The following is a 72,089-nucleotide window of genomic DNA, read 5'->3' on the forward strand; positions in this document are numbered from 1 at the left end:
AAAAGTAGAGGTAATGAAAGGAGAAAAGGAATAAAATGTTACATTGTTAAACCTAAGTACTTTCTCTTTAGTGAATATTGAAGATAGTGAACCAAATATTTAGAAAAGGCTTACTTTCTTATTTTATTTAGAAATAATTTTAAACACACTGGATAAAGTTTTAAGCAGATATTTTATTCTTGTTTTGGCTTTATTTTAAAACTTCCTTATCAGGAAGTAGGTATATGTGTGTGTTGAGAACCATCAGGTGTGGTGTATTTGGTTATTCATAGGGATTATAAGGGAATAATAATGATCTTCATTCTAGGCTTCTTGTATCTAATTGTTGAGAATTTTCATCTATTAATTTTCACTTATTTTATGTATATAATTAAGCTTCCCAGGTGGCTCAGAGAATCTGAGAATAACGAATAAAGAATATGCCTGCCAAGCAGGAGACATGGGTTTGATCTCTGGGTGGGGAAGATCCCTTGAATAAGTGAATGGCAATGCTCTTCAGTATTCTTGCCTGGAGAATTCCATGGACAGAGGAGCTGGTGGGCTACAGTCCATGGGCCATAAAGAGCCAGACACGACTTAGCACCTAAACTAGCATCACCACTGTACCTAATTATCAGCTTGGTGATTTCATCAGGAAAAAAAAAATATGGGCAATTTTTCGCAGCTTGGAGGAAAGAAAATGATCAGAGAAAGGTATATGTTAGAAGGGAAGCTTCTAGGAGGAGATGAGATTTGAGTTGACTCTTGAATTTTTTAGAAATCTAGACAACAATAAAAATAATGTGGTCAGAGGTATAGAATGGTAATAAGCTAGGCATTCTCACAGTAGCATACATATATCAAATTTGAAATTTGAGAATATGATTTATTTTAGATTGTAGACACATACTTCCCACTGAAAGAAATTTGGACTTTATCTGCTATTCTCTCTCTGATATAACTAAAAGAATTATAGAATCACAGAAAATAGGAATGGAACAGTATTTTTCTTTACAGCTATAGGAACAATAGGATCTAAATTAGTAAAAAGGTTTATTAAATAGCTTTTAGGCTTACTGTCTGATTGCCAGAGTTCTACCTACAGACTTTGAATTACCAGATACGGTAATGTTCCTTAGCATAAACAGTTTAAAGAAAATTAAGGCTTAGAAAATAGAAGAGAAAGTTGCTTTATGCTGGTAGACTTGTAAGAGGTGAGTGAAAGTGAAGTCTTTCAGTCGTGTCTGACTCTTTGTGACCCCATGGACTGTAGCCTACCAGGCTCCTCAGTTCATGGGATTTTCCAGGCATGAACACTGGAGTGGGTTGCCATTTCCTTCTCCCCTCTTGGGATACCATATTGGAGAAAATATTGATAGAAAATAAGTTAAAGGACTGGTAATACATAGCTAATTTATAAAGAATAAAACATAAGTTATTAAATATGATCTACTGGTATGATCTTGTGTATGTACAAAGATGTTAGAAGGCATAGGGGACAAGTGACTGAGTAAGAGATTTATGATTACAGTTAAATTGAAACCTTTGTTGAATTTGTGTCAGAGTAGAAACAGGAGCATGAACTAGGGATTTCAACGTCTTTTCAACTTTCATTAGAGGCTTAAAAGATTGCTACAGGGGTAGAATGCTGCAGTACCATCCTCAGGAAATCCAGATTCACTTTCACTAGGATATGATAATCACTTTTTTCAGATTTTCTTGGCAAAAGTGGGAAAGGAATTTCTGGCTTCCCAGAAGATGTTGTAGATTAATTGTGTGTAAGTTACTTTGGGCTGTAACCTGACTTCCAAAGACAAATATTTGTTGCAGCAGGTCAGCCATTTACCAGAAGTAACTCAAAATTCCATTTTAAACTCAAGGAGATAGTTTAGTAATATTGGATAATAGCTTTTCTGGGAGGCTAAATCTTCAAAACAATTTAATAACAGTTCTTATAAAATCTTCCAAAAATGTAGAATAGAAAGGAATATATCCAAAATCATTTTATGAAGGCAATGTTACCCTGATAGCAAAAGCAGATAAAGATATCACAAGAAAACTATACTCCTAAGAGATCATATGGATACAGGTGAAAAATCCTCAATAAAATACTAATCAAAAAAATCCAACAAGGAATTTATATGCTGTGACCAAGTGGCGTTTAACAAGAAATGCAAGGTTGGCTTCACGTTCAGAAACCAGTTGATATAATATACATGTAACATCTTGTATTAATAGATTGAATGATGAAACCATGTGATTTTATTAATAAATATGGAAAGAAAATTTAAAAATATACCCATTCTTGATGGAAAAAAAATTCAACAAAGTAGGAATAAAGGGAATTTCCTGAGTTGATACGGAAGTATCTATTAAAAAACTCATAGATAACATTATACTTAATGGTGAAAGACTGCTGTTTTCCCCAAAGATTTGGAACAAGACAAGGATGTTCCCTCTATATACATCTATACCATCTTGTGAGAGTTATAGCCATGGCATTTAGGCAAGAATAAGTGAGAAGTGATAGTTATGTCCTACCCTTTGCAACCCCTGTAGCCTGCCAGGCTACTCTGTCCATGGAATTCTCCAGGCAAGAATACTGGAGTGGGTTGCTATTTCCTTCTCCAATAAGTGGGAAATCAGCTTCCAAATTAAAACAAAAAAAAACTACTTCCATTTGCAGATGTCTTAATATTGTGCATAGAAAATTCTAAGGAATCTACACAAAAAGACATATTAGAACTAATGAGTTCAGTAAAATTGTAGGGCTTAATATTAACACAGAAAATTTAGTTTTAACTCTTATACACTAGCAATGATTAAAGTAAAAATTAAACTAAGAATAAAGTCCATTTATAAGAGCACCAAGAAGAATAAAAATATTTAAGAATAGATTTAACAAAGTGCAATACTGGTAAAATGGTAGGACATTGCTGAACGAAATTAAAGATCTAAATAAATAGAAAGACATCTATGTTTATGAATCAAAATTTAATATTGTTAATATGTCAACACTCCCTAAATTAAGGTCTAGATTCATTGCATTCCCTACCAAAATCCCAGTTGTTGGTTTTTTTTTTTTTCTTCTAAGAAATTTAAAAACTGATCCTGAAATTTATAACAAAAGAAAGGAACCAAGAATAGCCAAAATAAAACTCTTCTTGAAAGAGAAAAATAAAATGGAGGCCGGATATTTCCTGAATTCTAAGCTTGTCATAAAGCTACAGTAATCATGGAGTGTGGTGCTGGCATGAAAATAGACATATAAAATGATGAAATGGCATTGATAATACGGAGTAAACTATTATATATGATGCATTGGTTTATAGTTCAGTGGAGGAAAGAAATTTGAAAAAATGGTGCTGGGCAAGAAGCATATCCATGTGAAAATAATATTAAATCTCTGTCTCATACAAACAATATAACTCAAAATGAAACACTTGAAGAGTAAATCTTTGGAACTTTGGTTAGCTGGTGGTTTATTAGATAGGGCAAAAAAAGTATAAGTGACAAAATAAAAATCAAATGAATTGGACTTCACAATGTAAAACTTTTGTACTGCAAAAAGAAAGAAATGAAAGACAACCCACAGAATGAAGAATATATTGTAAAATTCATACTCAATAAGAGATATGTATCCATAATATATCAAAACTCTAATTAATCAATAACAAACAGAAAAATAACCCAGTTAAAATGGATAAATGGGACTTATCTGATGGTCCGGTGGTTAAGAATCTACCTGCCAATGCAAGGGACACAGGTTCAATCCCTGGTCTGGGAAGATGCCACATGCCAAAGGGCAACTAAGCCCATGTGTCAGCACTACTGAGCCTGTTCTCCTCAGCCTGTGATCTGCAACAAGGGAAGCCACCATAATGAGAAGCCTGTACACTGCAACTAGAGAGTACCCCTACTCACCACAACCAGAGAAAGTGCAGTAACGAAGACCCAGCACAGCCAAAAGTAAATACATAAAATTGAAAAGAATGGGTAAATGGTTTGAAGAGAGAAATTTGTTTAAGAAATTGCTCTAAGGCCATGAAAAGATGCTCAGCATTGTTATTAATAGGAAATTGCAAAACCACCACACAATACCACTTGACATCCACTAGGATTGCTGCAGTAACAGGCAAACAAAACTGGAATTGATTAGCATGTGGAAAAAATGGAACTCTCATACATCACAGGTGGAAATGTAAAATGGTACAAATTGCTTTGGTTAACAGTTGAGTTGTTCCCTAAACCTTAAACACTGAGTTAGCATATCACCCAGCAATCCCACTCCTAAGTACATATGAGAAATGAAAACACACATTCATACAAAACATGTGCAGGGATTTTCATAGTAGTGTTATTCATACCATCCAAACAGTGCAAACCACCCACATGTCCATCAGCTGACAAATTAGTAAGTTAAATGTGCTATATCCATAGAGTAGGATAATGTTTGGCAGTAAGAGGTATGAAATGCTGATGCATGTTACAACATGAGTGAATCTTGAAAACATGCTAAGTGAAAGGAGCCAGTCACAGAAGACCAACATTCCATATGAAATGTCCAGAATAAGGAAATATATAGAAACAGAAAGTAAATTAGTAATTGCCTGGTACTGGAAATTAGGAGAATAGCAGGGAGTGACTGTTAATGTGTACAAAGTTTCCTTTTAGGATGATGAAATGTTCTAAAATGAGATTGTGGTAATGATTATACCTGTCCCTGAATGTATTAAAAAACATTGACTTGTACAACTTAAGTGGATGGGTTTTATGGCATGAAAAGTGTATTTCAGTAAATCTTTAAAAAATACAAACTGACATTTTATTTACTCTTCTTCCATAAAACTAACTTCCTTTGAATCTGGGGTATAAAGTAAGTGTTAAGTTGAATTCTTTGAGTATGCTAGTCACATTTCGCAGTTTACATTTAAACTAATTAAAGTTACATAACATTTTTAATTCGGTCCTAGTCACATAACAGTTGCTTAGAGGTCAATAGTTGCCTGATGGCCATCTTATTGAATAGAGCAGCTATAGAATATTTCCCTCATCACAGCCAGTTCTGTTAGAGCCACTTTAGATGATTTTACTCAATTGGAAATAGAACTTTGTTGCAATTTTCCCACAATCCAATGATGGATACTGATGCCTGGTTTGGCAAACTGCTAAAACTTAAACTCCTACTTCAGTAAGAAAGCTCACTTGCTGATCTAAGTGAAGACAATTTACTAGCAGGAGACTGGAACTTAACAAAGCTGATTTTTTTTTTTTTTTTTGAGTAGCTGCTAAGTTAAGGTGGTCATAGAAAAAAAAGAGATGATGAGAAATCAGCTGTGGGAAGAAAAATTATTTTTGTTTTTTTAACATATTTAAAATTGTTATTATTATTATTTTTTTAGAATTTAGATATATCGTAATAGACCCTGCTGTATAATACAGATGAAAAATGGAAAAGATATCTAATTCTAATTGTCCTCTCCTTTTCACTGGTAAGTTTTGGTGGATTTATTACCAACTGCAGATATCCATGCAATTAGACATATTCAGAGGGAGGGAATGATTGAGCCCAATTAGGCAGGCAAGACCTGGAACCAAGGAGAAAAAAGTGGCAGTTTTAAATCCAAATTCACCAGGGCTGACCTGGTGGCTCAGATGGTAAAGAGTCTGCCTATAATGCAGGAGACCCAGGTTCAATCCCTGGGTTGGGAAAACCCTTGGAGAAGGGAATGGCTACCCACTCCATTGTTCTTGCTTGAAGAATCCTATGGACAGAGTAGGCTGGTGGGCAATAGTCCATGGTGTTTCAAAGAGTGGGACACAACTGAGTAACTAACATACACAAACATTTATGTGTTTTGCCTTTTTTTCTTGTTACCAAATAATAGCAACTCTATTCTATAAAAACTCTATAAAAATTTTGAAAATGCAAAGATTACCTGTAATTTCACCACCATAAGACATTTCTATTGATGTTTTATGTTTTCTACCGTGCTATATATTCTCTTTATTATATTTTAAAATATATTTTGCATGTTTCTTTATAATATTTTACATTTAAATGTTATGACTAAGACTATGCCAGTTTTGAATAAACACATTAATTACTTAGATACTAAATTAGATATTGTGGTCATAAATTACTGTAGCTGTGTTTACATAGCTTTTCTTTTTTTTTAGTTTTTAAACAAATGCCCAATAAAATTATTCTTTTTGGATAATTAGATTCATCCATAGGGTCTTCATAGTTTGTAGTGACAAATGATATTCTGTCATTAATGGACTCTTTAGAAATATTATTTTAGTTATGTCATGGAATATGTTGTTTATTCATAGCTATTTTCTTTTTACAAAGCTTTATTAAATGCATCAACTCTCAAAAGTCAAAATGCATTCTAAACCTTTTGCTTCCCATGTTCGGTTCAAAAGGTTGAAAAGACCTTTCAGCTCTAGGTTGTAAATTCAAATGTGATTCTGGTTGATTTTTGACAGCTGTAATGCAACCTGCACTCAAAAGCTGTTGCATTCAATCTACTATCCAGTGTTAACATGACACAAAATATAATCTCATTTGACATTGATGAAGGAAGCCACTCCGTAGAATGGATGAGAGACTGGGTTATCATGTGCTTTTTCTAGTCAGGCTCCATATCTCTTAATCACTCTCTGTCTCTCAAGAATACACATGCTCACAGACATATGTACACATAAAAAATATATATATATATATATATATATATATATATATAAAACGTAGTTAAAGGTAATGTTTTCTGGACAGTTTTGTTTTCCTGGGGTGTCAGAAAAATTTAGGAATGCATGCATACTTTAACTGGATGCTTATATCTTCTTCACTTCTATTTAGTGGAAGGCACATTAGAATAAGAACTTTGATATATAGGATATGTGAATGAATTTTATGTTTTGATATAGTTAGCACACATTTGAAAGCCAAATGACTTATTAAAAATAGCTGTCTCAGAATTGAAGCAGGAATTTGGGAAAACCTCATCTACTCCTACTACAGAATTTTTCTCCAGAGTGTTATTCTACTTTTTATATTGCTTTAAAATATGATGTCTCAGGTATTGGCATTTGTACCGCTGGGCATAAAACCAAGGTTTGTTTTTCCTTTGATCCAAAAATACTAACTTGGAAGACAAAGTATATGCATTGCATTTGTGATTTAATCCTTTACTCAATCATAACTAGGAAAGAATAGAAGTGGCTAAGTATACTGCTGACATTTTTTTAAACTTTAAAGTATCTTGAAAAACCTTTGGAATCATTTAATCTACTTTGATTTTTTTTAATATAATATGTAAGCTATACTAATTTACCTGGTGGCTCAGACAGTAAAGAGTCTGCCTGCAGTGTGGGAGACCTGGGTTCGATCCCTGGGTTTGGAAGATCCTCTAGAGGAGGAAATGGCAACCCACTCCTGTATTTTTTCCTGGAGATTCCCATGGACAGAGGAGCCTGGCAAGGTACAGTCCATAAGGTGACAGAGTCGGACACGACTCAGTAGCTAAGCACACATATAAGTTACAGAGCACAGTTAGTACTATCTAGTCATGCCTAAACTAGGTTAAACCTTTTCTCCTTTTGTAATTAAGTTCCTCTTTCAGTTTATTAGGTGCTTGTGATTTTAGTTCCTAAGTTGAAAGTAGACAGTCTTAATATTATCTTTCATAGTTTGCCTCCATGATGTTTTTGGATAAGAGCATATTACTGAAAAATTGTATGTTCACTTAATTATATGATTTTTTACTGTCCTTTTATTTTAAAAATATCAATTGCCATAGAATAATTTTGTATTATAAAGCTAGCATTTTAAAGCATACTTTTGAGAGAAAGCATCGTATAAAATCATCTTTCAAATAAATTATTTTCAGACATTGGTGTATTTCCCTTTAAGCCAGTATATCAAACTGTTACCCATGATCACTAAGGATTTAGTTATAATTTAAGAAAATGTAAGAATTGATGCTTTTGAACTGTGGTGTTGGAGAAGACTCTTGAGAGTCCCTTGGACTGCAAGGAGATCAGTCCTGGGTGTTCTTTGGAAGGAATGATGCTAAAGCTGAAACTCCAGTACTTTGGCCACCTCATGCGAAGAGCTGACTCATTGGAAAAGACTCTGATGCTGGGAGGGATTGGGGGCAGGAGGAGAAGGAGACAACAGAGGATGAGATGGCTGGAGGGCATCACCGACTCAATGCACATGAGTTTGAGTGAACTCTGGGAGTTGGTGATGGACAGGGAGGCCTGGCGTGCTGCAATTCATGGGGTTGCAAAGAGTTGGACACAACTGAGCGACTTAACTGAACTGATAGCTGGTATATAAGTTGAGCTCTTTGATACATAATGGCTCATATTTGTATTATCATATTATCTTGACATTGGAGTTATGGATGATGGGAGAATTATTTCTATTTTTTATAGTGATACTCTCCAACAGAATTGTTGTAGGCAGGGGGAAATGAGTGGTATAATTTTAGCAAGTAAATTAAAGTAGCTTGAAGGATCTACTGTGTTTCTTGAATCTTTTGTATTAATGCTCCATCTGGAGGTTCATCCCTGGTACTTGATGATCTTAGAAAAAAATTTCTGCCTGTAGCTAATAGTATTACAGGGATAATGAAAAGATACATTCTCAAGCCTTCAGTTTATTTTTTGTCAAATGAATACAAAGTGGGCTTTGTTACTGACTTGAATAAAAAAGCATATTAACAAAACACTTCAAGTAAACCATTATTATTTAATAAAAATTAATGACATAGTTTTAAATATTTTTACTCATGTTCTGCTTTGTTACTTACTAAGAGTTGTACTTCTCTAAGAGGTATCTGGTAGGCATCTTGTAATGTACATTATCATTACTTTTTCTGCCCAGTAGGGAGTTGTCCCTTCATTACATACAACTTTACAATTGCCCTACAGCCAGATATTCATGTAAGTGAGAAGTCTGTTAATATATATGTGAACACAGACATATTTAACACCAACACAAAACCCTTTTACAATCATTTAATGCCCCCTGAATTTTCCAATAATCCAATGATTGTGTATAGTTAGAGAAGCTTGTAATTTGTTCAGACGCTTACCAGGAATTTAGGATTTTGAAAATGCCACGATGGTGACACCAAAATGATGTCTTCATTTGGGTATCTTAGTGTAGATGATTGCCCTTTAATTTTTCCATATTTATTCTCCTTAAAATGTCTTTCTATAGTATTAACTGGGGCTTCCCAGGTAGTGCTAGTGGTAAAGAACCTGCCTGACAATGCCAATGCAGGAGATGTATGAGACACAGATTCAATCCCTGGGTCGGGAAGATACCCTGGAGGAAGAAATGGCAACCCACTCCAGTATTCTTGCCTGGGAAATCCCATGGGCAGAGGAGCCTGGTAGGCTGCAGTCCATGGGATCACAAAGAGTCAGACAGGACTGAAATGATGTAGTATGCACTCATAATATTAATAGTATGGTTGAGACTTTATATGATGGGTTTTTTTCAAATTTTATGTATAGACAGATATACAGGAATTTCATGATAATACCAAGAATTTAGAGTGAGTGAAGTCACTCAGTCGTGTCCAACTCTTTGTGACCCCATGGACTGTAGCCTACCAGGCTCCTCTGTCCATGGGATTCTCCAGGCAAGAGTACTGGAGTGGGTTACCATTTCCTTCTCCAGGGGATCTTCCCAACCCAGGGATCAAACCCAGGTCTCCCACATTGCAGGCAGACACTTTACCCTCTGAGCCACCAGGGAAGCCTTGAATTTAGACTAAAAAAGTAAAAACATTTAGAAGTAAATGATCCTGATGTCTTTGACTCTCAAATGTTTTGTCTATATTATATGTGTCTATAGGTATGTGTGTGAATGTGTGTATTTAGTAAGGAAAGGAATATGATACAAATTTGCCAAAATATTGTAGATGACGCTAGTTTTATGGGATACATGAGCTCGTTGTACTATTTTTACACCTCCAAATATAATTCTCAATATATCCTGTATTATTTAAGCTGCTGAATTCAGAAATCCTTTTCTGAATTTGGAGGATTTGATGATTTGGTAGATTCAGTGCACTGTGTTTGAATCATTTGTGTTGATGAAATAGTTTCTAGAGACTGCTGGAAACTGTTCCCAGTGGTGAATCTTCATTCTGGCAAATGTCTGTGTGGGAGTTCAAGTCAGAGATGATAGGAAAGCATCTTTCTTTCAGAAAAGGAGATGCAACTACATTGGGGCTCACTTTATAAAGTAATTGCTATTTATTATCATGTCGAATTACCTAAATGTCAGGTGCATTCAGGAAGCCACAGTGACATTGCCATAGGCTTTATTTCTTAGCAATATCTCAGAAATAAAAGAGCAAATTTCCCAACTGAAGCAGATTTTGGAATACATAATAATGAGCACGAGTTTACAAGTTTATACAAAATGCTTAAGAAAGGTGTTCCCTACCTATAAAGGTGGTCACAATTACTAAATAAAAAATGCCAGCAGTGACAAAACAGTATAGTAGGTTGAACTACAACAGATTTTGTACCTCAGAAAGATGAAAATTAGAGGAAAAAAAAACTCATTAAGATCCTATGATTAAATTGTGGTTGCTTCCTTACTTTCAGAATTCAAAGACAATTCTTACTTGATATTTTTGCATTTTATTTAGAATATTCAGATAGTAAATCTTTTTTTAGATTGGTGTCATTATGATTACTAGCTGAAAGATAGTTGTAGCTTAATTTTCTTTAGAATCTCAATACATGGTAGACATTGCTCTAAACATTTTTGCTTTTTTTATGTAGTTTGCACAATAGCTCTATGAGATACAGGAGTTTTATTTTTTTTCTCTTTATTTTTTATTCCAATATTATTGGGATATAACTGACATACAGAACTGTATAATTTTAGTGTATAGCATAATGATTTGACTTAAATACATCACTGCACAAAGGTTCCCTTTTCTCCACATCCTCCCCAATGAGTTATTTGTTGTCTTTCTGCCAATAGCTATTCTGAAAGGTGTGAGGTGGTATCTCCTTGTGGTTTTGATTTTCATTTCCCTGATGATTTGTAATCTTGAACATCTTTTCATGTGTCTCTTACCAATACTGTGTGCATTTGTAAAAATGTCTGTTCAGGCCCTATGATGTTTTTTTTGTTTGTTTTCTTTTTTTTTTTCCTTCCAATTTTATTCAAATGTAATTGACATACAGTCCTGTATCTTAGGGCTGATAGCAAATGGCTGGTAGATGGGGCCTCATCCCTGTACTAATAGTTAAGACAAAGGATTCCAGTATGGCTCTTGCCTGCACTCCCCAAAATGGCTGCTACCGGTGGTTTGTCCCCAAGGGAATCCCAGTAACCTCCTACATCTCGGAAGGCTTCTGCAAGATGAGCAAGTGGGTCTGACCTCGGCTCCTTTCAGATTGCTGCCTCTGCACTGAGTCTTGGAGCATGTGAGATTTTGTGTGCATCCATTAAGGGTGAAATCTTTCTTACAGCCCTCTGGCTCTTCTAATACAAGCCCCTGTGGACTTCAAAGCCAGTTGTTTCTGGAGGTTGTTTTCACTGGGAAGCCTGATGTGGAGCTTGGACCCCCTCACTCCTTGGGAAGAACCTCCGAAATTGTGATCATCCTCCTGTTTGTGAGTTGCCAACCTAGGGTTATAGGTCTTGATGATATGACATCTCCGCTTCTCCTAACCATATTGCTGTGATTCCTTCTTTATGTCTTTAGTAGTGGTATTTTTTTCTGCTAGTCTTCAGGTCATTCTCAGAGATAGTTGCTCTGTAAATAGTGCAAATGTTGGCATGCCCGTTAAAGGAGGTGAACTCAGGATCTTCCTACTCCACCCTCTTGGCCACTCCTTGAGACATAGGCACTAGTAACTATCTTTATTTACCTAATAGATTCCCACAGAGGCAGATGCTGATGGCAAGACTGAAGTATATGTAGTTTATTCTGTGTGTGGGGGTGGGGGAGTGGATCTAGAAATCACCAGTAGGGCAAGTGGAGAGTTAAGACAGAAGACGGTATAAAGCAGTGTTTCTTAAATATTGCCATCTCTCAGAATCCTCTGTAGTTTGTTAAGCCATCGTTCTAGTTCTCATCCTTATAGTCTGATTCAGCATATGTGGATTAGCTCTGAGACTTGGCAGCTTTTCTATCAAGTTCCCAGGTGAAGGTGCTACAGATGGTCTGGGTATCCAATTTTGAGAATAACTGGCGAGAATGTGCCTAAGAGTTGTTTCACCTCATGGGCAGGAAGTCGTAACATTTTCCATGTTCTCTTCATCATTTGCCAAGAGCTATGACTTAGATATTGACTTACTAACACCTCAGGTCAGAAATATGGGCACACCCAACATAGACCCTTAGGTAGAGAGTGGCAGAATTTTGCTACTGAACTCCATCAGAATGGACTAGAGTGATGAGTTTGGAGAGGGTGGGGATGCTGTATCTTTAGCTTACACATGAGGAAATTGAGGCAGAGAGGAGTTGATTAACTTTCCCTGAGTTTAACAGCTGTGCTAGAGTCAAGATTCCAATTCAGGATTAAAATCCATACAACATCAACATTTTCTGGTAACTTTAAAAAATTACATATTCTTAGGTTTTAACCCAGACCTACTAAAACAGACACTGAAGGTATGCCAGAAGTTTGTGTTCTATCAAGCCCTCCAAGTGGCTCCAGTGTATTCTCATATTTGAAAACCACCAGTCTAAGTCAGGTGCTCTGATGCTTTACATTATACCATCTTAATTCCGTAAGTAGAACCTTGTCAGGTTTCATTCGTTTCCCTCTTTTAAACTGGGTAGCGAAAGAATGTTAACCAGTTGCTATTTGTATATATGAATCTTTGTGTCTGTCACACATGTCAGTATGCATCTGTGTGTCTGTACATTTTTCCTTTGTCTGGACAATTTACTCCTGACAATGTGATTGGCAATGTGTTTCCTCTTGATAACAGAGTAGGTACTTTTAGGGCCTGAAGAGTATGTCTCTTTTATGGCACTGCTTTTTTCTTCACTGCCTAATGTGATTTCATTTCCACAGTCGAGATTGCTTGAAGTTGTGAACTTGCATGTACTCCTAGCCATCCTTGGTGTCACCACAACAGAGTTTACTTATTTGCATGTCCAGGACCACAGAGAGGATTCAGATCAAAAAGGGCCTCTGAGCAGAAAAGCTGTCAGTGTTCCAGAATCTCATGGCAAAGGATTCCTTTTTACTATGTAATGAAAAATGGTGATGTTAATAAAACTGCTTCATGTAATTGTTTAGCTGGTTTTCACACAAATTCCATGCAGCATACAGACTGTGTCTTTGGTCTGTTCCTCTACTAAGTGTTCATTTCCTTTCTCTCCCTGACAAATCCTATTCATTCTTTGAAGGTCAGGTAAAATGTCTTTTTATTTTTAGAGCCTTTTCTAAATGTCCAGAGTTAACCACTTCTTCTCTTGGTCCCTAGAACACTGTTCATAACCACGTTAGAGTGCTTGTTGCATTCCCTTGCAATTACCTGGCTTGCTATACTTCCAAAACTATAAACCCTAGAAGAAGGGAACTAGGTCTTGGGCAACCTTGAATATGCAGAATCCATAACTTAGCTGGTAAAGAGTCTGCCTGCAATGCAGGAGACCCCGGTTCAATTCCTGGGTTGTAAAGATCCCCTGGAGAAGGGATAGGCTACTCACTCCAGTATTCTTGGGCTTCCTTGGTGGTTCAGACAGTAAAGAATTCACCTGCAATGCGAGAGACCTGGGTTCGATCCCTGGGTTGGGAAGATCACCTGGAGAAGGGAACGGCTACCCACTCCAGTATTCTGGCCTGGAGAATTCCATGGCAGGCTACAGTCCATGGGGTCACAAAGAGTTGGACACGACTGAGTGACTTTCACTATACTATCACTATAGCATGCCTATAAATTTAAAGCAGTGAGGATGTTAAAGATGAATCTCTAAGAACAGCAAAGCTAGTTCATCTGTTCTTTGATTCTAGTTTAGATTATATTTGAAACAATTCAAAGAAAAAGCTTATGGATTTTCTTGAGGATATCTAAAAGTAAACCTGTTTTAATAGGATGTCAGGAGCTTACTCTGCCTTGTAACTGCCTTATTCTGTAAGTTCTAACTCAACAGGACATTGTTCTTAAATGATTATATTTGTCCTCTTGAAAGCTGAGAGCCATCAACTACAGCCTCTGCAAACAGCTAGCTAAGCTTCATATCAAACTGGAAGGTCTATATGCCATAGGTTTCAGTGCCCTATCAGATATTGTCAACTTCATGCCTTGTAGGTGAAAGGTAATAAGAAATAGACCTAAAATTCTGAACAGTCAAGTTGAGACACATGCTTGGTCACAGTTTATCAGTTTGACAAGGCCTTTTGGTTTTAGAACAGATTTTTCAAGTAGATGTTTCTCAATCTTTGATGTTTATAGCAAATTGTTTTTCATAATACTTTACCATGCTTCCGTTAAGAGGTATAGTTTATGCCCCCTTCTGTTGGAATTGCATGGGTCTTTGTGACTATCTTAACTAATACACTATGGAAGAAGTGACACCATGTGACTTTCTTGGCTAAGTCATAACAGATAATACAGCCTCTGGCTAGCACTCTCTTTCTTGGTACCCTTGATCTTAGAACTCATTTGTCATGCTGTATGGAATTAGAGAATATATGGAAAGGCCTGAATGAAGAGGAACCAAAGGTTTCAACCTAGCTCAGCACCTTCTAATCATCATTATAAACTTGCCAGCCATGTGAGCGAGCCATTCTGAAGCAGTGAATCCATTCTCCCACTCCTTGATCGAGTTACCTTTAGCTGATGCCACATTGAACAGATATCAGCCTTCCCCATCCAGCTCTGCTTAAATTATAGAACCCTGAGCTAATTAATGATTGTTATTTTAAGCCACTGGCTTTTGGTGTGGTTTGTTGAACATCAGTACATAAATGTAACCAAGTTTGAATAGAGCATGCTCAAAATAAGACTGTCACAGCCTTGCAAAATGCACTCTGCTTGAATGTTATTCCATTGAGTGTTTGTTTTTCTCTACTTGGAAAAATCTCTTAATTATTTTACCTCTTCCTTTATTTATTTATTTATTTAAATTGAAGGCTAATTACTTGACAATATTGTAGTTGTTTTTGCCATACATTGGCATGAATCCACCACAGGTGTACACATGTTCCCCATCCTGAACCCCCCTCCCACCTCCTTCCCCATCCCATTCCTCTGGGTCATCCCAGTGCACCAGCCGTGAGCACCCTGTCTCATGCATCGAACCTGGACTGGCGATCAGTTTCACATATGATAATATACATGTTTCAGTGCTGTTCTCTCAAATCATCCCACCCTCGCCTTCTCCCACAGAGTCCAAAAGACTGTTCTTTGCATCTGTGTCTCTTTTGCTATCTCTCATATAGGGTCATCGTTACCATCTTCCTAAATTCCATATATATATGTTAGTATACTGTATTGGTGTTTCTCTGACTTACTTCACTCTGTATCAGTTCAGTTCAGTTCAGTCACTCAGTCGTGTCTGACTCTTTGCGACCCCATGAATCGCAGCACGCCAGGCCTCCCTGTCCATCACCAACTCCTGGAGTTCAATCAGACTCACATCCATCGAGTCAGTGATGCCATCCAGCCATCTCATCCTCTGTCGTCCCCTTCTCCTCCTGCCTTCAATATTTCCCAGCATCAGGGTCTTTTCCAATGAGTCAACTCTTCGCATGAGGTGGCCAAAGTACTGGAGTTTCAGCTTCAGCATCATTCCCTCCAAAGAAATCCCAGGGCTGATCTCCTTCAGAATGGACTGGTTGGATCTTCTTGTAGTCCAAGGGACTCTCAAAGAGTCTTCTCCAACACCACAGTTCAAAAGCATCAATTCTTCGGCGCTCAGCCTTCTTCACAATCCAACTCTCACATCCATCCATGACCACAGGAAAAACCATAGCCTTGACTAGACAGACCTTTGTTGGCAAAGTAATGTCTCTGCTTTTGAATATGCTATCTAGGTTGGTCATAACTTTCCTTCCAAGGAGTAAGCGTCTTTTAATTTCATGGCTGCAGTCACCATCTGCAGTGATTTTGGAGCCCCAAAAAATAAAGTCTGACACTGTTTTCACTGTTTCCCCATCTATTTCCCATGAAGTGAAGGGACTGGATGCCATGATCTTTGTTTTCTGAATGTTGAGCTTTAAGCCAACTTTTTCACTCTCCTCTTTCACTTTCATCAAGAGGCTCTTTAGTTCCTCTTCACTTTCTGCCATAAGGGTGGTGTATAATAAGCTCTGTATAATAGGCTCCAGTTTCATCCACCTCATTAGAACTGATTCAAATGCATGCTTTTTAATGGCTGAGTAATATTCCATTTCCTCTTTCCTTTTTTTTTGTTTATTTATTTTTTAATTTTATTTTATTTTTAAACTTTACAATATTGTGTTAGTTTTGCCAAATATCGAAATGAATCCACCACAGGTATACATGTGCTCCCCATCCTGAACCCTCCTCCCTCCTCCCTCCCCATACCATCCCTCTGGGTCGTCCCAGTGCACCAGCCCCAAGCATCCACTATTGTGCATCGAACCTGGACTGGCAACTCGTTTCATACATGATATTATACATGCTTCAATGCCATTCTCCCAAATCTTCCCACCCTCTCCCTCTCCCACAGAGTCCATAAGACTGTTCTATACATCAGTGTCTCTTTTGCTGTCTCGTACACAGGGTTATTGTTACCATCTTTCTAAATTCCATATATATGCGTTAGTATACTGTATTGGTGTTTTTCTTTCTGGCTTACTTCACTCTGTATAATAGGCTCTTTCTTTTTAAAAGTGCTTTCTAAATCCCTTGTCAGAGTTTCCCATCTTATTCTGTTCTTACCTTATGTTCAACTCTGTTATAGGGCTTACCATCTTCTTTTGAAGTTTCCTGATTTTTAGCCCTTCTCAAATCACTGCACTTGGGACTCAAATAATATAGCCTTAACTGAAAGTCAGGGGGTAATTATATGCACCCTGATTTTGTACAGTTTGGTTTAGAACTTCTGCTCTTCCATCTCATAACGCTGCCTTCTGTGACATGGACTGCAAGGCAGCTGTTAAGGAAAGCTCCAGTTCCCTCCCTGTTGCTCAGGAGGGATATACATCATTGTACTCACATTTAACAAGCAAAATAAAGCACATGCTCCACCAGATCATAGGAGAGTGAGAATTCTAACCCCTCGTTTGGCAGCCTTTGCCCAGCAATGTTCATACCTTGTGGAAGGGGAGGGTGAATATAGGTGGTTAGGTAGCTATTTCTGCTGAGTTGAAACCAAAAAAGGTAGAATGGAATGAGGATAAGCTAGAATAACTTACCTCAACTATTCCTGATACTCATGAACTATCAGACTGGGGACAAGTCTCAACATGTATGAGGCTGTTTCCTCATCTAGAAAGTAGTCAATAACAATAAAACCTATTTCATGTTGGAAGAGAGGATCAGAAGCAGTCTACTTTGGCAAAGCAATTTGCACATGTTTGCTATGGGTCCATTTTGAAGAGGAACTTTTGTACTTCATGTATTATCTTCAGTACCTTGTGTATAGTAGGTAGTAAATAAATTCAGAATAGATTAATATTGTTCCTGTCATACATACAGATTATAGATGAAAATAGAGACTTGAAAATATAACCAGAAAATAAATAACAATAATATAACAGCTACTGTTGATTGATTCTTATTAGGTACTTCTTCATGTGAATTACCTTTTTTATATTTGTTTAATAATCCTGATAGATAGTTAGGGCTTCCCTCATAGCTCAGTCAGTAAAAAATCTGCCTGCAATGCAGGAGACCTGGCTTCAACTCCTGGGTTGGAAAGATCCACTGGAGAAGGAAATGGCAACCCACTTCAGTGTTCTTGCCTGGAGAATCCCATGGACAGAGGAGCCTGGCAGGCTACAGTCCGTGAGGTCACAAGAGTCGTATATGACTTAGTGATTAAACCACCACCATGGCCTACATTTTAGAGTTGAGAGATTATGAAATAGATAAATAAAATACTTTGCCTCACTTCACTTAGCCAGTAAGACATGAAAGTTGCAGTTGAACCTGTCCAGTCTGAATCTAGGGACTGATAATTTACAAGAGGTATAGGTTTCCAATGTTGTTACCCACCTGAGAAGCATATTGAATTAATGATATCATATCCCTCCTTTCTGTTGAGTTGTTGACACAATTCAATAAACTTTGAAAAGTTGTGAGGTATGCTTGCAGTGGGGCTAAGAATCCTTGAAATTAATCTGATTCTGTATTTTGTCAGCTGTGTTACCTGTGTCTCAGCGTGTGCATATCATATTTTTCAAAATCTGAATTTAAGTTACAGTGCCATTTCATTGCAGCCAGATACCCTGACAAGAGAATTGAGGACACCTTGGGGGCAGATAAGGGTTAAAATTTATCTAAATAATCCACATATAGGTAATTGCTATTCAGCAGTGTACATGTGCAAATATACAGCTATCTTCACAGCCAAAAGAAACTCTTTGAGGGAGAATTTATGTAACAAGGAATCTCATAATTAAAGACGGTTTTTGTTGTTCTTGTTAACTTGCCTTAGGAGTGCATAAGAATTCATATGAAGTCATAAAATTACCCTATCAATTATCAGGGACTTTTTATTCTATTGCTAAATTGTTCTTGTACATATTGGAGTTACATAGCGTGCTTTTCTTTTTCAGTGTAGACTGTGATAAAAGCAAAGGATAGAAAGGAAGTTTAGTATTCCACAGGAGTGGTGCATAACCTAACCTTTATATATGTAATATTGAGGACTCCATGGCAGATTTCTATATTTAGGAGACCTAAGCTTTATGTAGTGACAAAGCTTACAGTGTTTTACAAACTTTGTATCATCCTCACATCTCATGAATAGAATATTTCAAACTCAAGAGTCTCTGTCTGCTTCTTGGTAATATTTTCGGGTGATTTGCTCTTGCATTCTAAACCTGTATTCAGAGAATGAACATATTCACAGCGACTGTAAAACTGGCACCATAAAGACACACTGTATCCGTTTGGAAAAGTTGCATGTTTTCAAAGTCTGTCTCCTGTTTTGGAATAGCTGGAACTCTATTTCAGAATTATGGATTTGTTGTTTTGACTGTTGATACTAAAAGCTTGAACTTTATTGATTTATAAAAATGATTTTTCACAGATGGAGTAGTTTATATCATTCTAAGTTGAAAATTTGACGTAGCTCATTTGGCAATAGCATTGACTTTGGTGATGGAGTGATTGTTAGCTAGTTGTAGTCTTCAGTGGAACAGTGAAGGATAAAAATTCAGGAATAAATGGGAGTACATGGTGCAATGGAGAGACCATTAGTGGAGTGTGTGTGTGTGTAGAGCGGGGGAGGCGGCTGGTTTAGGTGGGTGGTAGTCATGTGACCTGATGCCTGGAAAAGTAGGCAGTGGGCTAATGATGATTACTGTGTATGAAGATTGAATTTTATATTCAAAGCATTAGGATCTGTGGTGGATTAAAGATGGATACAATTATTCAAAATTTCCCACATTGAGATGTGATCTGGCCTTCAAGTACAGGGAACTCTATGACTGCTTGTAACAGAATATGGTGAAAGTGGTGCTATGGCATTTTCTGGACCTAGATTTAAGGTACCAGAAACCTTACACTTCCTGTATTTTGAAATTTTTACTCTTGAAATCCAGCTGCTATTGTAAGAATTAGGTCTGTCATGAGACCGATATGTATAAAAAGCCTGTGACACGTAGAGAGGACTGAGGGATTCATATGCTGTAAAGACAGAGAGAGACAGATAAGCAGGGCAAAGAACACTGAGCCATCAAATATTAAATATTTTTTTAGAAATGGATCCTGGAAAATTAACTGTCCCATGTGATGCTCCCCAGGCAGGGGAAAAGGAGGACAAGGGGATGTCAACAGCCATCACCACAGACACCCACATATTTTGCCAATAATTACCCCTGTAGTTTTCACTGACATTGACCCCAGCATACAGAACTGCCTGGAATCTACATCACTGAAATCCTTTGAGGACATGGCCACCACAAACATACCATGGCACCTCTGTATATGTACCAATACCCCATGCCCCAGTGTTTTTGGAAACTTCCCTCCAGGGGAAAAGGGTGGCTGGAAGACCCCAGTAGTCCTTGCTCATGCTGCCATGGACACCTATAGCCTTCACCATTGAGGCCCATGAAGTCTTCACTGAGGCTGACCTCAGCTGGTCTCAGCTATCATTGCCATCTGGAGTCACCATTGCTGTGCCCCTCCACCTCCCAGAGCTAAAGCCACTGTATTTCCATCCAGATAGCACTCAAAGATCCAGCAATAGGGGAAGATCTTTCTTCACTGAAGCCAATCCATAAACTATAGAAGAGATAGCTGTTTCTTCTAACATGCAGACGTTAATGTAAGGCTATAGGGAATGCAAGAAGATTAGGGAAATATAACACCACCAAGGGACATTGCTAAGTTTCCAGTAACTAACCATAGTTAGATATACTAATTGCTTGACAATATAATTGTTGTAAAGAAACTCAGTAAGCTATAGGAGAACAAAAAACTAACTCAAATCAGCAAAACAGTGTATTAACAAAACAAGATCAGACCTGGGTTCAATCCCTGGGATGGGAAGATCTCCTGGAGGAGGAAATGACAACCCACTCCAGTATTCTTGCTTGGAGAATCCCTGTAGAAAGAGCAGCCTGCCAGGCTACAGTGCATGGAGTTGCAAAGAGTCAGACATGACCGAGTAAGCACAGCACAGCAAAGAGAGAGAGAAATCATGAAAAAGAACAGAACAACTTATGGAGCTGAAGTATACAGTGAATGAAATGAAAAATGAAATAGATTCAACAGTAGACTCAGAGGAAACAATCTGCAAACTCAAACACAGGTCATTTGAAATTATCAAGTCAGAGAAGAAAAAGAATGAATAAAGGGGGAAAAACTATAGGGTTTATGGGATACCATAAAAGAATTGATATGCATGTTATGGGAGTCCCAGAGGAGAAGAGAGAGAAAAGGGAGCAAAAAATGTATTTTAAAAATAATGCCTGAAACCTCCCCAAATCTTGAGGAGGAATGGACATCCACATGTTCAGTGCTCAAAAGATCCCATGTAGAATCAATCCAAAGAATGCTGCACTGAGATACACTATAATTATCAGAAGTCAAAAATTGAAGAATTTTGAAAGCTGCAGGAGAAAATGATTCATTATATTATAGGAAATCCTCATAAGACAATGAGCAGAGTTTTCAGAAACCTTGTGGGATGGAAGAGAGTGATGTTATATTCAAAGTACAGAAAGAAGAAAATTGCCAACCTAGAATAATAAATGTGGCAAAATTATCCATTTAAAACGGAGAGAGAAATTCTTTCCCAGAAAAATAAAAATGGAGGGAATTCACAGCCATTATAGACATGCCTTAGGAGAAATGCTTAAGGGAGTTCCTCAAACTGAAACAAAAACATGTTACACAGCAATATAGAAGTTTAAGAAAGTATAAATTTCCCTGGTAAATGTAAATATGTAGATAAGCACAGAATAATTTAACATTGTAATGTGGGTTCATAAATTATCTATAATTCAAATAAAGATGATAAAAATTTGTTAATACATATACAATATAAAAAGCAAACTATGAAAACACAATGGGGAAGAGGAGTAAAAGTGTAGAGCTTTTCTATAAGACTGAAGTTATCAATGTAAAATAGATGGTTGTAACTAACATATTTTAGGCAAGCCTTTAGCTAACATAAAGAAAAAATCTATAGTAGATTCATAAAAGATAAAAGGGAAAAGAAAGCAAATCACTAAAAAATGAAAATGAAAGGAATACAGCAAGAGAGGAACAAAATAACTGAAAAACATACAGAAAAAATTTTTAAATGGTAATAGTAAATCATCTATCAATAATTACTTGAAATGTAAATGGATTAAACTCTTCAGTAAAAAGGGATGTGGTGACTCTACAGATTTTGAAAAATCCGGTGATAAACTCTCTGCAGGAGACTCACTTTAAAGACATTCATGGGCAGAGAGTGAAAAGATGGAAAAAGATACTCCGTGTAAATGGTAACCAAAAGAAAGGAAGAGTGGCTATACTTGTATCAGGCAAAATACACTTTCAGTGAAAATTATCACTGGGGACAAAGAAGGTCATCAAATAATGATAAAAGGGTAAATTAAGCAGAAAGATAATGTTAATATGTACCCAAAAGCTAAATGTCCATAAATGATTAAATGGATAAAGTGGTATGTATACACAAAGGAATATTATTCAGTCTTAAAAAAGAAAGGAAGCTGTGCCATTTTGACAACATGGATGGACTTTGAAGACATTATGCAAAGTGAAATAAGTCAGACACAGAATGATAAATACTGCATGATGTCATTTATATGTAGAATCTAAAATAGAGTCATAGAAGTAGACAATAGAATGGTGGTTCCCAGGGGCTGGAGAAACAAAGCAGGAAATGTTGGTCAAGGGGTATAAAATTTCACTTACTCAAAATAGATTAAGTTCCTGGAAACTAAGATACAGCATTGTGACAATATATAATATGGTATATTTGAAATTTGCTACAAAGGATAATCCTTATGTGGGGTGATGTTAATTAACTAGACTGTGGAGATTCTTTCACAATGTATATGTCTATAAAAACACCAAACATACACTTTATACACCTTAAATATATATATTTTTTGTTAATCATATCTCAATAAGGAAGGAGAAAAAATTGAATATTAAAAAAAACTCATATTTAATAGGCATTTATTGAAATTGACAAGTTATGTCTAAAGTTTATCAAAAATAAGTTTGCGAGAGTAACAAAAGTGAGTGAATGAATGAAAGAATACATGTTGGGACAAAGAAGAAACAGAGACTGAAGTGATAATTGGACTACCTACCAGATTATAGAAAGAGGACATGAAGTTAGTATATTTATAACAATATGATATTTGTGTTGGGATAGACAAATAAATGTGATAGTATTAGGAATCTAGAAAAGTAAGAGAGGCATAAGTGTGCATATGTGTTATATGATAAATATGCCATAGTGGTAAAGGGTAGAATATTTCATAAATACCGTCAAGACAATTGCTTACATGCCTGATCATGATGTATTTTTTAGCTGCTTAACACAAATGGCTTTTTTCCACAGTACTACTTATTTATTGTGATTAAGCATATGAAACAGCTTTGGGGGTTTCATTTCCTATGCACACTTGATTATGGAGAAACATCTGTTCTGTTATTTGTTACATTAAGTTTGGAGAAATCATCATTTTTCAAGTATTGGTCCCTTCTTCAAACAGTCATCATATATTTGCTGCCATTTTAACATTTTGAGAAAGCATAGGTCAGGTAAATTTGAGGCATAATTGCTCTCTGTGCTCTGTGTTTTATTTATATATAATATATAATGTATAATAATATATAATATGTAATATATACATATATACAGTCAACCCTTGAGCATGGTGGTTAGTCTGCATGTAAGTTATAGTTGGCCTTTCATATCCACATTTCCACCATATTCCCGGATTCAACCAACCACAGACATTTAGTGCTGTAGAATTTATTATTGAAAAATATCCACATATAAGTAGACCTGTGAAGTTCAAACTCACATTGTTCAAGGACAACTGGATATATGTATACATGTGTACATATATATATACACAGTTGAATGTGTATATACATGCACATATGTATGTGTATGTATATTTATGGAACCTGTAGTTTTGAGTGATATTTCCTTTCACATATAGTTAGTACCTATACTTTTTTTTGCAGGGGAGGATTCCCTGGTGGCTCAGATGGTAAAGAGTCTGCCTACAATGTGGCAGACCCGGGTTCGATCCCTGGATCAGGAAGATGCCCTGGAGAAGGAAATGGCAACCCACTCCAGTTTTCTTGCCTAGAAAATTCCATGGATGGAGGAGCCTGGCAGGCTGCAGTCCATGGGGTCACAAAGAGTCGGACACGACTGAGCAACTTCACTTTCACTTTCATATTTTTTTGAAATTTATTTTTTATTGAAATATAGTTGTTTTACAATGTTGTGTTAATATACCTATATTTTTATAAGCATTTCTTAAATTGTTCCCAATCATTATTTATGTCTAAGACATTTAAGAGAACACATGTTTATTTTTTTCACCAAGAAAATATCTCACATTTATTTCAGTACTCAATAATTCCCCATACTTGAAAGTATTTTTTGTTTTTAAAATAATCTCTACTTGGCACCCCACTCCAGTACTCTTGCCTGAAAAATCCCATGGATGGAGGAGCCTGGTAGGCTGAAGTCCATGGGGTCGCTAAGAGTCGGGCATGACTGAGCAACTTCACTTTCACTTTTCACTTTCATGCATTGGAGAAGGAGATGGCAACCCACTCCAGCGTTCTTGCCTGGAGAATCCCAGGGATGGGGGAGCCTGGTGAGCTGCCGTCTATGGGGTTGCACAGAGTTGGACACAACTGAAGTGACGTAGCAGCTTAGCAGCTATTTATTAAAGTGTATTTCTGCAGATTAATACCTTATTTCTTTTGAGGTACACAGTGTTAGAATTTTGACACAATGATTGCTCCTATGAAGGCAATTTTATTTTCACAAAAACAGGAATTGCTTAAGATGTCTTCAAAATACAGAGGATCACAAATAGTACATTTAATTATGCTTTACCTAGCAGGTTAAATATAACAATATATTATAAATTTTACTATTTTTAAATAAAAATAAGTAATAATGCACAAGGCAAGAAATACGTTATTCTGCCTCTTCCCAACTCCTGCACTTGTGTGAGATTGTTTGATTTAAGTTTTCTGATTACTACCTCTCTAACTCTAAAAAGGAGACTTCTAATACAATTTTTCCATTAATTTAGGCAATATTATGTCCGTGTCACAAAGATAAAATTCATATTTCTTTCACTTCTCATTCTAACTTGTATGCTGCTGCTGCTGCTGCTGCTAAGTCGCTTCAGTCGTGTCCGACTCTGTGCGACCCCATAGACGGCAGCCCACCAGGCTCCCCCGTCCCTGGGATTCTCCAGGCAAGAACACTGGAGTGGGTTGCCATTTCCTTCTCCAATGCACCAAAGTGAAAAGTGAAAGTGAAGTTGCTCAGTCGCGTCCGACTCCTAGAGACTCCATGGACTGCAGCCTACCAGGCTCCTCTGTCCATGGGATTTGCCAGGTAAGAGTACTGGAGTGGGGTGCCATTGCCTTCTCCGTCTACCTTGTATACTTTATATTATTCATTGATTTTTGTTTACTTTTGTAATAGGAAAGCAAACAGTTTTTTAAATTTTATTTTTTACTGGAGTATAGTTGCTTTACTATGTTGTGTTAGTTTCTTTTTTTTTTTTTTTTTTTTTTTTTTTAATTTTATTTTATTTTTAAACTTTACATAACTGTATTAGATTTGCCAAATATCAAAATGAATCCGCCACAGGTATACATGTGTTCCCCATCCTGAACCCTCCTCCCTCCTCCCTCCCCATTCCATCCCTCTGGGTCATCCCAGTGCTACTGTATAGCAAAACAAATCAGCCATACATATACCCTCATACATATATGCCCTCTCTTTTGGCAAGCATAATTAAAAAAAAAAAATGTTTCCCTGACTTTTGTCAGTATTTCCAATTGTACTCTGTGGGTGATAGATTAGTAAACATACCTTTCATCCACCTCTTGTATCCTGTTTATCTTCTAATTTCTCTCACACATATCATTACTTCTATTTGTCAGGGTTAATATAATTTACTTTTATTTCTATCAATTCAGTTCAGTTCAGTTCAGTCGTTCAGTCATGTCCGACTCTTTGCGACCTCATGAATTGCAGCACGCCAGGCTTCCCTGTCCATCACCAACTCCCGGAGTTCACCCAGACTCACGTCCATCTAGTCGGTGAGGCCATCCAGCCATCTCATCCTCTGGCATCCCCTTTTCCTCCTGCCCCCAATCCCTCCCAGCATCAGAGTCTTTTCCAATAATCATATACTATAAGTGGGCCATGTACTATGTCTGTACTGATTTTAAAATATTGAAACAAGTAACTCGTTAAATGAATTGTATTTTGTAACTGTGGCTTACTATGCAATGCAGTAATGCACTAAGATTGTTTTTTGTCTGCATATATCCAGTTTTATCACCTATATGTCACTTCACAGCAAACACTTCTTCCAGTCCAGTGGATTCTTTTTCAGTTAAGTCAGTCATGACACATTTGAGCTTGCTTCACAATTAAACCATGATTTTCTTGCTCATTGTGCTACTCACCACCCCTGAATTTGCTGGATTTCTTTTTCTTCATTAAGATTAGGGGGGAAAGCATGTTTCATAGCATCATTCATAATGTACATCTTATTAATCATACTGTATTGTAGAATCCAGTCTAGTCATCATCTTGAGTAAATTTTTCTTAGAGACGTTTGGCCATTTAATCTGTAAGGATTATGTTTTTACTTAAGAAGGTCATGAAGTTTACTGTGGATATCATTCTCTGAAGGGAGCTATGGTTTTGGAGTAAAGTAGCACCCCCACAAAAAAATAAAGAAAAACAGTTTATTACCAAATTAATTTTGGATTGAGATGGATTGAACAGCTAATTAAAGGACTGGAGATACCTATATAGTTCTTTCTGATGCAGCATTAAAATGGCATAAACTGATAACACGGAAGAGCAACCAGGTGCAGATTGCTGATTACTGTTTAGCTGAGTTGTATGGATTAATCCAGAAGTCAACTCAGGCATGGTGGTATACATCAGAGAAAACAAGCCCTTATAAAAGTTTTCTCAACATTTCTGTATCAGAGGATTGCTTGACTTTTTTTTTTTTAATAACATCTTCCTTTTACATTGCAAACTCTGCCAGACTAAGTGGGATAACTTGGCTTTTATCAATATATCAAAAGCCCATGGCTTTCTTGACTTTGTGTATCTGTTAACTACATTGCAAGCTTTTGGGGGTCAGAGGCAATGGTTAACATTCTAAACTTGTTTTAGAGATAATAGTACCTTGAATGGAGAAGGCAATGGTCCCCCACTCCAGTACTCTTGCCTGGAAAATCCCATGGACGGAGGAGCCTGGTGGGCTGCAGTCTGTGGGGTCACGAAGAGTCGGACATGACTGAGCGACTTCACTTTCACTTTTCACTTTCATGCATTGGAGAAGGAAATGGCAACCCACTCCAGTGTTCTTGCCTGGAGAATCCCAGGGACAGAGGAGCCTAGTGGGCTGCCGTCTATGGGGTCACACAGAGTTGAACACGACTGAAGTGACTTAGCAGCAGTACCTTGGAATTTTTTTTTTTTTTTGCCACTTCACTACTGAGTGAATTCCCCCATGTATTCACTACCAAGTTCTTTCTGTTTCTCGATTTTCATCATCTTACTATTCAGTGTAGCCATAGACAGCTTCGTCAAAGGGGATGCTTGAGATGTAACTTTGTTCTTAAATTTCTGAAAATGCCCTAACTTTGCCCTCAAAGTTGTTAGGTAGCTGATATGTATCCAGTTTCAAAGTTGTTGTCATAAGAGTTTTGAAAGCAATGGTGTAATGATGATGTATAGAAGTCTGATTATAGGTCAGTTCTTATTTCCTTTTTTTTTATTTTTCATACCTCTGTAGGTTTTGTGTCTTTAATAGTTTTCAGGATACTTTCTTTCTCTTTGGCATTCTCAAAATTCAAAATGCTGTCTTAAGATTTGGATTTCCATTACTTTGAAAAAAAATGCTAACATATGGGATTGCTGGGTCATGCTGTGGTACTGTTTTCAATTTTTTGAGGAACCTCCATATTGTTTTCAGTGATACCAGTGCCAATTTATATTCCCTTCAACAGTGTACCAAAGATACATTGGAAAAGAGTACCAAGGTTCTCTCACAAATTAGATCTAAAATTGTAGCATGATTCTGCAATCCAGCTTTTGGATATGTATCAAAAAGAACTGAAAATAAGGTTTAAAAGAGATAGCTGAACCTTCATTTCATTACAACCTTACTCACAGTAGCTAAGATATGGAAACAACATATATGTCCATTCAATAAATGCCTAAATAAAGTATTATACATACATATAATGGAATATTATTTAGCCTTAAAAATGGGGAAACCATGCCATCTGCAACAACATAGATGAACCTAGAAGACATTATACTAGGTGCAATAAGCTAGTCATAGAAAGACAAATAGTGCATGAGTTCACTTACATGTGTGTGCTCAGCCGCTCAGTTGTGTCTGACCCTTTGCCACCCTTTGGACTGCAGCTCTCCAGGCTGCTCTATTCATGAGATTTCCCAGGCAAGAATACTGGAGTGGATTGTCATTCCCTTCTCCAGGGTATCTTCCCGACCTAAGCATAGAAACTGCATCTCCTGCATTGGCAGGATGATTCTTGACCTCTGTACCACCTGGGAAGCCCCTTACTTACATGAGGCATCTCAAATACTCAGTCATGAAAAAGGAGAATAGAATGGTGCTGCAAGTGTTACTAGGGCCTGGGAGGAGGGGGGAATAGGGAACTGTAGTTCAGTGGGTTTAAAAATTTACTTATACAAGATGCATACATTTTAGATATTTGCTGAATATTATAGTACTTCTAGTCAGCAAAATGGTATTGTACAATGAAAACATATTAAGAATATAGAGCTTATGTTAAGTGTTCCTACCAGAGAACACACAAACATGTACACATCAGAACACAAGAAAATCTTTGGAAGTCATGGGCATATTCCATACCTCGATTGAGGTGATGGTATCACTAGTGTATCAGATCAGAACAGATCAGTCACTCAGTTGTGTCCGACTCTTGCGACCCCATGAATCGCAGCACACCAGGCCTCCCTGTCCATCAGCAACTCCCGGAGTTCACTCAGACTCATGTCCATCGAGTCAGTGATGCCATCCAGCCATCTCATCCTCTGTCGTCCCCTTCTCCTCTTGCTCCCAATCCTTCCCAGCATCAGAGTCTTTTCCAATGAGTCAACTCTTCGCATGAGGTGGCCAAAGTACTGGAGTTTCAGCTTTAGCATCATTCCTTCCAAAGAAATCCCAGGGCTGATCTCCTTTAGAATGGACTGGTTGGATCTCCTTGCAGTCCAAGGGATTCTCAAAGAGTCTTCTCCAACACCACAGTTCAAAAGCATCAATTCTTCGGCGCTCAGCCTTCTTCACAGTCCAACTCTCACATCCATTCATGACCACAGGAAAAACCATAGCCTTGACTAGACAGACCTTTGTTGGCAAAGTAATGTCTCTGCTTTTCAATATGCTATCTAGGTTGGTCATAACTTTCCTTCCAAAGAATAAGTGTCTTTTAATTTCATGACTGCAGTCACCATCTGCAGTGATTTTGGAGCCCCCAAAAATAAAGTCTGACACTGTTTCCACTGTTTCCCCATCTATTTCCCATGAAGTGATGGGACCGGATGCCATGATCTTCATTTTCTGAATGTTGAGCTTTAAGCCAACTTTTTCACTCTCCACTTTCACCTTCATCAAGAGGTTTTTTAGTTCCTCTTCACTTTCTGCCGTAAGGGTGGTGTCATCTGCATATTCATCAAAATGTATACAATAAGTGTGTGCAATTTTTGTATTTCAAGTATACCTCAATAAAGCTTAGAAAATAAAATTTCAGGAGAATGTCAATCAAAATGAAAATTCCCACATTAAAAATAGCAATAGAAAAGTATATGGATCTTAAATTCTGGGACATCATATTCCTTGGTTCAGCTAAAAGATGGGGCATAGCTATTGACTTCTAGCAGCTTCCAGTATCAGCTCCAACCTGACACGATTAAACAGCCAAATAAAAGACAAGGGGCAAAGAAATAAGTGTTCTGTGAGGTAAAACTGCAAGCTTTAACAACAGTGCCTCTCGGAAATAGTTAAATAGATGCCTTTTGTCTTCTGTCACTCCAAGCTGACATGTTAGTAATGCATCCCACAGTATTTGCATATGCTTTATCGTTATTTGTCTTAAAGTATTCTGGAGCTCTCCAATGAAATTGCAGATAACATCTTCTCTCATGCTACTTTAGTATCAAAAATAATGTGCCAAACCAGTAGTGACTGCTTTTACATCTAAGTTGAATAAGTTAATTTCTGTAGGTGGGTGGGCTTTACTGTTTTCTAAGAGGTGATGGTTGAGTTGCTAAGCACCACAAGTCCGACTCTTGCAAACCCACAGACTGCAGCCTGCTACGCTCTTTTGTCCATGGGATTCTCCAGATAAGAACACTGGAGTGGGTTGTCATTTCCTTCACCGGGGGATCTTCCTGACCCAGAAATCGAAGCCAGGTCTCCTGCATTGCAGGCAGATTCTTTACTGACTGAGCTATAAGGGAAGCCCTGTATTCTAAGAGGTGCATTCCAAATCCTGGTCAGCAATATAAAAATAAACACTATTGTTTCAAAACAAATTGAATTTTTTAAAAAAATACACAAATACATTTCCACTGTTAAAGAGAAGCATACTAAACAACCTCATATTGGGTATGAATGACAGAGCATTAAATAGAGGCTTGAGGGACAGTTATCAAACACGATCATTAAGACCTTCTGGGACCAGGACCACACAGACATGTGGCGGATATGAAAGAAATTGAGAAGGCCTAAACTTGGTACTAAAGGAATTATAATGTAGTTTTTAAAAGAGACAAGCATAAACGAAATTGTATGGCAATGAATGATCATGATAGATGATGTCATAGAGAACACTGTAGAAATTCAAAAGACACATCATGAAATTGATAGACTACATTTCTTTGTATGGATCTATGATAATAACCAATGACCTCAGATATGCAAAGAGGAACTTAAGAGCCTCTTGATTAAAGTGAAAGAGGAGAGTGAACCAGCTGGCTTAAAACTCAACATTCAGAAATCTAAGATCATGGTATCTGGTCCCATCACTTCATGGAAAATAGATGGGAAGCAGTGGAAAAAGTGAGAGACTTTATTTTCTTGTGCTCCAAAATCACTGCAGATGGTGACTGCAGCCATGAAATTAAAAGACACTTGCTCCCTGGAAGAAAAGCTATGACAAACCTAGACAGCATATTACAAAGCAGAGACATTACTTTGCCAACAAAGATCCGTCTAGTGAGAGCTATGGTTTTTCCAGTAGTCATGTATGGATGTGAGAGTTGGACTATAAAGAAGGCTGAGCACCGAAGAATTGATGCTTTTGAACTGTGGTGTTGGAGAAGACTCTTGAGAGTCCCTTGAACTGCAAGGAGGTCCAACCAGTCCATCCTAAAGGAAATCAACCCTGAATATTCATTGGAAGGACTGATGCTGACGCTCCAATACTTTGGCCACCTGATGGGAAGAACTGACTCATTTGAAAAACCCTGATGCTGGGAAAGATTGAAGGCAGGAGGAGAAGGGGATGACAGAGGATGAGATGGTTGGATGGTATCACCGACTCAATGGACATGAGTTTGAGTAAGCTCCGGGAGTTGGTGATGGACAGGGAAGCCTGGCATGCTGCAGTCTATGGGTTTGCAGAGTCAGACATGACTGAGTGGCTGGAATTGAACTAAACTGATGATACTAACATAATCAGCGTCACTCTCTGGTAGGTAAATGGTGCATGCTTACTAAATTATTGTAAGGGCAGATCCCCAACCAGTGTGTCACAGCACAGAGAACCATGAATGGGTGATTGGCATGGCACAAAATTTTTGTCTGCTCAATCTTGAAGACAGATGAAAGGATGGAGTCACCTTCAGCTGTGAGTAACCTTGCACATGGTGTCTGAAGGATGCATGAGTAAAGCAGGTTCAGAGGAAGTGTGCCAGGGCCCCTCAGTTGTGGAAAAAAATTAAGCAACATACAACTCCTAGTGTTTTAACTTTGAGGAGATGACATAGCCAAGGATGTGCTTATCACCTGGGTGTCTTCTTTTTCAGAAGGAGTTCCTGAACATCCCTTTACCCATTGCTGACAAAGGATCATCTAAGATATTAGTTAAACTTTTGAACTCATAGATTTACAATATTGGTTCAAATACCACCTCTACTATTAATATCAGTTCAGTCACTCAGTCGTGTCCGACTCTTTGTAACCCCATGAACCACAGCACGCCAGGCCTCCCTGTCCATCACCAACTCCCGGAGTCCACCCAAACCCGTGTCCATTGAGTCAGTGATACCATCCAGCCATCTCATCCTCTGTCATCCCCTTCTTCTCCTGCCCTCAATCTTTCCCAGCATCAGGATCTTTTCTATTAATATACTCAGTGACTAAAGTCAAATTAACTAAGCCCTTTTAGCTTTAATTTCCTCATCTGTAAGATAGGATTAATGAAAGTACATACCTTATAAAGTTATGATATGGGGCAAGGACATGTGTATGAATTTTGTACAGTGTCTTGCACATAGCAAAATTTCAATACATGTTGGCTTGCTTTTAATAACTGTCATTGTCAGCATCATCATCTTTTGGCAGTATTGATCCTTTCTGGTCTACTGGATTGAACATTAAAATTAAATAATTAGTACTTGCTAGAAACACAAAGTCGCATTATTTGTGTCTTATTTTCATGTTCACATCATGTTGTCAATGAGAAGTAGAAAATCACTTTCTATTGCAGCAGATTATTAACAGCAACAAAGTTGAATGTTTAAAAAGAGAAATAGTAAAATAGTCATGTGGAGTTGTATGTTTAGCATTTTTATTGCATATTTTTGTAAGATAAACTCTGACAATAGAATTAATGACTTTATTGTTAAGTTCACAAATTTATAAATGCATGAAAGATATCACATCTTTACAAATATTTATTGTTCCTGTCAAATAAAAAGAACTACTTGATTTTCTAAAATTAGAAGAGTATTACATGATATAGACTGTGTTAACGTTCATACTCCCTTTTGGAAAATAAACTCAAATGTGTGTTCAAGAGAAAACTATAATTTTTCTTCTCATATTTCTATTTAACCTTTGTTAGCATAATTTACCTCCAAACATTTGTGATTTGGAAGTAAAACTTGAATGTTATGCAAATAGATGAAGGGAAACCTGATTGCTTTGGAAGAAATAAGAGAATTGGTAATATTTTCTACTTTTGGAAAAACTAGATATTTCTTAAACACTGGCAATATGTAGAAAATGAGGGTTATTGCAAAACAATATATCTCTCCTGCCAGGAAATCAGCTTTTGAAATAAAAGAGTTCTATAAATATTAAATTTTTTAAAATCTACAAAATAAAATTGTTTAAAATATTTTTCCAGGCTACTTCCCCAGTATGTTGACTATAAATTTTGCACATATAGGGTAATTATACATTCTTAAAACATTCATTCTGTGTATGCTTTTCATTTCTATGATATTCAATTTTTCACTTATGTAATAACAAAGTGTTGATAATTTAATATAACACATACAATTATCACACCTTATATTAAAGATTTCATCTATGTTGCCTTATTTGACCATCACGACTACCTCATCATGGAAGTTACTGCTATTTCTCACATTCATATATGAGGAAACTGAATGGTATAGAGATTAAGTAATTGATCAAGCTAACACAGCTAGCTAGAGTTAGAAATAATCTTAGCCTACATGATTTTGAGAATGTGCTACTGACTACTTGGACATACTACTTCTAGATACTGCCACCTCTTTAAAATATACACACAACCCCCCCCCCACACACACACACCCCCACACACACACACTCACTCACTCACTCCACAGTCTTCAAAACCAGAGAGAGAACTGGAAAGGCTAATTGAAGTGACGAGGTGAGGTGAGGAGGAATATATAGGGACTATCATGGGAGTATACATTCTTTTATAAAGAACTCAGTATTCTGAAAGGCAATGGCTGAAATCTAACATATTCTGAACTTACCTAAACTTAGTAAGAGTAGGAATGAAGATATTTGGTCCACATGATGATTGAAATAAGAGAAACTTTTTTAGTTTGAAAGAGTGACTACATACTGTCTAAACTCCAGCAGAGTTTTACATCCTTGATGTGTTGATGAGGAAAACATTTCAAGTGTTAGGTCAATCAAATACAAGCATATCTTTTCTAAATGTTCTGCTGTGTTCAATAAAAGCAGAAAATATCATTTTTGTGTTGTAATAGATAGGGTATTTGAGGTGTGTTGAAAATATTAATAGTTTAAAAGAACATTGGCTAATTGACATCATGTTATTGTAGTGGACGACATGTTGGGAAGATGAATATTGGTGTTTATTATGAATATTTAACTTGATATAAGACAGTGTTTCTTAATCAAAAGTAGTCATGCAAGTTTCATTCTTAGTGTCTTGTACATTCTTTCTTTTTTTTTTTTTTTTTTAAGTGAAAAACCTTCACAGCAAGGGAAACGTTTAATTAATAGAGTGCAAAGCCAACCTACATAAAGGGAGAAAATATTTACAAACCATATATCTTTTTTTTTTTTTCATTTATAGAATTTTATTTTATTTTTTATTTTTTTTATATTTTTAATTTTATTTTATTTTTAAACTTTACATAACTGTATTAGTTTTGCCAAATATCAAAATGAATCCGCAAAGAAAATAAAGCTAGTCTTAAGGTGACTGTCACTTAATAGTTCATACACAGATGATGAGTGTTATAGTTTTTTTTTAAGTCATGAAGAACTTGAATATCAATTGATGTATAAGAACTTTAGAGCATAAAAATGCAGCTTTCCTTCCCTTGGTAGCACTCTGTTTTCATCCTTTGTTTCAAACATTTCTTTACATAGACCTATTTAAAACATTTGGGATTCATTCATAGTTGATGTACATGTGTAACATTGCTATTAATGGTAATCAAGACAGGAATATTCCCTCTTGTCAAACCCACAGAGAAAAGCTAAATTGCTCTGACAGGATAAGAGAGACCAGCTGTAAATTTTATATTTGCTGAAATCTTAACAGGAAAGCAAATAAAAAGGAAAAAGCCCAATTTCCCTTCCTTGATTCAGATCTACTCAGTTTTTACTGCTCACAATGAAACATAGAGCTGGATATTTCTGTATTTCCAGGCTATGTTTTCTTTTTTATAACTCATATTTTTAAATAAAAGTTTTGTTTGCTGTAGATATTATTCTGCGCTTAGATTTCTTCAGAGGCACTAGAATCCAAGGAGTACAGTTATCTATGAACCATTGCCCTTTTTTTCATGGGATTTGCATCCAATTCCTACTCTCATGACACATCCCAATCTATTTGAAAAGAGAATATTTATACACACATGGCTACTACATAGGGAAGGATATGGAAAGTGTCAAGAGATTGGGTATAAGTGCAGCATCAAGTCCCGTGTTAAAAGGGAATTATGTTTCAGTAGTAAGGAGGAGCCACTAATGAATTCCATCATATCCTTCTGTTAAAAATGACAGCACATGCCAGATTTAACACTCTGTCATGCTACCTATATCACTAGGGAGGAGTATCCAGTGGTAGCAAATTCCAGCATTTCTTATCAATGTAAATTCCTATAACTGTCAAAATCTGAGTGGTAAGAAAGAATGGTCAACTATGCATGCATTTTTCTGTCTCATTTCTCATGCTTCCTAACCTTACTCTGCCCTTTCCCTCTACTCCCAGATATGAAACATATAGGATATGCACCATTTTCAGAATTGTTACAAATTTTTCTGAGAAAATACCTTACAGGTATAAAATTATCTCATCAAATCTCTTTAAGTTATCCTCCTTGTCCACTGGGGTTGTGCACCCATGATTGACTTCTTTTAAAAAATGGCAAAAAATCTTAAGTCCCCTGCCGATGACCACATTATTTCAATTGTACCTACTATTTATTATATAATTATTTCTTCATAGCACATATCATTTATCACCATTATACATTATCTGTCTTCGTCACTAACCTGTATATTGCATGGAAGCAGGATTATGCTTATATTTCACCACTCTACCGTTAGTATATAGCAGAATGCTCAGAACATAAAGTTTAATCAGTAAACATTTGTTGAATTAGTATTTTCAGGATGTTATAATTGAGCTCTACTGTTTTTTATGGAAATAATTTGTTCTTTTTTTCTCACAAGTGCTTCATGCAGTGTGTTGGGCAGAGAGAGGACTAGGATGATGAACAGTTCATATCCAAAAGAAACTTGCACGTGAATTTCACTAAATCTCTGTAGAAAGTGGTATAGTATTGTCACAGGCATACTGAAATCCCTGTTTCAGTTTTTCTAGTAAAATATATAGGATATCTTGAACAACTTATTCATTATTAAAATTATTAATAGTAGGCATTTTCCCCATAACCCTAAATTTTCTCATTCTCTTTGCCCTTATTCCTAACAATGTGAATTTGGACTCATTCTTTGCAGACTCTTTATATTTCTGATAATACCTAATCCTTTCTCACAACATGTGGCTGGATACCTAATTGACACTTAATAAATAGTTAAATGTCTCCCACAACTAACAGATGTTGCCAACAAGATTTTGGCAAGGCCTGAATTCTGTCAGTTTAAGGTTGAAATCCTTGACAGAAGCCCAAAGCGCTGATTATCTGTGGCATTGACTAAAAAGAGCAATGCATTAGGCAGAAGTGGCATTCTGTTTAAAAATGTAAGGTATCTGACACACATTTTTGCTCAGATGTACAACTGCTCTACTTCCCTATGGAGGTGGATTGGAGGGGCTCCTGTGGAAAATAATTGCTTGATTGATGGATAACCAGACACAGTCAGTCAGTTAGGCCCTAGGCATTGTTGGATATGGTCTAGTACTTTCAGACCTAGGCACTCTCAAGGAGTAAGACATGTTTGCTGTTTTGGGGAGATTTGAATAAGCAACAGTATTGCTTTCTGCTCAATGTTAGTACTTCTGTATTACATAGTAAAAACTTTTTCCTCACAGTTCTCATGTAAGGCGGTGCCATAGGTTCAGGCTACTATAACAAAATACCATAGACTGAGTGGCATATAAACACCAGGCATTTATTTCTTACGCTTCAGAAATCTGGAAAGTCCAAGATCAAGGTGCCAGCAGATTCAGTACCTGGTGAGAACCTTCCTCATGGTTAATAGATGGCTGTCTTCACATTGTGTGTTCATATGAAGGAAGGAGCAAAGGAGCTGTTTGAGTTTTCTTTTGAAAGGGTGCTATATCTTTCCTGATGATTCCACCCTCATAATCTAATCACCTTCCAAAGGTCTAACCCTAAACAACATCATACAAGAGAATTAGGCTTCAATATATAAATCTGGGAGCAACACAAACATGCAGTCTATAAGGTCATGTACTAGCCTTGTACCTCTATATAAATTTTCTCATCTCATTAAACCATGCAGGACCTTGATTATATATGTAATCTACTGTTCATCTACCTGTAAGTGTTTATGTGCTAAAGTTTATCAGTCTCCTTCTTACTGTCTAACTTGAAGTTGGAATTTGCTAAATAGGAACAGTTTAAAGGCCAGATACTTCTAATTTTCGCATTTTGCAGCACACCCATGATTTTTTGAGTGGTTTAGGCCAGTGTTTAGACTAATTCATTTCCTTTTAATCAGGTAAAATTCAATTAAAATTTGGTATCATTGACAACATTAAAATAAATCTCACAGTTTAATTTCCTCACATAGAATATTCCAGATATGCTGCAATTTGACTACTTATTAGATTTGGAGAAAATTGATCTTAACAATGAAAATTTTATTCTAATCCATTCTGTGTTCTACATTAGAGTATTTTTCTTAAAGCCCAATTCTTAGTTATGTTAGTTCAATGGTCCCTTTTTTCAAATAATAGGGATTCTTAAAAATTAAATGATAGACAATAATGAAATGGGTACAATGTGCATCCTTGAGATTTATGGTTAGGACTGAGGGAGCTACAGAGAATGGGACAATTTTATATAATGTATACTTTGCAATGTATTGTTTGAAATTTTACAATGAGGGTAATATAATAATTTTCCAAAATAAAAAATCATAGGAACAATATTGAAAATTTGCAAGACCTAATCACCTTATTCATTCGTTCATTCAACCAGTACCTATAGGGTACTATATAAGCTCCATTTCTGGAGAATAAAAGGAAAGGTAAAACATAATCCCTGTTCTTTAAATATATAAAATCCAAAAAGCAAACATATGAAACATCCATGATTCTAGTATGGTGCTATGAAATCTAAGAATCATTGCACTACAGTAATGTGGACTCTTTTGATACATGGATTTGAATCCTGACTTTATTATTTACTAGCCAAATATTGGGAATGTGGCTAAAACTCTATGTACCCCATTTGCACCATCTATAAAGTAAGAAGAATTAAAGTACGTATCTTAAGTGTGTTTTGCGGGAGATTAAATGACTTAATATCTGCAGAGGGCTTAGGATATGTTTGACAGAGAGTAAATAGTTAATAATTACTAGGTAATTATCCTGGACATGGAACAACAGACTGGTTCCAAATAGGAAAAGGAGTACGTCAAGGCTGTATATTGTCACCCTGCTTATTTAACTTCTATGTAGAGTACATCATGAGAAACGCTGGGCTGGAAGAAGCACAAGCTGGAATCAAGATTGCTGGGAGAAATCTCAATAACCTCAGATATGCAGATGACACCACCCTTATGGCAGAAAGTGAAGAGGAACTAAAAAGCCTCTTGATGAAAGTGAAAGAGGAGAGTGAAAAAGTTGGCTTAAAGCTCAACATTCAGAAAACGAAGATCATGGCATCTGGTCCCATCACTTCATGGGAAATAGATGAGGAAACAGTGGAAACAGTGTCAGACTTTATTTTGGGGGGCTCCAAAATCACTGCAGATGGTGACTGCAGCCATGAAATTAAAAGACACCTACTCCTTGGAAGGAAAGTTATGACCAACCTAGATAGCATATTCAAAAGCAGAGACATTACTTTGCCAACAAAGGTCCATCTAGTTCCAAGGGTCATGTATGGATGTGAGAGTTGGACTGTGAAGAAAGCTGAGCGCTGAAGAATTGATGCTTTTGAACTGTGGTGTTGGAGAAGACTCTTGAGAGTCCCTTGGACTGCAGGGAGTTCCAGCCAGTCTATTCTGAAGGAGATCAGCCCTGGGTGTTCTTTGGAGGGAATGATGCTAAAGCTGAAATTCCAGTACTTTGACCACCTCATGCGAAGAGTTGACTCATTGGAAAAGACCCTGATGCTGGGAGGGATTGGGGACAGGAGGAAAAGGGGACAACAGAGGATGAGATGGCTGGATGGCCTCACCGACTCGATGGGTGTGAGTCTGAGTGAACTCCAGGAGTTTGTGATGGACAGGGAGGCCTGGCATGCTGCGATTCATGGGGTTGCAGAGTTGGACATGACTGAGTGACTGAACTGAACTGAATTATCCTGGAAACATAAACAAAGGGTATCCAAATCATCTTTTTTCTTTAATAGAGAGGAAATTAGAAAAGGCTCCCTTAGAGTGGGTAACTGAGTTAAATATTAAAGAACACTGAAGGACTTTGAAATATGTGGAAAAAAAGCCTGGATATTCTACTGGGCTAGTGGTCTAGAATCCAGACTGCTGAAAAGTTTCATTTGATTTGCTCAGTGCTTTAAGTTTGTAAACATTATCTTCAAATATTGATTATCATAAAATTTCACATAAAAATCAGGTATTGAAAAGTCAGAAGTAATAAGCCCATGTCCAGATGGCAGCATTTGGTTAGAGCTATAGGACAGCTGTGTAAGATACTTGGATGAAGCCCTCACTTTCTTTTTAACCAGCACACCTGTGAACTCCTGACACTGGAGACTCTAATAAAATGTACTTTTGCCTATGTTTTTCTTTCATGCTCCCTCCTTTGCACACACCCTAAAGCATTTTAATTGTTGACCCATGATGAAAGGGATCCTACAGGGACTAGCTGAAAGAGACAATAAAGAGCAAAGCCAAGGTCAAAATTGTAAAAGGCTTACTCTTTATGTTTTGAGGAATAGAGATTGTACGCTAAAAGCTTCAGGGAGCCACTGATGCTTATAACAAGGCGAATTAAGTGATGAGAGGAGCTCTTTCAAAAGACTGTACTGATATCACAAGGGGTGATAAACTAGAGGAGGGGTTGAGACTGCTTTCAATTTTTCTAAGTGCTGAGTTTGAAATGTCCAAGATATATATATATATATACAAGCTAAAGTCATTATGTGAATTCTATTGCCTAGATATGGCAGCCTGAATAGCTGAAACCCAAGAATTGATGAGGTTACCAAGATGGGGAAAGGGCAAAGCTTGGAACTGAAAAAAAATCCAAAGTATCCACAATACTAAGACAAGGACATGAAAAATCTAAGACCACAAAACAAACAGAAGAACTTTGAGACTTCAAAACATTTTATAGTTTTACTAAGGTATAGTTTATATACAATAGAATTCACCCTTTTTGAGTGTTCAGTTTGAATGTTAATAATTGTGCGTAAGTATACAACTACCTGGAGAAGGAAATGGCAACCCACTCCAATATTCTTGCCTGGAAAATCCCATAGCCAGAAGCACCTGGCGGGTTAAAGTCCATGAGGTCACAAAGAGTCAGACAGACATGACTGAAGCGACTTGGCATACATGCATGCATTCAACCACCAGCACAATTCCAATGTAGATTTTCTTTTTTTTCCTTCCTCCCTTTGATTCCTTCCACCACACAGTGGCCCAGCAACCATTTATCTTTTTTATGTCACTATAGATTTTATAGAAATTCAAATAAATGGCATCATAAATGTAGCATTATTTTTACTTCTACTAAATCATCCATGTTCTTACATGTGTTAATATGTCATATATTTCTATCACATTACAATATTCTGTAGTGTGAATGTATCACAGTTCTATTTACCAGATGGTGTAGATTTGGGTTGTTTCCAGTTTTGGGCTGTTTGAATAATGAATGAAAAATATGTGTGTATATATTTTCATTTCCCTTAGTTAAATGTCTAGGAGTAGAATTTCTAGGTCTATGGTATTTCAATTACTTTCTAAGGTACTGCCTTACTGATTTTTAAAGTGGCTGACCACTTGACAGTTTCACAAGCCTATAAGAGATCTTCACTTTCTTTATATCTTCAGTAGCACTTGGCATCATCAGTAGTTTTAAGTTCAGTCATACTATTGAAAATGTGCAGTGGTATTATAACGTGCACAGTTTATTTCCAAGATGACTAGGGATTTTTGTTTTTCCATGTACTTGTGGTCTGTTTGCATACATGTTCTTAAGTGTCTATTTATAAACCTTTGACCACTTTAAAATTGAACGATTTGTCATCTTATTGAGTTGTTGCCACAAAGCGTTACTTGGATAAACCAGGTTTAGACATGATGCATTATCTTTACAGATGGTTGGATTTAATCTGCTAAAATTTAGTGAGATATTTTTTCATCTATGTTCATTAGGGCTATACATTTATATTTTTCATGGGCTATATCTTTGTCTATTCTTGGTATCAGAAAATTTTGGCTTGATGAAATCAGTTGGGAAATCTTTATTCCTCTTTTAGTACTAGACAGAGTTTGTTTAACATAGGTATTTTTCTTCCTTAAATGTGCTATGGAAATAAGCTGACAATTCATGTGAGTCCAGAGGTTTCTTGGTTGTTAATTGGTTTCTTTTTAGGGAAATTGCAATGCCAGTATTCTGCATAAGGTTAATTAAGTTTTTTGTTTATTTTTTAATCATTTGGTCATTTATATATTTCAGGGGGAGGTGGGTGGTGCTTTTCAGATAGCTCAGTGGTAAAGAATCTCTGCCAAGCTGGAGATGTGGGTGTAATCCCTCGGTGGGTAAGATCCCCTGGAGAATGGTATGGCAACCCACTCCACTATTCTTGCCTGGGAAATCCCATGGGCAGAGGAGCCTGGCAGGCTACAATTCATGGGGGTCTCAAAAGAGTCAGACATGACTTAGTGACAAAACAACAGCAAACTTCAGGGAATTGTTCATTTCATCCAGGTTGTCATATATATGTGTATAATGTCATTTATTACATTCTCTTATTGCCTGTTTAATTTCTGTAGGATCTGCAATGATGTACTATTTTTAATCCCTGGTATCATCATTTTCTGTTATGTCTTTCTTTGATTTGTTATTTCTAGGTATAAGTTTATACATTTTCAGAGCATCAGTTTTTGGTTTTACTTTCTTTTTCTCTTTCAATTGTATTGATTTCTACTCTTAGTTTTACTAAGGCCTTCTATCGACTTTGATTTTTTTTTCTTTTCCTGATTTCTTAAACTCAAATAATTGATTTTAAATTCTCTTCTTTTCTACCATTAATATTTAAACATATAAATTTCCCTCTAAGTACTGCTTAAGCTGAATCTCCTACATTTTATGTGTTTTATTATCATTTACTTCAATATATTTTCTCATTTCCTTTTTGATTACTTCTCTGACCTCTCATTTAGAAATGTATTATTTCTAAATATTTCTAGTTATTTATCCTGAACTTTAATTTATTGTGTGCCAAGAGAATACACTCTGGATTATCTCATTCTTCAAAAAGTAAAAATATTTTGGGACTTGATTTTTAGCTTAGCATACTGTCTGTCACAGTAACATATCATGTATTCATGAAAATAATTTGTATTCTGATGCTATTGTGTTTGAGACCGATAAATACCAATCAAGTCAAATTGGTAAAAAGTTGTTTGTTTTCTATGATTTGTATTTGCATGGTTCTTGTAAAATTATTTTAAAGAGTTTTAGACATATTTGCAACAAAAATTGTATATACTTAAGGTGTGCACTATGATGCTTTGATAAATGTATATACATTGTGAAATTATTGCCACAATCAAACTAACTAATATACCCATCATCCTACAAGGTTACCTTTTTCATGTGTCTGGTGAGGACTCTTGAGATCACCTCTCTAAGGAAATTTCAAGCATACGATACGTTCTTAATATTTATAATCAACATGTTGTACGTTAGTTTTATTAATCTTATAACTGAAAAGTTTTACCCTGTGATCAAAACCTTTCCCTTTATTCTATCCTCCAGCCTTTGGTATCTACCATTCTACTCTCTGTTGTTATGAGTATAACTTTATTCATTTATTTTCCACATATAAGGAAGATTATGTGATATATGTCTGGTTTATTTCACTTTGCATAGTTCTATCAACTGCTGAGAGAAGGATGTTAAAAATCCATTTCTGATTTGGAATTAAGAGTTTCTTCCCTTAATTATGTCAATCTATGGTTCTTATATTTTGAAATTCAGTTATTAGATGCATGCACATTTATGTTTTCCCATATAATTGATGCTTGGTCATTATGAATATTCCTCATTATCTTTGGTAGTATTTTATATCTTAACATTTATTTTAATCTGCTATTAATATAGATACTGAAGCCTTTTCTTATGTACTATTTTTGTGGTATGTATTTTTTCCATCCATTTACTTTCTACCTATTTGTAACTTTAATGTGCATCTCTTGTATAAAGCAAGTTAGGTCTCATTTTTTAATGTATTCTTAAAATCTCTGCCTTTCTGTTATAACCTAGTAATATTAAGTGTAATTATTTATGTGGTTTGGTGTCTACAATTTCATTATTTGTTCTGTTTTTCCATTCCTACTTTCATTCCCCCATTTAGGGGGCTTCTTTTAAATATTTTTAGTATTTTAATATTCCTGCTGGCTTTTCTAGCATGTCTTTGCAGTTTTTAGTGGTTGTTCTGAGAAGTAAAATAAATATCTTTTACTTTTTACTGTCCAGTTACATTAAATAATTGACCACCCTACATAAATTGTATAATCTTTGAAACTCTATAGGTCTGTATATTCCTCAACCTTTTTGCCAGAATTGACAATGACCCATAGGTCAACTGACTGTTTTGTAAATAAAATTTTATTGAAACACAGCCATAACTGTCCACTTATGTATTATCTATGGCTGCTTTTGTGCTACAGTGACTGAGTTGAATAGTTGCAACAGAGCCCTTGGTGTTTACAAAACCTAAATTTGATCCTTTATGGTTATTGTATATTATATTTTTATACATTACAAGCCCTACAAAATAATGCCATATTGTTTGCTTTAATCAGTTTTGCTTGTAGTATTTAAATTGAGAGAAAAAATAAAATGATCATTTGCATGTCTTCAGATATTTATGATTTCTGATGCTTTTCATTCCTGTTTGAGAATCCAAGTCTCCATCTGTTATTGTCCAGTTCCACCTGTAAAACTTTCTTTAGCATTGCTTATCTTATAGGTAAGCAGACAACAAATTATTTATTGATTTACTAGTTCACTTCCTTATTTATTTGATTAATCTGAAAGTGTCTTTATTTTGCTGTGACTCTTGAAGGATATTTTATGGAATATTCTGTGTATAGAATTCTGGGTGGACGGTTTTACTTGTTTTAGCACTTCAATAGTGTCATTTTCCCTCTCTTCTGCCTTGTGTAGTGACTAGTGAAAAAGTCAATTCTTAGTTGAATTATTGTTGCCTGTAAGTAATATGTTTTCTCTTCCTACATTCAAGATTTGTCATTTTATCTACCTTTCAACAGTTTGCTGGTATCCTTTTCATGTTCTGTTCATAGTTTTCTCTATTTAATTAAACTTGAGAAAATTTTGGACTTTACTTTCTGTATTCTTTTTCATTCTACTTCTTGGATCCAAATGACATATAGGACAGATTTTAATATTACCTAAGAGATTGTTGAGGCTCTTTTTATTTTCAGTCTTTTTATGCCTGTTTTTTAATACAATTAGATGATTTTTGTTGACTTCTTCATGTTCACATAGTCTTTCCTCTGTCATTTCCATTTGTTCAGTAAATCAATCAAGTTGTTTACATTTTTACTTCAGAAGTTTTAGTTCTGAATTTCCACTTTATTAATTTTCTGATGGCATTCTTCTTCCAATTCATTGTGAGCATATTGTGCTTTACCTCATTGTTTGCTACTTTCAAAATCTGAGTCACCTCAGAGTTGATCTGTAATTGAATTGTTACTCTTTGTGCATTTCCCTAGCTGCCTATTATTGCTCCCTAATTTTGTATCTTGGATATATGAATATTAATTTTTAGAGATTTTGGATTCTATTTTTATCATGAGTGGTCTTCCCTGATAGCTCAGTTGGTAAAGAATTCACCTGCAATGCAGGAGACCCCAGTTCGATTCCTGGGTCGGGAAGATCCTCTGGAGAAAGATAGGCTACCCACTCCAATATTCTTGGGCTTCCCTTGTGACTCATCTGGTAAAGAATCCACCTACAATGAGGGAGACCTCGGTTCGATCCTTGGGTTGGGAAGATCCCCAAGGTAAGGGAAAGGCTGCCTACTCCAGTATTCTGGCCTAGAGATTTCCATGGACTGTATCCATGGGGTCGCAAAGAGTCAGACACGACTGAGTGACTTTCAGTTCTTTATCATGAGTGATGCTTTTTACTTTTTAAAAATTTTTTTTTTTTAAGATAACATTTTATTTTATTTTATTTTATTTATTTTTTAAAATTTATTTATTTTAATTCAAGGCTAATTACTTTACAATATCATATTGGTTTTGCCATACATGTTAATTGGACTTAAATCAAAAGCTTTTGTTTTTGAGTGGCAGCTCTGGCCTCAGTTCAGATCTTTTTCTTTAAGTACGTTGTTTTATTCTTTTCTGTGCATGCATATATTATGGGTTAGGCAGACATGTGGGTAGAAAGTCCCATTCTGGATTCCCTCACACTATTCTTCAACATTTTCACCATCTTCAGTTGTTTTGGCTCTCCAGGGTGGAAATCCTATAGTTTTTCCAGTACCTTGACACCTCATTAACTGAATGACTGTGCCTAACTCCAGGCTAACATTTATAAAAATGAAGTTCACTTCATATACCCACCCCCCACTTTGAACCTGTACTTACTATTATATTCTGAAAACTTCTGTTAACTTGCCATTGCTTACATTTGGTAAAAGGTCCAGTTTTTTATTTGTTTTCTGCAAGAAAGCCATTCTGCTTGTCTTACTCTGTCATTACTAATGAGAGCCTCAAGTTTCAAAAAGGGCTTCCCAGGTGGTCAGTGGTAAAGAATCTACCTGCCAAGCAGGAAACATAGATTTGATCCCTGGGATGGGAAGATCCTCTGGAGAAGGAAATAGCAACTCTGATATCCTTGCCTGCAAAATCCTATGGGGAGAGGAGCCTGGCAGACAACAGTACATGGGGTCGCAAAAGAGTCAGACACCACTTAGTGACTAAGCAACAAACAGCAAGTTTCAATAAATTTGTTGTTTTGAAGTTACAGTTATTTCAGAGCTGACATTTCTATAATTATGTTTTTGTGACAGTTTCTATTCTCTTTGTAAGTTCATTTGACTTCTTAGGCAGGATTTGCCTGTCACTGATGTATTACAATGATAAGTTTTATATTTTCTTCTCTCGCAATTTTTTTTGTAATTTTTCTATTTTCTACAATAAAAATATTTTTATGGAACTGAAATTTAGGAAATATAAATCATGTAGATATTTGTGAGACTATGAATTTAAATTAACATCAAGACTTAATTGTTATAATTAGAGCAATGAAAATGGAATTTATATCACTAGGCTTGATTTGTCACATCGTTTTTATACCCAGTCAAATGAAAATAATGTTTGCTTTTAGGTAAGTATTTTAAATAAATATTTCTAGCATTATGAATTACTTATGTCTTGGGGTAAGTTCTCTCAATAGTAGGTATCATCTTGACTGATAGAGATCACATACAATATCTTTGTGGGGAGGCTCAGCATCATTTAGACACGCACATATTTTTCCTTGACATGTGTTAGAAACTGATAAACACTTCTCTGCACAAACATCACTTTTACTTCTTTTCAGTACTTATAAAAAGCTAGTGGATCATTAGAGTAATCCCCTGAGTGAGTTTAAAAAGTTATTTCAGAAACAGAGAAAAGAGACATCAGTGCAGCAGAGATTTATTTTTAACACTCTGACTTCAAGGTCAGAATCAATTTTTCTTATGTACATAATGGTGATAAGAAGATGAAGGCTAAGAATAAAATCTATAAACTTTTTTCTAGCTATAATTTATAAAATATGAGTATTTTTAATAGAAACTTGTGTGAAAAGATAGCATTGATTTCTATCTCAGAAAATTTGAGTGTTGTATAAGGTGTCATAAAGCTACATATCCTGTAACTTGGTGGTCATTCTTTCAGTTTCCTCATTATACCTTTGATTAACTGTAGGGTTTGTGCAATTTTCAAAATTTTGAAAAGTTATAATTGTCACTCAACTTTTAAATATTTGTGACTATGGAATTTTTATTGTTATTTCAAAATCATTTATTTATTTTCTAACTTTTTATTTTGTAGTAAGATATAGCCAATTAACAACGTCATGATAGTTTCAGGTGAGCATTGAAGGGCTTCAGCCATACATATACATGTATCCATTCTTCCTCAAACTTCCCTCCCATCCGGGCTGCAACATAACATTGAACCAGGTTCTCTGTTGTATACAGTAGGTCCTTGTTGGTTATCCATTTTAAATATAGCAGTGTGTACATGTCCATTCCAAACTCCCTAACTACCCCTTCTCCCCCGGCAACCATGAGTTCATTTGCTAAGACTATGAGTCTGTTCCTGTTTTGTAACTAAATTCATTTGTATCATTTCCTTTTCAATTCCACATACAAGGGATGTCATATAATATTTCTTCTGTGTTTTGATCATGAGATGCTCAGATAGTAAAAGTTCATAGAAACAGTTTGTGACTCTAGTTCCAATTATTGCAAATTTTTTTTTTAATCTTGGAACCTAATCTCATAACTAACATTTAAAATAAAAAGTATTTTGGTATATCAACAGAAGTAAATGCCCTTATATAAACAAGTAAAGTTATTTGAGAGAAGGCCATCATCTTAAATCTTTTTGTTTATTAATCTCACTTTGAATATTCTGAGGCCTTGGAAAACATAGCACTTTTGAAGTACGTTATTATTTCTAGTTTGTGGGCATTTATTTACATGGTTACACATAAGCTGAGGGTTATGGCTCAACTAGAAATTCAATTCCTTGTCTAGATTTAGATATGGAATTGGAGAATAGGGAGAAACTTTAAAGGCTCTGTATGTTACAGATCTACAGAGAGGAGAGGTGAAATGCCCAGATTTACTTAATGTTATTTGAGAGCAAGTGACTACAATTCTGGTGTCTTGAATTCTATGATATTGTGCATTTGATTATATTATACTACTTAAATATGATGGGGAATACATACAATTTCAAAAAGATACATTTCTCCCTGATGCTAACACAACACCCATCCTGTGTTGTAATCCCCACTCCATTACATTTTGTGGCTTTTGTAGATATAAATGTATAAAGACTGTTAAGTTGTGTGATTGATGCTTTTCAAATTTTAACACATGTGTTAGCATATAGTTGGTGTATAATCAGCTGTTCATATTTAAACAGCATATTTTGAGAAGCTTTGACAAATACGTATTTCTGTGAAGCTCTCATTACAATCATAATCATAAAAACACACATCACTTTAAGAAATTTTCTTCTGCCCCTTTATTTTCTCCCTTGTAACTCCTGCTTCATTTCACTCGCATTTCAGGTTGCTACTGATCTGTTTTCTGTCAGTATATATTTGCATCTTCTAGAATTTTATTTTAATAGAACCAGACAATATGTACTCTTATTAACTGGCTTCTTTCACTCAGCATAATTATTTTGAAATCCCTCAATGGTGTTGCCTATATAAATAATTCATTGCTTTTTATTGTTATTGTTGCTACTGTATCATTATATAGATATATCAAAATTACTTTATCCATTTACTTGTTGATGGACACATTTGGATTTTGGATTGAGATTGGCTTTTTTCTCTCTTCTAAATGAAGCTGCTATAAACATTTATGTTCATGTGTTTTTGTAGACATACGAGTTTACTACACTTGGATAAATAAGTAGCAAAGAACTGCTAGTAAGTGTACGTGCTTGGACCTTCTTTTAAAAATGATTGTACCATTTTGGATTTTGAGTTCTAGTGATTCCACATTTTTGCCAACACTTGATAGAGGTTGTCGTTTTATTTGTTTTTTAATTTTTAGTTTTCCCATCCTTTGGTATATCATACTATATCAATGTGATTTTAATGCATTGTAGATTGTCTTTTTTTGTTTGCTTATTTGCCATTCACATGTGTTAGTAAGGCCCAACATTTTTATTATATGAATTTCCTCTTTTTCTGTTATATATTTCCTTGATTTCTATGGTGGTGTTATTATTACTTCCATTTTTCTGTGTAGCTTGCTCTTTTGTTTCTAAGATAAAAACTGAAGATGTTGTTTGACACATTGCTTCATTGATGATGTAGGCATTTTATGCAAAAAAAAACCCTCTAATAATTTTCTTAGCTGCATCCCATAGAACTGGATGTTTTGATTTTCATACAGTTAAAATGATCTTAATTTTCTTTCTGATCTCTTCTCTGTTGCATAGATTATTTAAAAATAATATGTGGATACCTTTCTAGAGTTGACTTCTAATTGGATTCCATTGTGGTCACAAAACATACTTAATATGACTTGAATTCTTCCAAATTTGGTAATACTATTTTTGGGGCTTCCCTGGTGGCTCAGTCAGTAAAGAATCTGCCTGAAATGCTGGAGACCTGGGTTTGAACCCTGGGTTAGGAAGATCCCCTGGAGAAGGGCATGGCAACCCACTCCAGTATTCTTGCCTGGAGAATCCCCATGGACAGAGGATCTAGCGGGCTGTAGTGCATGGGGTTGTAATGAATCAGATACGACTGAGTGACTAAGCACAGCATATTTTTCGGCCTACAATGAGTTTTATTTCAGTGTATAATCTTTGTTCAATTGAAAAGAATGCACATTACTCTGTCACGACATGGAATGTTCCACAAATGTCACTTAGGTCAATTTGCTTATTGTGTTCATCAAAACTTTTATATCATTTCTGATTTCCTGTATACATGTTCTGTGAAGCAAAGTAAGATGAGTGTTGAAATCTCTATCTATAGTTATAGATTTGTCAGTTTCTTCTTGCAATTCAAATGCTTTTTTATCACTTATTTTGTTTTTTTTCTTTTCTTTTAAATTTTATTTTATTATTATTATTTTTTACTTTACAATATTGTATTGGTTTGCCATACATCAACATGCATCCACCACGAGTGTACACGTGTTCCCCGTCCTGAACCCCCCCCACCTCCCTCCCCATCCCATCCCTCTGGGTCATCCGAGTGCACCAGCCGTGAGCACCCTGTCTCATGCATCGAACCTGGACTGGCGATTCATTTCTTATATGATATTATACATGTTTCAATGCCATTCTCCCAAATCATCCCCCCTCCCTCTCCCACAGAGTCCAAAAGACAGTTCTCTACATCTGTGTCTCTTTTGCTGTCTCGCATACAGGGTTATCCTTACCATCTTTCTAATTTCCATATATATACGTTAGTATACTGTATTGGTGTTTTTCTTTCTGGCTTACTTCACTCTGTATAATAGGCTCCAGTTTCATCCACCTCATTAGAACGGATTCAAATGTATTCTTTTTAATGGCTGAGTAATACTCCATTGTGTATATGTACCACAGCTTTCTTATCCATTCATCTGCTGATGGACATCCAGGTTGCTTCCATGTCCTGGCTATTATAAACAGTGCTGCGATGAACATTAGGGTACACATGTCTCTTTCCCTTCTGGTTTCCTCGTTATGTATGCCCAGCAGTCAGATTGCTGGGTCATATGGCAGTTCTATTTCCAGTTTTTTAAGGAATCTCCACACTGTTCTCCACAGTGGCTGTACTAGTTTGCATTCCCACCCACAGTGTAAGAGGGTTCCCTTTTCTCCACACCCTCTCCAGCATTTCTTGCTTGTAGACTTTTGGATCGCAGCCATTCTGACTGGTGTGAAATGGTACCTCATTGTGGTTTGATTTGCATTTCTCTGATAATGAGTGATGTTGAGCATCTTTTCATGTGTTTGTTAGTCATCTGTATGTCTTCTTTGGAGAAATGTCTATTTAGTTCTTTGGCCCATCACTTATTTTTGAAAGTCTGTTAAAATTTTGTAAATGTCTATGGTTATTAAGAGTTTTTGCTGAATTGGCTCATATAGCATTGAGAAATGACCCTTTGCATCCCTAGTAATATTCTTTGCTATAAAATTTATTTTGTCTGGTATTAATATAGGTATTCCAGATTTTTTCTATAATAAGTGTTGGCCTGTTGTATCATTTCCATCCTTTTAACCTAGTTTTGTTTTTATATTCAAAATGCATTTTTTTGGCTGAATATAGTTAGGTCTTGTTCTTTTATCCATTTTGATATTCTCTTATTTTCTTGTATTGCTGCTGCTGCTGCTAAGTCGCTTCAGTCACGTCTGACTCTGTGCGACCCCATAGATGGCAGCCCACCAGGCTCCACCATCCCTGGGATTCTCTAGGCAAGAACACTGGAGTGGGTTTCCATTTCCTTCTCCAATGCACGAAAGTAAAAAGTGAAAGTGAAGTCGCTCAGTCATGTCCGACTCTTAGAGACCCCATGGACTGTAGCCCACTAGGCTCCTCCATCCATGGGATTTTCTAGGCAAGAGTACTGGAGTGGGGTGCCATTGCCTTCTCCGTCATGTATTGCTACCAGTTATTAAACTGTCTAAACACAAAGAAGACAATGTGAATAGTTATTCACATAATATAAATGACTAAGAAAAAGTAGAGAATAGTGATTCTAAGCTAATATTTTAGAGGGACTGGTACAATAAATGTTAAGAATGATGTTGTTTTAATGAAGATGATAAGTGTTGAGCTAGAATAGGCTTTTTCATATGTAAGGATTGACTGACCCCATATCCCATATCTAAATGTATTTTAAGGCTAGAGCATATATTTATAAAAGTGAGGGAAAGAGATCACTAAATGCTTTGAATAAAAGTTAGAAAGTTTTTGAGTATTCAAAGTAACATAGAGTGAGATTTAAAAAATAACAACTAGAAACAAAGTGGAAGTAGCTGTGACAATATCTTCACTAATCTCACATTATTTATATATTTACCTAGAGACATGAAGAGTATGGAATTATCTGGGTGGAAATTACTGATACTTTTAGGATCTGTTATTTGTTTTCTGTGCAAATTACCCTTACTTTCATAATATGAGCATGATTGTGCATTACACTTGACACATTTGTTAACATATTGGAATGAGGGAAGAGTCCTATCCACAATTGATTATAATGGTAACATTTAGAAACAGATGGGGATATAGCATTAGATACAGCTGGACTGACATGGGTGAAACAAGCTTTCTCAGAAAACCCTAGATGGCTGAGAATTTACAGTACACATGTAAGAATTGCATATTCAATGATAATGACATCAATGATAGTAATTTTCATTATTACCATTTTACAAATGAAATGAAAAAAAAATGTGACCTTCATATAGTTAATCCAGCTTGTCTTTAAACTTAAAAGCTTCTGCACAACAAAGGAAACTACTAGCAAGGTGAAAAGGCAGCTTTCAGAATGGGAGAAAATAATAGCAAATGAAGCAACTGACAAACAACTAATCTCGAGAATATACAAGCAACTCCTACAGCTCAACTCCAGAACAATAAATGACCCAATCAAAAAATGGGCCAAAGAACTAAATAGACATTTCTCCAAAGAAGACATACAGATGGCTAACAAACACATGAAAAGATGCTCAACATCACTCATTATCAGAGAAATGCAAATCAAAACCACTATGAGGTACCATTTCACGCCAGTCAGAATGGCTGCGATCCAAAAGTCTACAAGCAATAAATGCTGGAGAGGGTGTGGAGAAAAGGGAACCCTCTTACACTGTTGGTGGGAATGCAAACTGGTACAGCCACTGTGGAGAACAGTGTGGAGATTCCTTAAAAAACTGGAAATAGACCTGCCTTATGATCCAGCAATCCCACTGCTGGGCATACACACTGAGGAAACCAGAAGGGAAAGAGACACGTGTACCCCAATGTTCATCGCAGCACTGTTTATAATAGCCAGGACATGGAAGCAACCTGGATGTCCATCAGCAGATGAATGGATAAGAAAGCTGTGGTACATATACACAATGGAGTATTACTCAGCCATTAAAAAGAATACATTTGAATCCGTTCTAATGAGGTGGATGAAACTGGAGCCTATTATACAGAGTGAAGTAAGCCAGAAAGAAAAACACCAATACAGTATACTTACACATATATATGGAATTTAGAAAGATGGTAACAATAGCCCTGTATACAAGACAGCAAAAGAGACACTGATGTACAGAACAGTCTTATGGACTCTGTGGGAGACGGAGAGGGTGGGAAAATTTGGGAGAATGGCACTGAAGCATGTATAATATCATGTATGAAATGAGTCTCCAGTCCAGGTTCGATGCAGGATACTGGATGCTTGGAGCTGGTGCACTAGGATGACCCAGAGGGATGGTACGGGGAGGGAGGAGGGAGGAGGGTTCAGGATGGGGAACACATGTATACCTGGGGCTGATTCATTTTGATACTTGGCAAAACTAACACAATATTGTAAAGTTTAAAAATAAAATAAAATAAATAAAAAATTAAACATTCTTATGTTGACAGCCACTGAATTACGCTTTTCTTTCTCAATTTGAGTAGATTCTTCACATTGGTAGCTAAAGAGAATTTTGAAAACTGTCATATTCCTGGGTAATTCATAATAATTATATTTTGGCATCTCTTGAGTCACACAATTTGATTATATTTAACCCACACTTTAATTTCCACTATTTAGCCATATGCATATATAGCTAACTTGGCACAGATATCTCAAAGCATGTTTTTTTTTTCATTAGTAAAGCTACATAGTGAAAGAAACAAGGAAACATAAACTGGAACTGTGCTGCAAATAATAATCTGAAATCTACACTTAAAAAGGTAGATATGTCACTCCCTGGTTTCTAGCAAACTCACTAATAGCATAGCAGCCAGCGATTTACTTCAAAGGAGAAATGTGATGTCAGAAAAAAAAAAAATACTCTACATATGAGAAATTCCCTTGTAGAAAATATAGGCATAGACTTTTAAATAATTTCAACGATTATTGTTTCAAATTAACAAAGAGCATTTTGATTCTCTACTGTCTAATTTAAGTTGACAGCAGCAGGACTTTGAGAATGTTGAAAAAGTAAAGTTGAATACATTAGTTATTTTTCAGAAGATGGAGGAGTTCATTCACATTTAATAGGCAGTTAAAATTTATGTTTTCCCCTTTAAAGTGGTCGGCAGATGCATATAGGAAATTCTGTTTGCAGGTTTCTTTGAAAGCTACAAAATAGAATAAGGAAGAAGGAAATGCATGAGATTCATATTAAGAAAGACTTTTTTTTTTTTCCCTGAGAGAAGACTGTCACTATGCCCTTTGTTGTAACGGATGAGATAAATGGATAGAGAATAAAGAATAACTATTCTGAAGATTCTGGCACTTCATATGATTGATCCCATAGGTAATCCAGAGAATGTTGTTTAAAATAAGATTGCACATATCTTTGGTTTGACTTTTTTGATCCTAGAAAAGATGCTTAAAGAAACCTAGTGATGATATGAAATTTCCAAAAGTTGTGAATATAGCTATTTTTAAAAATGTACTTATGCATGCAAAATCATTGTTTGATTTTCCTTTGTTCATAAAGATTCACAGCCTTGACTCATATGACAGTGACAGTAGACAGTAGAAAAATTAAAAGTAAATCTGATGATAATATGTTCTGATCATCTATCGCTAGATGAGAAACCACCCAAAAATCAGTTGCTTAAAACAGTATCATCTCAATGATACTATCTCTAATAGTTCTGTGTTTCAAGTAGGCTCACCTAGGCAGTTCTCACTAGAGTAACTTGTGCAGTTGCACTCAGTAATGGCTGATTACAGTTGCTGGCATGGCAATAAAAGGAGCTCAGAGAACACTCTCCCTGGACAGAAAGCTATTAAACTTGTAACAGTCAACAGAGTCAATCATTCAAAGTCTCTGAAGATTCATTAAAGGGCTAACAACAAATTGAGAAAAATTTACTAAACAAACTCCTTGGAGGCAGGATAAGAACAGGAAGTCCTGGTTTTAGTTATTAGTTAAATGCAGTTAGTGACTGCAGTTATATCCCCATAGTCTGCCTCACAGAATTGCTGTTCCAGTAAGTTTGATTACCTAGTGGCAATTCTGATCTCCCTCAGAATCCTGGGGAAGAGCTTTTTGGAATGACTTTGTTGTTTGAATGCTGTCGTGTCTAACTGTTTTGTGACCCCATGGACTGTAGCCTACCAGGTTCCTCTATCCACTGGATTTCCCAGACAAGGATACTGGAGTGGGTTGCCATTTCCTTCTCCAGGGGGGTGACTCCTGCATTGGCAGGCAAATTGTATACCACTGGGCCACCTGGGAAGCCCTTGAAATGATTTTGGTAGCCAGCAAACATTGGCAGATATCATTTGCACTTCTCTGTGCTATGGAAACTTTATATCATGTGGCTGGCAGTAGCTGTATGGCTTCCAGTTCCCTACCTGCCACTGTTGCTAGGTAGAATGGACCTAGGGAGGAAGCAGATAAAGTGAGAAGATCCATTTCCCACACAGTTCTCTGTGTTTGAAAAAAAGCTGCTGCAGAGGGCTTGGTAGGTTTGTGGCAGCTTCCATCCCCTCCAGCTTCCTGTAATTAAAGAATGATTTCAAGTAAATTTAGCAGCTGATCAACTTTGGCAGATTCCATCACCTGTGATTCTGGGGTGTCGAAGTTTCATACTGTGTCGTGGCAACAACTGGAGAGCAGCACCAATCCTCCAACTCCCTGTTTGCATGCACATGTACCCATGTGCCTCACACACAGGTATGTGCACACATTCACAAAGCTCCTGGTACATAGCACAAAAATTTGCCTGGAGAGTATTGCTGCTGCTGCTGCTAAGTCACTTCAGTCGTGTCCGACTCTGTGTGACCCCATAGACAGCAGCCCACCAGGCTCCCCCGTCCCTGGGATTTTCCAGGCAAGAACACTGGAGTGGGTTGTCATTTCCTTCTCCAATGCATGAAAGTGAAAAGTGAAAGTGAAGTCGCTCAGTCGTGTCCAACTCTTAGCGACCCCATGGACTGCAGCCTACCAGGCTCCTCTGTGCATAGCACTTTCCAGGCAAGAGTACTGGAGTCTGGTGCCATTGCCTTCTCCAGGAGAGTGTTGAGCAAGCTTGAAAGATAGGCAACACCCTGCCCCTGTAAAGGAGCTGGGATTCAGTGTGGAACAATGCATGCCTGAGGACATTTTTGCAAACAGTAGAGCAATCAGCTGGCAATTAGTGGGGGCTAGTATCTCAGTAGATAACCATCCAGGAGGTTAATTTGCTGATAAAGGGAAAAGGGACTCAAAGAGAGCAGAGGTAAAATCTGACTGGTCCTTGATTGTCAGGAAGACAGTGTACATGTTGCAGTGTGACCCTCTGAGAAAAATATCAATAATACACACTACAAGAGAAATAGACTTTTTTGGGCTAGTTCAAACACTCTGTGAGGTTGGAGTTATCCTGATACCAAAATCCAACAGGGGAATCACTAAACAAGAAACCTATAGGCCATGTAGACATAAAACTCATAAACAACAAAATACTAACAAACAAACTCCAATGATGCAATGATGCTTGAAAAAGAACCCAAAACATCTGTGTGTGTGTGTGTGTGTGTGTGTGTGTGTGTGTGTATATATATGTGTGTGTGTGTGTGTGTGTGTATATATATATATATATATATATGATTAAGTACGATTTATCCCAGGAATCCAAGTGTTTTAAAACCCAGAAGTCAATCAGTACAATACATTACATCACTAGAATAGAGGATAAAGAGCACATGATTTTCTCAATAGACACAGAAAAGGCTTTGATAAAACTCAATGCCATTTCACAATTAAAAAACTTGGAATAGAGGAGAAATTCCTCCAAAAGATAAAGGACATTTAAGAAACAAGCATACCTAACAGCATACTTAATGATGAAAGACTGAATCCTCCAACATTATCATCAACAAATAGAAGTAGCATAAGCAGATGTCACTTACGCCACGTCTCCTTAACTTTGTGCTAGACATTCTAGCCAAACACACAAATGAAACAAACAAAAACAGGTATCAAGTTTGGGGAAAAAAACTATTTGCAGGTAACATATTGTATATAAAAAAAATCCAAAGAATACACTGAAAACCTGTTAGGAATAATGACTTCATAGTTGCAGGTCAAAAAATAAATGTACAAAAATTTGTACTTCTATATACTAACAGTGAACAAATGGAAAATGAAATTATGGACAACAATTCTATTTATATTATTTTCAAAAAGAATATAATATCTAAGAATAAGTTAAACCATGAGTGGAAGATTTGTACACTAAATACTATAAAACATTGCAGAGGAAGTTAAAGATCTAATTAAATGGAAAGGCATTTCACATTCTTGTATTGGAAGACTTACTATTGTCATGATGGCAGTATCCCCCAAGCAATCAACACATTCGGTGCAATCATTATCAAAATCTCAACTTCACTTTTTTTTTTTTTTTTTAGAAAGTGATAAGCTTATCCTAAAACTAATGCAAGATTGTGTAGGATAGACAGTAATGAAAAAAAAAAAATCTTCAAAACAGAACAAATTTTGAGGACTCACTTGTCCCAGTTTCAAAACTTACCATTAAGCCATAATATGCCCTTGGAACTGAATCAAAGAGTCCAAAATGAGACCTTATGTTTTGGTCAATTAATTGTGACAAAGGTGCCAAGACAATCCAATAGGGAGATGATTTTTTTTTTTTCAATTAATACTGCTGGGACTCCCACATAATGAACTGGATAGCCACATACAAAATAATGAATTTTATTATTTTTGTTGTTGTTGTTGTTTGTTTTGTTTTTTTTTTTTAATTTTATTTTATTTTTAAACTTTACATAATTGTATTAGTTTTACCAAATATCAAAATGAATCCGCCACAGGTATACATGTGTTCCCCATCCTGAACCCTCCTCCCTCCTCCCTCCCCATTCCATCCCTCTGGGTTGACCCAGTGCACCAGCCCCAAGCATCCAGTATCGTGCATCGAACCTGGACTGGCAACTCGTTTCATACATGATATTTTACATGTTTCAATGCCATTCTCCCAAATCTTCCCACCCTCTCCCTCTCTCACAGAGTCCATAAGACTGTTCTATACATCAGTGTCTCTTTTGCTGTCTCGTACACAGGGTTATTGTTACCATCTTTCTAAATTCCATATATATGCGTTAGTATACTGTATTGGTGTTTTTCTTTCCGGCTTACTTCACTCTGTATAATAGGCTCCAGTGAATTTTAAACTCTACTTCACAATGTTTGCAAATAATTAATTCTAAAAAGACCATAGAATGAGATATAAGAGCTAAAACTGAAAAATACATACAAGGAAACTTAACAGTGAATCTTCATGGGCTTGTGTTAGGAAACGCTTGCTTAGATATGACACAGAATGTAAAAAACTACAAAAGAGAGAAGAGATAAAAGGTTTGTGCTTAAAAAAGTCATCATCAAGTAAACTAAAAGAACTGAAAAAAGTTTTGTCATTCATATATATAATAGGGGATTTGTATGTATACTATATAAAATATGTAATACAACTCTGCAGTAAAAATATAAATCCAATTAAAAATGACGATATAAATACATATTATTCCAAAGAAGATATACAAAGCGCCTATAGGTATATTAAATGATGCTTAACATGGTAATTAATCATAGACATACTTTGGAACCCATGAAATACCACTTCACACATCCTCAGCTCAGTTTAGTTGCTCAGTCGTGTCTGACTCTGTGAGACCCCATGGACTGCAGCACATCTTGATTTGTCTATAATGTCACACATCCTAGATTTGTCTATAATGAAAAAGACAGACAATAACAAGTGTTAGTGGAAATGAGATACTGTACCAGTCACACATCATGGCAAACAGTTTGGTAGTTCCTCCAAAGTCTCAGGGACATTGAATTACCATTAAACATAAAATTACCATTCTCCTCCTAGGGAATATAACAAAACTACTTGAAAATTAGGTGTTAAAAACAAAACTTACACAAAAATGTTTATAACAGCATATTTAGTATAGCAAATTATGGAAATAATCCAGTGTCCATCAACTGATGAATGAACAAAATATGATCAGTTAAATGGAATACTGTTCAAACATAATAAAGAATGGCATATTGACATGGAAGAATATTGAAAACATTCTGCTAAGTAAAAGAAGTTAATCACAAAAAACTCACATGTTATATGATTTTTTTTATATGAAATGTCCAAAATAGGTAAATCTATGGGGACAGAAAGTAGCTTTGTGGTTTTCTAAAGCTGAAGGCGGGAGGAGAAAAGGAAAGATATAAGTGTCTGAATGCACAGTTCCAAAGAATAGCATGGAGAGATATAAAAGCATTCCTCAGTGATCAATGCAAGGAAATAGAGGAAAACACTTGAATGGGAGAGACTAGAGATCTCTTCAAGAAAATTAGAGATACCAAGGGAACATTTCATGCAAAGATGGGCTCAATAAAGGACAGAAATGGTATGGACCTAACAGAAGCAGAACATATTAAGAAGAGGTAGCAAGAATACACAGAAGAACTGTTCAAAAAAGATCTTCATGACCCAGATAACCATGATGATGTGATCACTCACCTAGAGCCAGACATCCTAGAATGTGAAGTCAAGTGGGCCTTAGGAAGCATCACTACAAACAAAGTTAGTGGAAGTGATGGAATTCCAGTTGAGCTATTTCAAATCCTAAAAGATGATGCTGTGAAAGTGCTGCACTCAATATGCCAGCAAACTTGAAAAAGTCAGCAGTGGCCACAGGACTGGAAAAGGTCAGTTTTCATTCCAATCTCAAAGAAAGGCAATGCCAAAGAATGCACAAACTACCACACAATTGCACTCATCTCACACACTAGCAAAGTAATGCTCAAAATTCTCCAAGCCAGGCTTCAATAGTACATGAACCGTGAACTTCCAGATGTTCAAGCTGGTTTTAGAAAAGGCAGAGGAACCAGAGATCAAATTGCCAACATTCGTTGGATCATAGAAAAAGCAAGAGTTTAGGGAAAAAAAAAAACAAAAAAAAAAAAACAAAAAAACGGCTTTATTGACTATGCCAAAGCCTTTGACTGTGTGGATCACAACAAACTGGAAAATTCTTCAAGAGATGGGAGTACCTGACTTGCATCCTGAGAAAACTGTATGCAGGTCAAGAAGCAACAGTTAGAACTGAACATGGAAAAACAGACTGGTTCCAAATAGGAAAAGGAGTACGTCAAGGCTGTATATTGTCACCCTGCTTATTTAACTTATATGCAAAGTACATCATGAGAAATGCTAGACTGGATGAAGCACAAGCTTGAATCAAGATTGCCAGGAGAAATATCAATAACCTCAGATGTGCAGAGGACACGACACTTATGGCAGACAGCAAAGAAGAACTAAAGAGCCTCTTGATGAAAGTGAAAGAGGAGAGTGAAAAAGTTGGCTTAACACTCAACATTCAGAAAACGAAGATCATGGCATCCTATCCCATCACTTCATGGCAAATAGATGGGGAAACAATGGAGACAGTGAGAGACTTTATTTTTGGGGGGCTCCAATATCACTGCCAATGGTGACTGGAGCCATGAAATTAAAAGATGCTTGCTCCTTGGAAGAAAAGGTATGACCAACTAGACAGCATATTAAAAAGCAGAGTCATTACCTGGTCAACATAGCTAGTCAAAGCTATGGTTTTTCCAGTAGTGATGCATGGATGTGAGAGTTGGACTGTAAAGAAAGCTGAGTGCCGAAGAATTGGTGCTTTTGAACTATGGTGTTGGAGAAGACTCTTGAGAGTCCCTTGGATTGCAAGGAGATCCAACCAATCTATCCCAAAGGAAATCAGTGCTGAATATTCATTGGAAGGACTGATGCAGAAGCTGAAACTCAAATACTTTGGCCACCTCATGCGAAGAACTAACTCATTGGAAAAGACCCTAATGTTGGGAAAGATTGAAGGCGGAAGGGGATGACAGAGGATGAGATGGTTGGATGTCATCACCGACTCAATGGACATGAGTTTGAGTAAGCTGCAGGAGTTGGTGATGGACAGGGAGGCCTGGTGTGCTGTAGTCCATGGGGTCACAAAGAGTCAAACACGACTGAACAGCTGAACTGAACTGAAAGCTGAGAGTGGAGGAGGAATGGGTAGTAACAACTAATGAGTATGAGGTTTTTGTGGATTCATGAAAGTGTTATAAAACTGAACAGTGGTGATTGTTATACAACTGTTATTGTATTAAAAACAGTTGAATTACACATTTTTTCCATATCTATTGCAGTTTTTATTTTTATTTTTTTTTCATTTCATACATGATATTACACATGTTTCAATGCCATTCTCCCAAATCTTCCCACCCTCTCCCTCTCCCACAGCATCCATAAGACTGTTCTATACATCAGAGTCTCTTTTGCTGTCTCGTACACAGGGTTATTGTTACCATCTTTCTAAATTCCATATATATGCGTTAGTATACTGTATTGGTATTTTTCTTTCTGGCTTTCTTCACTCTGTATAATAGGCTCCAGTTTCATCCACCTCATTAGAACTGATTCAAATGTGTTCTTTTTAATGGCTGAGTAGTACTCTATTGTGTATATGTACCACAGCTTTCTTATCCATTCATCTGCTGATGGACATCTAGGTTGCTTCCATGTCCTGGCTATTATAAACAGTGCTGCGATGAACATTGGGGTACATGTGTCTCTTTCCCTTCTGGTTTCCTCAGTGTGTATGCCCAGCAGTGGGATTGCTGAATCATAAGGCAGTTCTATTTTCAGCTTTTAAAGGAATCTCCACACTGTTCTCCATAGTGGCTGTACTAGTTTGCATTCGCACCAACAGTGTAAGAGGGTTCCCTTTTCTCCACACCCTCTCCAGCATTTATTGCTTGTAGACTTCTGGATTGCAGCCATTCTGACTGGCGTGAAATGGTACCTCATAGTGGTTTTGATTTGCATTTCTCTGATAATGAGTGATGTTGAGCATCTTTTCAAGTGTTTGTTAGCCATCTGTATGTCTTCTTTGGAGAAATGTCTATTTAGTTCTTTGGCCCATTTTTGATTGGGTCATTTATTTTTCTGGAGTTGAGCTGTAGGAGTTGCTTGTATATTTTTGAGATTAGTTGTTTGTCAGTTGCTTCATTTGCTATTATTTTCTCCCATTCTGAAGGCTGCCTTTTCACCTTGCTAATAGTTTCCTTTGTTGTGCAGAAGCTTTTAAGGTTAATTAGGTCCCATTTGTTTATTTTTGCTTTTATTTCCAATATTCTGGGAGGTGGGTCATAGAAGATCCTGCTGTGATGTATGTTGGAGAGTGTTTTGCCTATGTTCTCCTCTAGGAGTTTTATAGTTTCTGGTCTTTCGTTTAGATCTTTAATCCATTTTGAGTTTATTTTTGTGTATGGTGTTAGAAAGTGTTCTAGTTTCATTCTTTTACAAGTGGTTGACCAGATTTCCCAGCACCACTTGTTAAAGAGATTGTCTTTAATCCATTGTATATTCTTGCCTCCTTTGTCAAAGATAAGGTGTCCATATGTGCGTGGATTTATCTCTGGGCTTTCTATTTTGTTCCATTGATCTATATTTCTGTCTTTGTGCCAGTACCATACTGTCTTGATAACTGTGGCTTTGTAGTAGAGCCTGAAGTCAGGTAGGTTGATTCCTCCAGTTCCATTCTTCTTTCGCAAGATAGCTTTGGCTATTCGAGGTTTTTTGTATTTCCATACAAATTGTGAAATTATTTGTTCTAGCTCTGTGAAGAATACCGTTGGTAGCTTGATAGGGATTGCATTTAATCTATAGATTGCTTTGGGTAGTATACTCATTTTCACTATATTGATTCTTCCAATCCATGAACATGGTATATTTCTCCATCTATTAGTGTCCTCTTTGATTTCTTTCACCAGTGTTTTATAGTTTTCTATATATAGGTCTTTAGTTTCTTTAGGTAGATATATTCCTAAGTATTTTATTCTTTCCGTTGCAATGGTGAATGGAATTGTTTCCTTAATTTCTCTTTCTGTTTCCTCATTATTAGTGTATAGGAATGCAAGGGATATCTGTGTGTTGATTTTATATCCTGCAACTTGACTATAGTCATTGATTAGTTCTAGTAATTTTCTGGTGGAGTCTTTAGGGTTTTCTATGTAGAGGATCATGTCATCTGCAAACAGTGAGAGCTTTACTTCTTCTTTTCCAATTTGGATTCCTTTTATTTCTTTTTCTGCTCTGATTGCTGTGGCCAAAACTCCCAAAACTATGTTGAATAGTAATGGTGAAAGTGGGCACCCTTGTCTGTTCCTGACTTTAGAGGAAATGCTTTCAATTTTTCACCATTGAGGATAATGTTTGCTGTAGGTTTGTCATATATAGCTTTTATTATGTTGAGGTATGTTCCTTCTATTCCTGCTTTCTGGAGAGTTTTTATCATAAATGGATGTTGAATTTTGTCAAAGGCTTTCTCTGCATCTATTGAGATAATCATATGGTTTTTATTTTTCAACTTCTTAATGTGGTGTATTACATTGATTGATTTGCGGATATTGAAGAATCCTTGCATCCTTGGGATAAAGCCCACTTGGTCATGGTGTATGATCTTTTTAATGTGTTGTTGGATTCTGATTGCTAGAATTTTGTTAAGGATTTTTGCATCTATGTTCATCAGTGATATTGGCCTGTAGTTTTCTTTTTTTGTGGGATCTTTGTCAGGTTTTGGTATTGGGGTGATGGTGGCCTCATAGAATGAGTTTGGAAGTTTACCTTCCTCTGCAATTTTCTGGAAGACTTTGAGCAGGGTAGGTGTTAGCTCCTCTCTAAATTTTTGGTAGAATTCAGCTGTGAAGCCATCTGGACCTGGGCTTTTGTTTGCTGGAAGATTTTTGATTACAGTTTCAATTTCTGTGCTTGTGATTGGTCTGTTAAGATTTTCTATTTCTTCCTGGTCGAGTTTTGGAAAGTTGTACTTTTCTAAGAATTTGTCCATTTCTTCCACGTTGTCCATCTTATTGGCATATAATTGTTGATAGTAGTCTCTTATGATCCTTTGTATTTCTGTGTTGTCTGTTGTGATCTCTCCATTTTCATTTCTAATTTTATTGATTTGATTTTGCTCCCTTTGTTTCTTGATGAGTCTGGCTAATGGTTTGTCAATTTTATTTATCCTTTCAAAGAACCAGCTTTTGGCTTTGTTGATTTTTGCTATGGTCCCTTTTGTTTCTTTTGCATTTATTTCTGCTCTAATCTTTAAGATTTCTTTCCTTCTACTAACCCTGGGGTTCTTCATTTCTTCCTTTTCTAGTTGCTTTAGGTGTAGAGTTAGGTTATTTATTTGACTTTTTTCTTGTGTCTTGAGGTGTGCCTGTATTGCTATGAACTTTCCCCTTAGGACTGCTTTTATAGTGTCCTACAGGTTTTGGATTATTGTGTTTTCATTTTCATTAGTTTCTATGCAAATTTTGATTTCTTTTTTGATTTCTTCTGTGATTTGTTGGTTATTCAGCAGCGTGTTGTTCAGCCTCCATATGTTGGAATTTTTAATAGTTTTTCTCTTGTAATTGAGATCTAATCTTACTGCATTGTGGTCAGAAAAGATGCTTGGAATGATTTCTATGTTTTTGAATTTACCAAGGTTAGATTTATGTCCCAGGATGTGATCTATCCTGGAGAAGGTTCCATGTGCCCTTGAGAAAAAGGTGAAATTCATTGTTTTGGGATGAAATGTCCTATAGATATCAATTAGGTCTAACTGGTCTATTGTATCGTTAAAGTTTGTGTTTCCTTGTTAATTTTCTGTTTAGTTGATCTATCCATAGGTGTGAGTGGGGTATTAAAGGCTCCCACTATTATTGTGTTATTGTTAATTTCTCCTTTCATACTTGTTAGCATTTGTCTTACATATTGTGGTGCTCCCGTGTTGGGTGCATATATATTTATAATTGTTATATCTTCTTCTTGGATTGATCATTTGATCATTATATAGTGACCTTCTTTGTCTCTTTTCACAGCCTTTGTTTTAAAGTCTATTTTATCTGATATGAGTACTGCTACTCCTGCTTTCTTTTGATCCCTATTTGCATGGAAAATATTTTTCCAGCCCTTCACTTTCAGTCGGTATGTGTTCCCTGTTTTGAGGTGGGTCTCTTGTAGACAATATATGTAGGGGTCTTGTTTTTGTATCCATTCAGCCAGTCTTTGTCTTTTGGTTGGGGCATTCAACCCATTTACGTTTAAGGTAATTACTGATAAGTATGATCCCATTGCCATTTACTTTATTGTTTTGGGTTCAATTTATACACCGTTTTTGTGTTTCCTGTCTAGAGAATATCCTTTAGTATTTGTTGGAGAGCTGGTTTGGTGGTGCAGAATTCTCTCAGCTTTTGCTTGTCTGAAAAGCTTTTGATTTCTCCTTCATACTTGAATGAGATCCTTGCTGGGTACAATAATCTGGGCTGTAGGTTATTTTCTTTCATCATTTTAAGTATGTCTTGCCATTCCCTCCTGGCTTGAATAGTTTCTATGGAAAGATCAGCTGTTATCCTTATGGGAATTCCTTTGTGTGTTATTTGTTGTTTTTCCCTTGCTGCTTTTAATATTTGTTCTTTGTGTTTGATCTTTGTTAATTTGATTAATATGTGTCTTGGGGGGTTTCGCCTTGGGTTTATCCTGTGTGGGACTCTCTGGGTTTCTTGGACTTGGGTGATTATTTCCTTCCCCATTTTAGGGAAGTTTTCAACTATTATCTCCTCAAGTATTTTCTCATGGTCTTTCTTTTTGTCTTCTTCTTCTGGGACCCCTATGATTCGAATGTTGTAGCGTTTAATATTGTCCTGGAGGTCTCTGAGATTGTCCTCATTTCTTTTAATTCGTTTTTCTTTTATCCTCTCTGATTCATTTATTTCTACCATTCTATCTTCTAATTCACTAATCCTATCTTCTGCCTCTGTTATTCTACTATTTGTTGCCTCCAGAGTGTTTTTAATTTCATTTATTGCATTATTCATTATATTTTGACTCTTTTTTATTTCTTCTAGGTCCTTGTTAAACCTTTCTTGCATCTTCTCAATCCTTGTCTCCAGGCTATTTATCTGTGATTCCATTTTGATTTCAAGATTTTGGATCAATTTCACTATCATTATTCGGAATTCTTTATCAGGTAGATTCCCTATCTCTTCCTCTTTGGTTTGGTTTGGTGGGCATTTATCCTGTTCCTTTATCTGCTGGGTATTCCTCTGTCTCTTCATCTTGTTTAAATTGCTGATTTTGGGGTGTCCTATCTGTATTCTGGCAGTTTATGGAGCTCTCTTTATTGTGGCGTTTCCTCGCTGTGTGTGGGTTTGTACAGGTGGTTTGTCAAGGTTTCCTGGTTAGGGAAGCTTGTGTCAGTGTTCTGGTGGGTGGAGCTGGATTTCTTCCCTCTGGAGTGCAATGAAGTGTCCAGTAATGAGTTATGAGATGTCTATGGCTTTGGGATAACTTTGGGCAGCCTGTATCTTGGAGCTCAGGGCTGTGTTCCTTTATTGCTGGAGAATTTGCTTGGTATGTCTTGCCCTGGAACTTGTTGGCCCTTGTGTGGTGCTTGGTTTCAGTGTAGGTATGGAGGCATTTGATGAGCTCCTGTCAATTAATGTTCCTTGGAGTCAGGAGTTCCCTGGAGTCAGGGTTTGGACTTAAGCCTCCTGCTTCCAGTTATCGGTCTTATTTTTACAGTAGTTTCAAAACTTCTCCTTCTATGCAGCACCATTGATAAAACATCTACGTTAAAGATGAAAATTTTCTCTACCATGAGGGTCACCCAGAGAGGTTCACAGCATTACACGGAGAAGAGAAGAGGGAGGAGGGATTTAGAGGTGACCTGAATGAGATGAGGTGGAATCAATAGAGGAGATAGTGGGCTAGCCAGTAATCACTTCCTTATGTGCACTCTACTAGACCACTCAGAAATGTTCATGGAGTTATACAGAGGAGAGAAGAATGAGGAAGGAGACAGAGGTGGCCAGGAGGATAAAAGGGGGGAATGAAAAGGAGGGAGACAAATCCAGCCAGTAATCAGTTCCCTATGTGATCTCCCTGTCTGGAACACACAGAAATTCACAGAGTTGGGTAGAGTAGAGAGGGGTTAGGGAGGAGACACCAGTGACCCGGTGGAGAAAAAGGAGAGTCCAAAGGGAGAGAGAGCAGTCAAGCCAGTAATCTCGCTCCCTAGTGAAAAATGGGTACTGAAGATTGGGTTCTTAAAGGTACAAAATTGGTAACAAATACATAAAAGAAAAAATTAACAATCTAGAGTAGAGTTTGGAATTTCAAAAATACGATGCTAAAGAAAAGAAGGAAAAGAAAGAGAGAAAAAATGAACAAACAAAAACAAGCAAGGTCATGAAAATTATAAAGAGAATATAGGTACAAAATTGATAACTAATACCAAAAAGCAAAAGTTAAAAATCTAGAGTAGAGTTTGGAATTTCAGATATACAATGTTATATAAAAGAAGAAGAGAAACAGAAAAAAAAAAATTCACAGAAATTATAAAAAAAAAAAACTATAGGTACAAAATTGATAACAAATACCAAAAAGCTAAAATTAAAAATCTAGAGTAGAGTTTGGAATTTAAAAAATACAATGTTAAAGAGAGGAAGAAGGAAAAAAAAAAAGGTCAAAAAGTTATAAAAAAAAAATATATATATATATCTATGAAGTTTGCTGTAAAAAAAAGGGGGCCTTTTTTCTTTTTTGCAAAGTAATAGGTTATAAAAGTGAAAATTAAAGGAATAATAGAGGACTTAAAATTTTTTTTAAAATTAAAAAAAAAAAAAAAGAGAGAATGATCGTAAAAATAGTAAAAATATATCCAGGATTTTCTCTGGTTTTGTTGTGAGTATTGTGGGTTCAGTTCATTTTTGGCTAGTTCCTTGGTCCGACTTATATTTCTCAAGATCTATAGGCCCCTTCCTATGTAGTCGGTAGTAACCACAGGGTTTTAATCTATTGCCTGTAGCTTCCAAGGCAGTTCCCTCTGTTATAGCTTCTTCTGTTTGCTGGTCTCTTCAGTGTCTGGTTTCTGCCCTGACACAAAGGGGATGGTGGAAGATACTTTTTTTTTTTTTTTATTAGGCTCACTTGTTCAGTCGCACTGTTGGGAGGGAGGGAGGGATGCTGCAAATAACACTGGCGTGTGCTCACAGTGCCTCAGCCACACTGGGTCTGCCCCCGCTCACGGCGCGTGTTGCCTCCCTGCCCACACTTCTCAGGCTCTAGGTTGCTCCACCGGGAACCATCCGTGGCCGGCCCTGGGCTGCCTGTACCTCCCAGGTCCAAGCCGCTCAGGTTCAGGCACTCCGGTAGTCCTCAGAGGCGCAGACTCGGTTGGGCCTGCGTTTTGTGCCCTTCCCAGGTGTGAGCAGCTCAGGTGATGAGGTGTTTGGTGAGCGCGATTGCTGCGACTTATCGCCTCCCCGCCGCTTGTTTATCTAGGTGTACAACCGGCGCACCTTCTCAGGCAGATGTTGACCGTCCAGATTGCCAAGAAGTTTTAGTTAGCAAAGAAGCCTGCTTACAGTTTTATAGATAATGTCTCTCTGGGGCTGCGATTGCCCCCTTCCGGTTCTGGCTGCCTGTCACCAGAGGGGGAAGTTCTGCAGCCTGCTATCTCTGTTCAGTCCTTTGTTCCGTGTGCGGGCCTGGTGGTGTCTCAGGTTAGGGCTGGCTTTTCGCGTGGTAGATATCCCACAGTCTGGTTTACTAGCCCAAGTTATTTCGCTCAGATAACGCTCAGGGTATTCCAGCCAGGTCCTTACCCTAAGTGATGCAGCCCGCACCGTGCCTCCCTGCCCAGCCCCTGCTTGCTAATGGCGGATGCAGGCATCTGCGCTGCTTTTCCGCTGTGGGGAGTTACCTTAGGGCTAGCAATCTGCGGGTTTTAATTGTTTATTTGTTTTTCCTCCCTGTTATGTTGCCCTCTGTGCATGCAAAGCTCTGCACAGATTTGGCAGTGAGAAGGTTTCCTGGTGTTTGGAAACTTCTCTCTTTATAAGACTCCTTTCCCGGGACGGGACTCCCTTCCCGGGACGGAACTCCGTCCCTCCCTCTTTTGCCTCTTTTTTTGTCTTTTATATTTTTTCCTACCTCCTTTCGAAGACTTGGGTTGCTTTTCTGGGTGCCTGATGTCCTCCGCCGGCCTTCAGAAGTTGTTTTGTGGAATTTACTCGGCGTTTAAATGTTCTTTTGATGAATTTTTTGGGGAGAAAGTGTTCTCCCTGTCCTACTCCTCCACCATCTTGGCTCCTCCCCGTGAATTACACATTTTAAATGAATGTTTTATGACTTGTGAGTTATATCTCATTAAACCTGTCTCTTAAAAAAAATATGATACCAGAAGAAGAAACCCTGTGTAAGATGATATGACTTGTATCTTCTGTCTCTAATTCTGGATTCTTCATGGCTCTCATTCCCTGGCTGCTGGTGTCTGAGATGTGACAGCTGACTCCCTTTGGCTCATGTACTTTTCCTTGGTGACTCGATGATTCTGGACACCTGGCTAAATAGATACTTGTGATGACCCCAGAAGGTAATGATATACTGGCACTGCTGTCAAGAATGACCTGTGTTTTAGGATAGCTAAAATAGATGGATATCTGAAAGGATGGCTAATTGTCCTCTAATTGGGCCACTCAGCATTTGACAGAATCAGCCTTTCCACTATTAGATCAGCTTTTAGAGTTTTATGAGTTAATTCTAAAACTGGATTTGAACCTGAAACTTGTCTATTCCATCACCCTTCTCCAATTTCTAATCTGTTTCCCAACGTGAAGAGAGCTGTGATAGTTTGGCAATCCACTTAGTGGTTTAAAAATAGTAAAAGGAGAGGGGGGATAATGAGTGACTTGGACTGGAGACATACAAAGGCTACAGTGGGCTCGATGTCCATGATGGTTCCCTCACGTGGCTGATACCTGATGCTGTCTGTCAGCTGAAAACACATATTTGACTGTCAATCAGAGCACCTACTTGCAGTCTGTATATTTAGCCTGGGCTTCTCACAGGTGATGATACAAACACCACAATATCTGCATGCCTACCTCCTCTCAGTGAGGTGTCCATATGCCTTCACCTTTGGTGTGATTCATCCTCAATCCCTCTCTCTTCTCTCCCAATCCCAACACAAATAATCGCCATCACAGTACAAAAACTCCAGGACAAATAAGACAGTTTCTTTTTCTTCATGCCAGCTATTGCCCTGTGTTTGTTCTGATCTCAGCTACTCTTCCAAAATGTCGAAGATATTAATCTTATGTTTTTATCTGAGCATAGCATACCTCCTAGTGTTAATGTTTTTGGAGTCTAACATGTACAAAACTCAGATTCTTCTAGTCCTTAGTTATGTTTTGGGGGGGGTGTGTGTGTGTGTGTGTGTGATATCAGTGGTCAGTAACATCAGTGTGTCAGTGTGTTATTCTCTCAGTCGTGTCCGATTCTTTGTGACCCCATGGACTGTAGCCCACCAGGCTCCTCTGTCCATGGGATTTCCCAGACAAGAATACTGGAATGAGTTGTCATTCCTTTCTCCAGGGGATCTTCCTGACACAGGGGTCAAACCTGGGTCTCCTGCATTACAGGTAGATTCCTTACCCTCTGAGCCACCAGGGAAGCCCCCTGTGGTCAGCAACATGCTGCTGCTGCTGCTGCTGCTGCTAAGTCACTTCAGTAGTGTCCGACTCTGTGTGACCCCATAGATGGCAGCCCACCAGGCTCCTCTGTCCATGGGATTCTCCAGGCAAGAGCCCTGGAGTGGGTTGCCATTTCCTTCTCCAATGCATGAAAGTGAAAAGTGAAAGTGAAGTCGCTCAGTCGTGTCCGACTCCTAGCGACCCCATGGACTGCAGCCTCCCAGGCTCCTCCGTCCATGGGATTTTCCAGGCAAGAGTACTGGAGTGGGGTGCCATTGCCTTCTCCAGGTCAGCAACATAGTACTGTATTAAAGAATAATGATATCATCCTTGAATTTTTCCTGATATAAAAGTGAATATATCTCAAGTTTGTCCGTGAAACATTCTTACTGTAGATTTTGGTATGTGAGTATCAAGTTTAGTACATTCTCCTTGATTCAAATTATTTTGAAAATTATATTGATATATTTTTCTTTAAAATTTAATATAGATAATTACATTTATATATTTCCTAACATTGAAACTCAGATAGCAAAGAATATGCCTGCAATGCAGGAGACCCAGGTTTGATCCCTGGGTCAGAAAGATCCTCTGGAGAAGGGGATGGCTACACATTCCTGTACTCTTGCCTAGAGAATTCCATGGCCAGAGGAGCCTAGTGGGCTACAGTCCATGGGGTAGAAAAGAGTCAGGCATGACTGTGTGACTAACACTTACACTTTTCACCCTGGAGACTATAGATTTTATTAATGCATTCCTGAGGAAAACTCTACTTGAAAATGTGTTTCTTACATATTGTCATTGGATATCCTTAACTAGGATGTTATTTCTATGTTTAGGGGCTGATGTTAGCCTGTAATTTCCCTTTAATTTAATATCCTTAAAATGTTCTGGGACTAAGGTTGTATACTAGCCATAAAATTGAATTGTCAGCTCTTTTACTTAAACTTGATTTAATTCTCTTTATTTGTGTTTTTCACATACTGTGTTCTTTCATTTTTGCTCCTTTCCCACATTACATTGTATAGATAAAATACCTATTGCTAGTGGAAACTTAAATGACTTATTTTTAAGGTTCTGATTTTTATGTCTAAAATATTGAGACTTGCTGTTGTTGTTCAGTCACTAAGTCATGTCCAACTCTTTGTGACCCCATGGACTGTAGCAAGCCAGGCCTCCCAGGCATATCCAAAATGTATTTATGTTTTCCTAACAGTTTTGCACCATTTCTATATATGTCCCTAAGTAAAACAAGTGCCTACCCACCTCATATG

The sequence above is a fragment of the Bubalus kerabau genome, chromosome X, assembly GCF_029407905.1.
Source record: "Bubalus kerabau isolate K-KA32 ecotype Philippines breed swamp buffalo chromosome X, PCC_UOA_SB_1v2, whole genome shotgun sequence".
Classification (NCBI taxonomy): Eukaryota; Metazoa; Chordata; class Mammalia; order Artiodactyla; family Bovidae; genus Bubalus; species Bubalus kerabau.